Raw genomic sequence first — 66,535 nt, forward strand, 5'->3', positions numbered from 1 at the left:
ATCTCTATTCGTCTCCTCCCTTACATCTCTCTCCTTCCTTACATCTCTATTTGTCTCCTCCCTTACATCTCTATTTGTCTCCTCCCTTACATTTCTATTTGTCTCCTCCCTTATATCTCTGTCTCCTACCTTACATCTCTATTCGTCTCCTCCCTTACATCTCTATTCGTCTCCTCCCTTACATCTCTCTCCTTCCTTACATCTCTATTTGTCTCCTCCCTTACATCTCTATTTGTCTCCTCCCTTACATTTCTATTTGTCTCCTCCCTTATATCTCTGTCTCCTCCCTTACATCTCTATTCGTCTCCTCCCTTACATCTCTATTCGTCTCCTCCCTTACATCTCTCTCCTTCCTTACATCTCTATTTGTCTTCTCCCTTACATCTCTATTCGTCTCCTCCCTTACATTTCTATTTGTCTACTCCCTTACATCTCTATTTGTCTACTCCCTTACATCTCTATTTGTCTCCTCCCTTACATCTCTATTTGTCTACTCCCTTACATCTCTATTTGTCTCCTCCCTTACATCTCTATTTGTCTACTCCCTTACATTTCTATTTGTCTCCTCCCTTATATCTCTGTCTCCTACCTTACATCTCTATTCGTCTCCTCCCTTACATCTCTATTCGTCTCCTCCCTTACATCTCTCTCCTTCCTTACATCTCTATTTGTCTCCTCCCTTACATCTCTATTTGTCTCCTCCCTTACATTTCTATTTGTCTCCTCCCTTATATCTCTGTCTCCTCCCTTACATCTCTATTCGTCTCCTCCCTTACATCTCTATTCGTCTCCTCCCTTACATCTCTCTCCTTCCTTACATCTCTATTTGTCTTCTCCCTTACATCTCTATTCGTCTCCTCCCTTACATTTCTATTTGTCTACTCCCTTACATCTCTATTTGTCTACTCCCTTACATCTCTATTTGTCTCCTCCCTTACATCTCTATTTGTCTACTCCCTTACATCTCTATTTGTCTCCTCCCTTACATCTCTATTTGTCTACTCCCTTACATTTCTATTTGTCTCCTCCCTTACATCTCTATTTGTCTCCTCCCTTACATTTCTATTTGTCTCCTCCCTTATATCTCTGTCTCCTACCTTACATCTCTATTCGTCTCCTCCCTTACATCTCTATTCGTCTCCTCCCTTACATCTCTCTCCTTCCTTACATCTCTATTTGTCTACTCCCTTACATCTCTATTCGTCTCCTCCCTTACATTTCTATTTGTCTCCTCCCTTACATCTCTATTTGTCTTCTCCCTTACATCTCTATTTGTCTCCTCCCTTACATCTCTCTCCTTCCTTACATCTCTATTTGTCTACTCCCTTACATCTCTATTCGTCTCCTTCCTTACATCTCTATTTGTCTACTCCCTTACATCTCTATTTGTCTCCTCCCTTACATCTCTATCTGTCTCCTCCCTTACATCTCTATCTGTCTCCTCCCTTACATCTCTATTTGTCTTCTCCCTTACATCTCTATTTGTCTCCTCCCTTACATCTCTATTTGTCTCCTCCCTTACATTTCTGTCTACTCCCTTACATCTCTGTCTACTCCCTTACATTTCTATTTGTCTACTCCCTTACATCTCTCTCCTACCTTACATCTCTATTCGTCTCCTCCCTTACATCTCTATTCGTCTCCTCCCTTACATCTCTCTCCTTCCTTACATCTCTATTTGTCTTCTCCCTTACATCTCTATTTGTCTTCTCCCTTACATCTCTATTTGTCTCCTCCCTTACATTTCTATTTGTCTCCTCCCTTACATTTCTATTTGTCTCCTCCCTTACATCTCTGTCTCCTTCCTTACATCTCTATTTGTCTCCTCCCTTACATCTCTATTTGTCTCCTCCCTTACATCTCTATTTGTCTCCTCCCTTACATTTCTATTTGTCTCCTCCCTTATATCTCTGTCTCCTCCCTTACATCTCTATTCGTCTCCTCCCTTACATCTCTATTCGTCTCCTCCCTTACATCTCTCTCCTTCCTTACATCTCTATTTGTCTTCTCCCTTACATCTCTATTTGTCTCCTCCCTTACATTTCTATTTGTCTCCTCCCTTATATCTCTGTCTCCTCCCTTACATCTCTATTCGTCTCCTCCCTTACATCTCTATTCGTCTCCTCCCTTACATCTCTCTCCTTCCTTACATCTCTATTCGTCTCCTCCCTTACATCTCTATTTGTCTCCTCCCTTACATCTTTATCTGTCTCCTCCCTTACATCTCTATTTGTCTCCTCCCTTACATCTCTGTCTCCTCCCTTACATCTCTATTTGTCTCCTCCCTTACATCTCTATTTGTCTCCTCCCTTACATCTCTATTTGTCTCCTCCCATACATCTCTATTTGTCTCCTCCCTTACATCTCTGTCTCCTCCCTTACATCTCTATTTGTCTCCTCCCTTACATCTCTGTCTCCTCACTTACATCTCTATTTGTCTCCTCCCTTACATCTCTCTCCTTCCTTACATCTCTATTTGTCTTCTCCCTTACATCTCTATCTGTCTCCTCCCTTACATCTCTATCTGTCTCCTCCCTTACATCTCTATCTGTCTCCTCCCTTACATCTCTATCTGTCTCCTCCCTTACATCTCTATTCGTCTCCTCCCTTACATCTCTATTCGTCTCCTCCCTTACATCTCTATTTGTCTCCTCCCTTACATCTCTATTTGTCTACTCCCTTACATCTCTATTTGTCTACTCCCTTACATCTCTATTTGTCTCCTCCCTTACATCTCTATCTGTCTCCTCCCTTACATCTCTATCTGTCTCCTCCCTTACATCTCTATTTGTCTCCTCCCTTACATCTCTATCTGTCTCCTCCCTTACATCTCTATTCGTCTCCTCCCTTACATCTCTCTCCTCCCTTACATCTCTATTTGTCTCCTCCCTTACATCTCTATTTGTCTCCTCCCTTACATCTCTATTTGTCTACTCCCTTACATCTCTATTTGTCTCCTCCCTTACATCTCTATCTGTCTCCTCCCTTACATCTCTATTTGTCTTCTCCCTTACATCTCTATTTGTCTCCTCCCTTACATCTCTATCTGTCTCCTCCCTTACATCTCTATTTGTCTCCTCCCTTACATCTCTATTTGTCTCCTCCCTTACATCTCTATCTGTCTCCTCCCTTACATCTCTATTTGTCTCCTCCCTTACATCTCTGTCTCCTCCCTTACATGTCTATTTGTCTACTCCCTTACATCTCTATTTGTCTCCTCCCTTACATCTCTATTTGTTTCCTCCCTTACATTTCTATTTGTCTCCTCCCTTATATCTCTGTCTCCTCCCTTACATCTCTATTCGTCTCCTCCCTTACATCTCTATTCGTCTCCTCCCTTACATCTCTCTCCTTCCTTACATCTCTATTCGTCTCCTCCCTTACATCTCTATTCGTCTCCTCCCTTACATCTCTATCTGTCTCCTCCCTTACATCTCTATTTGTCTCCTCCCTTACATCTCTGTCTCCTCCCTTACATCTCTGTTTGTCTCCTCCCTTACATCTCTATTTGTCTCCTCCCTTACATCTCTGTCTCCTCCCTTACATCTCTGTCTCCTCCCTTACATCTCTATTTGTCTCCTCCCTTACATCTCTGTCTCCTCCCTTACATCTCTATTTGTCTCCTCCCTTACATCTCTCTCCTTCCTTACATCTCTATTTGTCTCCTCCCTTACATCTCTATCTGTCTCCTCCCTTACATCTCTATTTGTCTCCTCCCTTACATCTCTATCTGTCTCCTCCCTTACATCTCTATTTGTCTCCTCCCTTACATCTCTATTTGTCTCCTCCCTTACATCTCTGTCTCCTCCCTTACATCTCTGTTTGTCTCCTCCCTTACATCTCTATTTGTCTCCTCCCTTACATCTCTGTCTCCTCCCTTACATCTCTATTTGTCTCCTCCCTTACATCTCTGTCTCCTCCCTTACATCTCTATTTGTCTCCTCCCTTACATCTCTCTCCTTCCTTACATCTCTATTTGTCTCCTCCCTTACATCTCTATCTGTCTCCTCCCTTACATCTCTATTTGTCTCCTCCCTTACATCTCTATCTGTCTCCTCCCTTACATCTCTATCTGTCTCCTCCCTTACATCTCTATCTGTCTCCTCCCTTACATCTCTATCTGTCTCCTCCCTTACATCTCTATTCGTCTCCTCCCTTACATCTCTGTCTCCTCCCTTACATCTCTATTTGTCTCCTCCCTTACATCTCTATTTGTCTACTCCCTTACATCTCTATTTGTCTACTCCCTTACATCTCTATTTGTCTACTCCCTTACATCTCTATTTGTCTCCTCCCTTACATCTCTATCTGTCTCCTCCCTTACATCTCTATTTGTCTACTCCCTTACATCTCTATTTGTCTGCTCCCTTACATCTCTATTTGTCTCCTCCCTTACATCTCTATCTGTCTCCTCCCTTACATCTCTATCTGTCTCCTCCCTTACATTCTATTTGTCTCCTCCCTTACATCTCTATCTGTCTCCTCCCTTACATCTCTATTCGTCTCCTCCCTTACATCTCTCTCCTCCCTTACATCTCTATTTGTCTCCTCCCTTACATCTCTATTTGTCTCCTCCCTTACATCTCTATTTGTCTCCTCCCTTACATCTCTATCTGTCTCCTCCCTTACATCTCTATTTGTCTTCTCCCTTACATCTCTATTTGTCTCCTCCCTTACATCTCTATTTGTCTCCTCCCTTACATCTCTATTTGTCTCCTCCCTTACATCTCTATCTGTCTCCTCCCTTACGTCTCTATTTGTCTCCTCCCTTACATCTCTATTTGTCTCCTCCCTTACATCTCTATTTGCTTACTCTCCTATTTCTTCTCCCTACTTTACCCTCCCCGTATCGTTTATGACTCCATTCTTATACCCCCACCCCTCCCCTATACAATCCTCAACCCACCTAAAACAAATACCACAGGTAAAAACAACGTTTCACCTAAAGATACCGAATGAAGATTTACGACAAGAAGGGGACGTAAGCCTGCCCGAGACGGTAACTCGAGTTGTCCCTCCTGATGGCTGCGGGCCAACTATGCGGGCCGTAATGGAGGTTTCATGGCTCCACGCTATACTCCCCAGGTTCGACTCCATTAGCAGCGGTTGTTGGCGTTTTTTTTTACCTTCTGATTTATTCCATTGTACGCTAGTCACGTGACTTTTTATAGCCTGCAGCTGGTGCTAGTGTATGTCTGCAACAGCCGCCAACAGCCGTCGACAGCCCTGCTGCTGCATACAGCGCGTGACTTGGCCAAATGCTGCACAAAAGCCGAAGCGTCAAAAGCGTTACGCGTTTAACTTAGAATTGGACACGGTTGAAACAAACGTCACGCGTCTCGTGCGAGTATGTCGCGATGTCCATATGCTTCTCTTCAAGCGTGCAACTAGCCCGTATCCTAACCCATATCCTATCACAGACCGTCTCTTCTATCCTATACTAATCTCCATATGCTAACATATATCTTATCCTAACCGCTAGCATATCTAAACGTATAATAAATTACTAACTGGTCTTCTAGCCGAATCTAACCCTAACCTAGAAGATCATTTTACCCTAACCATAACTATCTAGGCTAAACAATCCCCAATCCCTGCCTCGCGACACCTCTGAACACCTAAACTATGATCGGGTGTCACCCGGTGCGGCATCTCATGGTGTCACCCCCCCCCCCTTTTTTTTTCTCTCTGCACCCCCTCCCCCAGTAAAAGCTTTAAAGTATAGTTAGCATTTTTACCTAATTGTTTCGTCGTCTCCCCCCCCCCCCCCCCCCCCCATTACTTGTCCGGATCGACATTATGTACTTTATAATACTTTTTAACTCTCATTAAACATTCACTGAACTGGCAAAAAAAAAAACCCCACTATATTATATATCTTTTTTTTGTCTTGGTATCACCCTCCAAAAGTTGTCACCCGGTGCGGTCCGCACCCCCCGCCCCCGCCTCGCGAGTCGCGGTGCCTCTGAACGCCTGAATCATAAGATACTAGGCTAAACCCATTAACAATGACACCCTAATCTACATACCCTAATCACAACACAGTAACCCTAACACTTCACCCGGACAATACAGAACATTTTTAAAGGTTGTCCGGTATCTCTCAGCGAGTAGGCCTGTACAAGCACCCTTGCTTATAAAATGCTACAAGACTTTATGAACTTTCCTCACAATCGCGACTAAATATTTTACTTTCACTTTCACAAAAATTTAGTTAACCACTACAAACTTAGAAGAGACCTGGCTAAGCTCAACAGAAAAACATAAACCATTATCGTAACCCTAACATAAAAGTAGAATGTAGCTATGACAACAGGAGAAACAACCTCAAATTCACTTCCGGGTCACCTCGTTTTATTTACGTCTCCTCTAATCCGAAGTAAAAACACACATAATCCTAACTATCTCCACCCTTACACTAATCCGTTTCCCTTCCCTTATTCACTAGGGCAATGTGCTACCCTCCCACCCATGCGTATAAAGCACCCCCTCCCACCCCCACTGAAACCCAGCACCACCTCCCCCCACCCCTGCTAATGATAAGACGCCCCGACCGTGCCGGCGAGACCCGGCGAGTGTTGCAGAACGCGAGGAATCCATCCCTCCTGGCACCACTTGGGCCCTCAAACGATTCCCAGATGCCGAGATGGGTGCCGAAGATAGCGAGAGAGAAGTTTTCTGCAAATGGTAAATCCATCCTCGGCACCGTGGCGTTACCGTCTCGTCTTTTACAGGAACTCGTGGGTTGCCCTTGGAAACGTGTGGGTTGGCTTCACAAATTCGTGGGTTGGCTTCAGAAAATTGTGGGTTGGCTTCAGAAATTCGTGGGTTGCCCTCAGAAAATTGTGGGTTGCACTTGGAAACTCGTGGGTTGGCTTCAGAAATGCGTGGGTTGTTCGCGGAAACTCGTTATGTGCCATCAGAATTGCGTAGGCTGTTCTTCTAATAAGAAACCCCGTGGTTATGCTCAGTCTTTGTATTGAAGTGAAATGCTGAAATGCGGTATATTGGAATCCCCCCCCCCTAAGGAATGAGCTTGGCTTCCTTTAGATATCTATTCGGGGCAACCTGACCTCCACTCCCCCCGCCCCCTCCCCCCCCCCCCCCCCCCCGAAGAACGTCCACTCCTTCCGACCCCTCTCAATTGGACGAAATAGAAAACAAACACACATAGACAATACATTCACCCCTCTCCCCGAAAATTTCAAGCCCCCTACCCCCTCTCATCCCCTGGATCAAACGCCCGAGAGAAACACTGGGAAAGAGGAGAGTATGAGGCCAAAGCAAACCTTGAAAACATGTTACAAGTCCTACCGTCTGGAGGAACCGCATAAAACCGGGTAGTACAATGGAGAGGTGTGGTTTAACTCGTGTGTCCATATGTATGATGATGATGTTGATAATAATGATGATTATGTTGATGATGGTATACACTTGTTGCTCACCATAGCCCCATAAAAATAGTAAACCACTGTCCATGGTAATCCTAAACCAACTGACTATGGTAATCCTAATCCACTGACCATGGTAATCCTAATCCACTGACCAGAGTCATGCAAGTATTCAGGGAGGAGGAAGATACTGCCGTAAGATTTTAGTGCTCTACCCCCGCCCTTTCCGTAGAAAAAAAATGTCTGAAAGAAACGCTACCACTGACAACGTCGATATCACATCTTAAACTAGTCCAAGAGTCGACAACCTGATTAAAAAAAAACAACAACCACCGTAATGACGCAGTATTTGAGACCTGAGTATAGTGGTGGGGAGGGGGGGGGGGGCGGGGGCGGGGAAGGCGGGGACCACGACAATACATACCTGAACTAGATTTACATGTGGCAACCATTTAGTAAACTTGGCTAGTAAACACTAAAATGTTTCCTAATTGTTTATAATGTGTGTGTGGGGGGGGGGTGTAAGGTGATTTGTAATAGACGCTACAATGTGTCTGTGTAATTAAAAAAAAAATTACATCGAAGAAAAATAAAACACCAAATTACAAACACAGGACTGGCCCCCAGTTTCACAAACACAACCTCCGCACATGCGCAGTGATAACCATAGCGTTTCAATATCCGGTATCTGATCGACGTTCCCCTAGTGACGTTTACAGCCGACTGTCATAGTCAAGGGAACTCACTCTACCTGATAAGATTTTTTTTTAATAAAGGGAGAAAACCTTTGAACGGGACGGAGTCGGGTCGGGACTGTTTTTTTTTTTTTTATCGCTTCCAAAAGTGTAGCAGACGTGCACTGGATGACACGTCGGTGATTATACTGAAAGCTCGGCCATTGATTTTAAACTGGTGGGGTTTTTTTTTAGGTTTCATTTTTTAAAATAATTTTCAAAAGCATGCTAATACATATTAGAACAGCTTTTAAAAAGTTGACTGGGGGACGAGGTGGGTGGGGGAGAGGGGGGGGGGGGCATCCTTGTTGTGGCGCATAATCTGAAAGGTCGAATGAAATGAATGTGATTTGGCCATTTTTTTATTTTGAAGTTTGGACATTTTTTTTTGGCCATGTTGCGGGTTGGTCATGTTTTTTGGCCATATTGTGGTTTGGCCATGCTAAGAACCATCAAGGACATGATGTAGATGGGCCACGTCATTAAGGAGCCAGTATACAAAGCGGGCAGTCCGTTTGGAGCAGGTTGTCGTCCAGGGTTGGAGCAGGTTGTCTAGGGTTGGAGCAGGTTGTCTAGGGTTGGAGCAGGTTGTCTTGGGTTGGAGCAGGTTGTCTTGGGTTGGAGCAGTTTGTCTAGGGTTGGAGAAGGTTGTCTAGGGTTGGAGTAGGTTGTTGTCTAGGGTTGGAGTAGGTTGTTGTCTAGGGTTGGAGCAGGTTGTCTAGGGTTGGAGCAAGTTGTCTAGGGTTGGAGCAGTTTGTCTTGGGTTGGAGCAGTTTGTCTAGGGTTGGAGAAGGTTGTCTAGGGTTGGAGTAGGTTGTTGTCTAGGGTTGGAGTAGGTTGTTGTCTTGGGTTGGAGCAGTTTGTCTAGGGTTGGAGAAGGTTGTCTAGGGTTGGAGTAGGTTGTTGTCTAGGGTTGGAGTAGGTTGTTGTCTAGGGTTGGAGCAGGTTGTTGTGTAGGGTTGGAGCAGGTTGTTGTCTAGGGTTGGAGCAGGTTGTCTAGGGTTGGAGCAAGTTGTCTAGGGTTGGAGCAGTTTGTCTAGGGTTGGAGCAGGTTGTCTAGGGTTGGAGCAGGTTGTCTTGGGTTGGAGCAGTTTGTCTAGGGTTGGAGAAGGTTGTCTAGGGTTGGAGTAGGTTGTTGTCTAGGGTTGGAGCAGGTTGTTGTCTAGGGTTGGAGTAGGTTGTTGTCTAGGGTTGGAGCAGGTTGTCTAGGGTTGGAGCAAGTTGTCTAGGGTTGGAGCAGGTTGTTGTCTAGGGTTGGAGCAGGTTGTTGTCTAGGGTTGGAGTAGGTTGTTGTCTAGGGTTGGAGCAGGTTGTCTAGGGTTGGAGCAAGTTGTCTAGGGTTGGAGCAGGTTGTTGTCTAGGGTTGGAGCAGGTTGTTGTCTAGGGTTGGAGCAGGTTGTCTAGGGTTGGAGTAGGTTGTTGTCTAGGGTTGGAGCAGGTTGTCTAGGGTTGGAGCAAGTTGTCTAGGGTTGGAGCAGGTTGTCTAGGGTTGGAGCAAGTTGTCTAGGGTTGGAGCAGGTTGTCTTGGGTTGGAGCAAGTTGTCTAGGGTTGGAGCAGTTTGTCTAGGGTTGGATCAGGTTGTCTAGGGTTGGAGCAGTTTGTCTAGGGTTGGAGCAGGTTGTCTAGGGTTGGAGCAGGTTGGCTAGGGTTGGAGCAGGTTGTCTAGGGTTGGAGCAAGTTGTCTAGGGTTGGAGCAGGTTGGCTAGGGTTGGAGCAGGTTGTCTAGGGTTGGAGAAGGTTGTCTAGGGTTGGAGTAGGTTGTTGTCTAGGGTTGGAGCAGGTTGTTGTCTAGGGTTGGAGTAGGTTGTTGTCTAGGGTTGGAGCAGGTTGGCTAGGGTTGGAGCAAGTTGTCTAGGGTTGGAGCAGGTTGTCTAGGGTTGGAGCAGGTTGTCTAGGGTTGGAGCAGGTTGTCTAGGGTTGGAGCAGGTTGTCTAGGGTTGGAGCAGGTTGTCTAGGGTTGGAGCAGGTTGTCTAGGGTTGGAGCAAGTTGTCTAGGGTTGGAGCAGGTTGTCTAGGGTTGGAGCAGGTTGTCTAGGGTTGGAGCAGGTTGTCTAGGGTTGGAGTAGGTTGTTGTCTAGGGTTGGAGCAGGTTGTTGTCTAGGGTTGGAGCAGGTTGTCTAGGGTTGGAGTAGGTTGTTGTCTAGGGTTGGAGCAGGTTGTTGTCTAGGGTTGGAGTAGGTTGTTGTCTAGGGTTGGAGCAAGTTGTCTAGGGTTGGAGCAGGTTGTCTAGGGTTGGAGCAAGTTGTCTAGGTTTGGAGCAGGTTGTTGTCTAGGTTAGAGAAGGTTGTGGCGATGTGAAGCGCCATCTAGGGTTAGGCTGTTGTGATGAGCATTAATTCGTTCGATTTCATTATCGATTTATTTTAGCTCGTGGATTTATTTTAATTGAGAGGGCGGAATCGATCGAGTCACAGAGTTTGTTTCGGTGAGTGGAGAGAGAGAGAGAGAAAGAGAGAGAGAGAGAGAGAGAGAAAGAGAGATGGAGAGAGATAAGGAGAATAGAGAAAGGGTAAAAGAGACATTATTGGGAGAGAGAGAATGAGAGAGATGTAAGATAAAGTGAGAGATTAGAGGATGAAGTGAGGGTGGTTGCTGTGTGGGTACAAATTATAGTTTGAACCAGTTAAGTGTGTAACCACACACATCAACGTTAAGCACAACTGCATTCAACACCTTCCAACATTCAACACCCACCAACATTCAACACCCACCAACATTCAACACCCACCAACATTCAACACCCACCAACACCCACCAACACCCACCAACATTCAACACCCACCAACATTCAACACCCACCAACACCCACCAACACCCACCAACATTCAACACCCACCAACATTCAACACCCACCAACACCCACCAACACCAACCAACATTCAACACCCACCAACATTCAACACCCACCAACACCCACCAACATTCAACACCCACCAACAATCAACACCCACCAACACCCACCAACACCCACCAACACCCACCAACATTCACCAACAATCAACACCCACCAACATTCAACACCCACCAACATTCAACACCCACCAACATTCAACACCCACCAACACCCACCAACACCCACCAACACCCACCAACACCCACCAACACCCACCAACACCCACCAACACCCACCAACACCCACCAACATTCACCAACATTCAACACCCACCAACACCCACCAACACCCACCAACACCCACCAACACCCACCAACATTCACCAACATTCAACACCCACCAACATTCAACACCCACCAACATTCAACACCCACCAACACCCACCAACACCCACCAACATTCAACACCCACCAACAATCAACACCCACCAACATTCAACACCCACCAACACCCACCAACACCCACCAACATTCAACACCCACCAACACCCACCAACACCCACCAACATTCAACACCCACCAACATTCAACACCCACCAACACCCACCAACACCCACCAACATTCAACACCCACCAACATTCAACACCCACCAACATTCAACACCCACCAACACCCACCAACACCCACCAACATTCAACACCCACCAACAATCAACACCCACCAACATTCAACACCCACCAACACCCACCAACACCCACCAACATTCAACACCCACCAACACCCACCAACACCCACCAACATTCAACACCCACAAACATTCAACACCCACCAACATTCAACACCCACCAACATTCAACACCCACCAACATTCAACACCCACCAACATTCAACACCCACCAACATTCAACACCCACCAACACCCACCAACACCCACCAACATTCAACACCCACCAACATTCAACACCCACCAACATTCAACACCCACCAACACCCACCAACACCCACCAACATTCAACACCCACCAACACCCACCAACACCCACCAACATTCAACACCCACCAACATTCAACACCCACCAACACCCACCAACACCCACCAACATTCAACACCCACCAACATTCAACACCCACCAACACCCACCAACATTCAACACCCACCAACATTCAACACCCACCAACATTCAACGCCCACCAACACCCACCAACATTCACCAACATTCAACACCCACCAACATTCACCAACATTCAACACCCACCAACACCCACCAACATTCAACACCCACCAACATTCAACACCCACCAACACCCACCAACACCCACCAACATTCAACACCCACCAACATTCACCAACATTCAACACCCACCAACACCCACCAACTTTCAACGACCACCAACATTCAACACCAACTAACATTCAACACCCACCAACCAACCCGCAACACCCACCAACATTCAACACCCACCAACATTCAACACCCACCAACATTCACCAACATTCAACACCCACCAACACCCACCAACACCCACCAACTTTCAACACCCACCATCATCACAGTACATCTGTTTTAAAAATTTCATATTTCTGCTGTAGGTAAGCAAACCCTCCAGCCATCTCCTGACACCCCCGGCACCTCTTAACACCCCTACCCCCCTCCAACTTATTTCATCATTTTTCTATAGCACAAGGGGACGTAACCCCTTCCACACAGCCGTGAGATGCGCCACAAAAATTTGCTGTATTTCCTCGCTCGCCCAAATCTTGGGCTGGCTGAATCCCCGCGGGGAGGGGGGGGGGGGGGAGGGCTCAGGACGTCGAAACGTGGGCAAGCAATTTTTTTGGTGGGGTGAGGGGGGGGGGGGGTAGGCCAGCGGGCGCGAGACGGTCGGCCGTTTCACGGTCTGTCTCTAGGTGTCACGTGACTGTTTGCCGAGTAAATTTATGTTTAATTTCAGTCCGGGCGCTGGGGTTTTTTTTTCTTGCGGAGGAAAAACCGTTAGCAAAAAGAAAACAACACACACGCACACATACGCACAGACAGACACACATACAAAGTGGGTGGCGGCTGGTGGGGAAGGGAGGTTGTTCACAAATTTGTGTTGTTGGTTGTTGTTAAAGAAGAAAATCAGCCTTCAATTATTAATCTATTTTTTATTTATACTTAAAAAAAAGAAAAACATTCCGCTTTGATCGTGTACCGGTACAAACATATTTGTAAACATGTTGGATGGGTGTAGCCTTTAAAAAAAACTGTATAAAGCAGTGGTTCTTAACTAGGGTTCGATCAAACCCCAATATGATAAAACCCCAGGGGTTCGGTGACTCAGTCTCACTGGTTCTGTTAGGTCCAGAGACACACCCGACTCATATAATTGACGATCAGACTGTTAGTGCGGATGATAGAACTATTTAGGGTTCGATGTTTGTGCATATGAAACTGGTGGGAGTTCGGTACCTTCAAAAAGGTTAAGAACCACAGGTCTAAAGTAAAGTGGGAAAACAGCGGGCTGTATAAGAGGTTGCGGCGATATTTTTGCTAATATCGCCAACCCAAGTTCTGATTCTAACAATTATTGTGAATCCAACCCTAATCCTAATCCCACCATCCACTCTAACATTGATCCCATCGGTAATCCTGTAACTCACGACGAGGTCCCCATAAAAATACCTAGATGCAATATTGAGGTTTAAAAATCAACTTTTCATCGGCTTGGGGAGACGTTACTTTAACTTGTTCATCTACCACGTAAATCTTAAAGTCAACCTGCCCAACCTGCTTACAAAGTTTCAAGTAACCCACCAGTAACCTTAACGTAAACCTACTCAAGTAATGCTAACAGTTTTAAGTCACCTTTCAGTAATCTTAACATAAACCTACCCAAGTAATGCTAACAAAGTTTCAAGTAACCCACCATAACCTTAACATAAACCTACCCAAGTAATGCTAACTAAGTTTCAAGTAACCCACCATAACCTTAACATAAACCTACCCAAGTAATGCTAACAAAGTTTCAAGTAACCCACCATAACCTTAACATAAACCTACCCAAGTAATGCTAACAAAGTTTCAAGTAACCCACCATAACCTTAACATAAACCTACCCAAGTAATGCTAACAAAGTTTCAAGTAACCCACCATAACCTTAACATAAACCTACCCAAGTAATGCTAACAAAGTTTCAAGTAACCCACCATAACCTTAACATAAACCTACCCAAGTAATGCTAACAAAGTTTCAAGTAACCCACCATAACCTTAACATAAACCTACCCAAGTAATGCTAACAAAGTTTCAAGTAACCCACCATAACCTTAACATAAACCTACCCAAGTAATGCTAACAAAGTTTCAAGTAACCCACCATAACCTTAACATAAACCTACCCAAGTAATGCTAACAAAGTTTCAAGTAACCCACCATAACCTTAACATAAACCTACCCAAGTAATGCTAACAAAGTTTCAAGTAACCCACCATAACCTTAACATAAACCTACCCAAGTAATGCTAACAAAGTTTCAAGTAACCCACCATAACCTTAACATAAACCTACCCAAGTAATGCTAACAAAGTTTCAAGTAACCCACCATAACCTTAACATAAACCTACCCAAGTAATGCTAACAAAGTTTCAAGTAACCCACCATAACCTTAACATAAACCTACCAAGTAATGCTAACAAAGTTTCAAGTAACCCACCATAACTTTAACATAAACCTACCCAAGTAATGCTAACAAAGTTTCAAGTAACCCACCATAACCTTAACATAAACCTACCCAAGTAATGCTAACAAAGTTTCAAGTAACCCACCATAACCTTAACATAAACCTACCCAAGTAATGCTAACAAAGTTTCAAGTAACCCACCATAACCTTAACATAAACCTACCCAAGTAATGCTAACAAAGTTTCAAGTAACCCACCATAACCTTAACATAAACCTACCCAAGTAATGCTAACAAAGTTTCAAGTAACCCACCATAACCTTAACATAAACCTACCCAAGTAATGCTAACAAAGTTTCAAGTAACCCACCATAACCTTAACATAAACCTACCCAAGTAATGCTAACAAAGTTTCAAGTAACCCACCATAACCTTAACATAAACCTACCCAAGTAATGCTAACAAAGTTTCAAGTAACCCACCATAACCTTAACATAAACCTACCCAAGTAATGCTAACAAAGTTTCAAGTAACCCACCATAACCTTAACATAAACCTACCAAGTAATGCTAACAGTTTCAAGTAACCCACCATAACCTTAACATAAACCTACCCAAGTAATGCTAACAAAGTTTCAAGTAACCCACCATAACCTTAACATAAACCTACCCAAGTAATGCTAACAAAGTTTCAAGTAACCCACCATAACCTTAACATAAACCTACCCAAGTAATGCTAACAAAGTTTCAAGTAACCCACCATAACCTTAACATAAACCTACCCAAGTAATGCTAACAAAGTTTCAAGTAACCCACCATAACCTTAACATAAACCTACCCAAGTAATGCTAACAAAGTTTCAAGTAACCCACCATAACCTTAACATAAACCTACCCAAGTAATGCTAACAAAGTTTCAAGTAACCCACCATAACCTTAACATAAACCTACCCAAGTAATGCTAACAAAGTTTCAAGTAACCCACCATAACCTTAACATAAACCTACCCAAGTAATGCTAACAAAGTTTCAAGTAACCCACCATAACCTTAACATAAACCTACCCAAGTAATGCTAACAAAGTTTCAAGTAACCCACCATAACCTTAACATAAACCTACCCAAGTAATGCTAACAAAGTTTCAAGTAACCCACCATAACCTTAACATAAACCTACCAAGTAATGCTAACAGTTTCAAGTAACCCACCAGTAACAGTAAAGTAAACCTACCAGAGTATGCTATAAGTTTAACCATCCAGTAACCCTAACGTAAACCTGTACGTTAAATAGAACAAGAAACTAACGGGGAGGTAAGAACACGAGGAAATTTAAACATTTTTTTACGCTCGCCACAGTCTCGTTCTGTGCACTAGCAAGTTGTCTATGGGGAAATTAGTCTACGTCCGCAGGGTGGGTGGGTGGGGGGGGGGGGGGGTATGTGTAGTGTGATACAGGGCATACAAGGGTGGGGGGGGGGGGTCATAGTTTAGTTACATGAAGCATGAAAGTAGGCGGCTTAGTTTAGTTACCCCTAGGCATAAAGGTAAGGGGCATAGTTTAGTTCAATATAAGGCATATAAAGGTAGGGGCATAGCCTAGTTACACGAGTCACGATAGTAAGGGGCATAGTCTAGTTATCTGAGCCATGAAGGTATGGGGCATAGTTTAGCACGATCCGATGGTGAGGGTTAGAAAGGGGGCATACCATTGGGGGGGGGGGGTGGTACCATGCTCTCAATCTTTCACAACATATACAGGTATTTATATGTAAATGGGTGATACCCTAACGCGAGTATGATACATGCTATGTATATTTGTCAGTGTCAGTTACTACGATTTCTCCCCTCTCCAGCTAGTCAGAGCCGTGGATGCTGGACTAAACACGTCAAACCGAGGCGTCACCGCCCGCCCCCGCCCGCCCCCCGAGATCCAACAAATTATGTTTTTATTTGCGTCCGGCAGGAAGGCAGAGGGCACGGCCTGAACAAAGCGATGATTGATCGCCTCGGACACACCACCTTCTCGCGGACACACCACAAGTTGACACTCGGCGAGGGCGCGGGCGTATTGTCCCTCGCACGGACGACGGTATAATCTTTCACCCCCTCCTCCCCTCCTCCACACTCGAAAAAAAAAATTTAAAAAAAAATTCCGGATCGGTTTTGATCTGGATGCCGTGGCATGTCCACCGGTCGGACGTTAGACGGAAAAATCCGGCAAGCGACACTTGGAGGTGACACGGAATAACAAAATTACAATGTATGAAAATATAAGCCTGGGTAGGTGGTTGGTCGAGGGCTAGGGCGACATTTGACACCCGTATCTTGAGGGGGTCGGGGAGGCGGACACGGGAGGGTTAGTCTGTACTGTGAGGCTAATCCTCACCGATAAGTGTCACTTAGTGGCCCGGGACCGAGGGAGTTACGGCTCTTCCTTAGCACACAGAGCCATGGACGGTATAGGATATGGAAACATACTATATATATATATATATATATATATATATATATATATATATATATATATATATATATATATATATATATATATATATATATATATATATATATATATATATATATATATATATATATATATATATATATATATATATAATATGTATGTATGTATGCGCTTATACCCACTTTCATGTTATGCTAGAGATATACAGAACAAAGTGATTATTTTGAACTGCCAGTGACTGATCAACATGACTGAATGAAACGAGGCCCTCGTGGTCACGAGTATCAAGTCGTGCATAAATTAACACTTTCCCCAATGACGCTCTCAACCGTTTCACATTGTTTCACCCGCATAGAAATCCATCTACCACCCCTATTGTCATTCTAAATGGTTTAATCCAACGTTTATTTTTAGCTAGGGGGACATTTTTTCTCTCTCTCTCAATCGACAGTACCGAAGTTTATACCCGTAGAGGATTAAGGACTTTTATTGGAGACGATGACCTTTCTCGTTCGGTGCTTGTTTCTTTCGAACCCCCCTTCCCCCTCACTTTCCTTAGTCTCATTCTTACGTCACCCCCGTACGTGATCTATTTAACACCGATCTATTCTAATCTTACACCCCCCCCTCCTCCCTTCCCCCTCGCCCTCGCTCTGCCTTTCACCGACGATAAACAATGCTATTGACACAAGTCCGCCCCGAGCTACGCTCCACCTGCGTAATTTCACGACATTTCCAAGCAGCCCTGGCGGGGTTGAAAAGACCTCGTTCGTCCTGGTGGTCTCCCCTTTACTGTCTCGCCGTCGCCACTCGCACCGAGGGGGTGATAGCGTGGGCTTCTGTTATTCCTGAATACCGCGCGTTGATTTCAGCGCCCCCTTTTCAACCCTCGAAATTTCATTTCGCCCTCCACATAGAAAGCTCGGGTAGGTGACCGGGGCTGAAATTATAAAAATGACACGCACGGTATCGCCCCCTGCAGCAAGGCTTTAGAAATGTGGGTACTTTTTCTGGCGGTTGGCGATGGAGGCCGATAGAGCGACGGCCTCTAATGGTACTTGAGACCACACGACAAACGTACCGACAGTCCTACTGTGTTATCTACATTACCAGAGATTACAAAAAATTCGTCGGTACATTTTTTTTTCAATGGCGTGTCATAGTTATTGAATGACTAGTTTTGTTTTAATGATTACATAGCCCACAAAATAGACTGAACCCTAAATTTTCCACCGAGTTTATTAACCCTAGGGTTTTAGTGACGTTCCCTTCTATTACAGCGATCCCATTTCGATAATAGGTCTGAATGACGTCGATATTGTGATACTAGGGTCACTGTCTGTAGTCATGGACTCTGCAGCATTTGTGGTCGACATCAAAGTAGGCTCCTATATTCAATGTGGCTACAGGCTACTACAGTCGTTGTGGCTACTACAGCCATTGTGGCTACATGCTACTACAGTCATTGTGGCTACTACAATAGTTGTGGCTACATGCTACTACAGTCATTGTGGCTACTACAATAGTTGTGGCTACTACAATAGTTGTGGCTACATGCTACTACAGTCATTGTGGCTACTACAGACGTTGTGGCTACATGCTACCTCAGTCATTGTGGCTACTACAATAGTTGTGGCTACTACAATAGTTGTGGCTACTACAATAGTTGTGGCTACATGCTACTACAGTCATTGTGGCTACTACAGACGCTGTGGCTACATGCTACCTCAGTCATTGTGGCTACATGCTACTATAGTCATTGTGGCTACTACAGCCGTTGTGGCTACATGCTACTACAGTCATTGTGGCTACTACAGCAGTTGTGGCTACATGCTACTACAGTCATTGTGGCTACTACAGCAGTTGTGGCTACATGCTACTACAGTCATTGTGGCTACAGGCCCCGTTTTATTTTGTGTGTGAATTAGTGGGTGTTTGTGTTGGTTGGTGTGTTGATGGGTGTGTGGGGATGTGGTTGGATTTGTTTTAAAATGTGATGTTGTGGTCAAATCTTAAGCCAGTTGTGTGAGACAGGTGTGTGTGGGAACGATAAAGAACTGCGGGGATGAACCTCTCTCAATTATAGATGTGAGGTATGTTGGATGTGTATGTATGTGTGTTGTATAAATCTACATGTAGAGCAAATTTGATGACGAATGAACCTTTTTTGTGTGTGGAAAAGTCTGTATGTCTGATACAATTATGTTGGGTGTTTAGGTGTGTTTGATGATTAGGTATGTTGGATATTTAGGTATATTTTTAATGAAACTGTATGTTGGATGTTTAGATATGTTGGATGTTTGGTTATGTTAGATATGTAGGTATGTTAGATATGTAGGTATGTTGGATGTTTAGGTATGTTGGATGTTTGGGTATGTTGGATGTTTGGGTATGTTGGATGTTTGGGTATGTTGGATGTTTGGGTATGTTGGATGTTTGGGTATGTTGGATGTTTGGGTATGTTGGATGTTTGGGTATGTTGGATGTTTGGGTATGTTGGATGTTTGGGTATGTTGGATGGTTGGGTATGTTTAATGTTTGGGTATGTTGGATGGTTGGGTATGTTAGATGTTTAGGTATGTTGGATGTTTAGGTATGTTGGATGTTTGGGTATGTTGGATGTTTGGGTATGTTGGATGTTTAGGTATGTTGGATGTGTAGGTATGTTGAATGTTTAAGTATGTTGGATGTTTGGGTATGTTTGATTTCGTCAACTAAATGGACACACGCCTCAAGCTGTGTAATCAGCGATATCACAATTTGAGATATGGTCAGTCCAGTCGGTCATCGACTTTGTTAGGTCAGTTGCCTTCAGGCGGCGGCGTTTTTGAGATAGGAGATAGAAGGGATTCTGTATGTCAGGGGCTTCTTGGTGTCAGGGGCTTCTGGGTGTCAAGGCGTCTGGGGCTTTTAGGTGTCAGGGGTGTCGGATGCTTAAGGTTGTGAAAACCTGATTTATAAGACGATTTATAAGACTTGATATATAAGACTTGATATATAAGACTTGATATATAAGACTTGATATATAAGACTTGATATATAAGACTTGATATATAAGACTTGATATATAAGACTTGATATATAAGACTTGATATATAAGACTTGATATATAAGACTTGATATATAAGACTTGATATATAAGACTTGATATATAAATTTTAATATATAAGACTTGATTTATAAGACGATTTATAAGACTTGATATATAAGACTTGATATATAAGACTTGATATATAAGACTTGATATATAAGACTTGATATATAAGACTTGATATATAAGTTTTTATATATAAGACTTGATATATAAGACTTGATATATAAGACTTGATATATAAGACTTGATATATAAGACTTGATATATAAGACTTGATATATAAGACTTGATATATAAGTTTTTATATATAAGACTTGATATATAAGACTTGATATATAAGACTTGATATATAAGATATAATATGTTACCTTACTCTAGAACATAAAACTGACGTGTATTAAGATGTTTGCCGTAAATAAAGCCACAGCAATACCTCTAAAAACGATGTTTTAATTTGTATAACTGAAAATGTTGCTATAGAACAGTTTGAATGTATTTTATTACTATTGTATCTGTTTTTATAACGCAAAATTAAGGTTAATTAGCGATTGTCTCATTCTCGGGTTCTATCGTCCATTTAGTGGTCAACAAGTAATGACACCTCACCACCCCCCCCCCCCCATTTCTAGCACTTGAAATTTCCGATCAGGAAATGACGTCACAGGATTAGTGTCTGACCAGCAAACGATGCAATCACGTGACAGGCGTTTGATTATGAACCCAAGCCCACGAGATCTTCACCATCTGGAGATAAAACGTCCCCCCCCTCCACTTCCACCCCTGATAATTATCAGGCCCAACGTCCTATGCTGACCGACAAGGGCCGCGCTGAATACCGTGACAGCCCCGTGTCAGGAATGTACTCACTAATTCACTCAAGCAGCGGCCCGACTAGGTAAAACGAAAAATAAAACATACACCTCCCCCACCCCCCCCTCCCCGGAGGTAAAAAAAAACCACGAAACCTAGCCTAGCGCCACTTGCAGCTAATTAATGTTTTGTTTAGTGTTTTTCGTTCAAATAAACAAACCGGGGGGAAATGGAAGGGGGAGATAAACACAGCACACCAGAATGGCGGAAGGATCTGTTTTAAATGTACTGGCGATGTTCTATTGGTACCGGCGGGGAAGGGGAGATCACCGGGCCGGGTGATGGCGACCTTTATTCTAACAGGGACTGAGGTGGGTCGGGTCAAAGATTTAACGCTGAGTTATGAAAGGGAAAATAACATTTTTTTTAGCAATGGAAATTTAAAAAAAAAAAAATTAGTATCACGAAAGATTTGCCAATAGGTAGGGTAAAAATAATAATGCAATTACCGTCGGGGTGGCGAGGGGTGAAAATAAGTGTGACGTGAGGGAAGGTAAGCGAAGAAGCTGTTCAAGGGAGGTGATTTATTACTTCATCTCAATTTTATTGTTTAATTTACAGCCGGTGTAAGGGACGCTACTCCCGCGTTACGTCCTGTGTGACATCACGTGATCGGTGTCAAAATTTGGCGGGAAATAATCGCCGTGTAATAACTGTGATGGGGGATTGGAGAAAAGGTGTATGTGTGAGTGGGGGGGGGGGGGAGCGAGGGACGCTTGTGAAATATGATTCGGAAAATTTATATCTACAATTTTGTAGCCCTGGGGAAGTTGTGTAGGATGGGGAGGGGGTGTGAAGGGAGACAATTTGTACGGCATAATAAGCACAGATTATTCATGTATAAAATATACACGACGGAGGTCACTCGCTCCCCCCCCCCCCTCACAGCACATCAATCCAAATGTACAACTGCAGTTTGGCTTTTATTTTACTCTACTATGTCGTCTAATACATGGAAATAATTATGTTACTAAATAATTCTAGAAACTTTTTTTATACTTTTGAAGATTTCAACTCCAAGAACAACCCTTGAAAGGGTTGGGTAAAGTTGGGTTGGGGTACTTGAAGTAAGCATGAAAAAGGATTCTTCTGAAGTTGATAAATACAGGGGGGTGTAAGGATGTTACGCATGATGAAACACACGGGCAAAGATGGCCATGGGATGATAGTTTGGACGAACCCCGAGTCAGACCTGGATGAAAAGAAGGGAGAATGAAAAAACAACAAACACGCCTCGGTCGCTGGAAGTTCGCGAGGCCCCGGCACATTCTACCACCTAGGTTAGTCTGGGCGTGTTCTCGTGTGGAGCGCGCCTCTCTGTAGGTCTCTCTCTTTTTTTCTTTCTTTCTCTCGACCCTCGCCTCGACAATAGCGGTGGGGCTCGCTGAGGATAGGTTTTGAATAGAAACGTTACTGTTTAGTCTTTTCATACGTTTTCCACGGGAAGTCAGTTTGAAAAAAAAAAGACTTTTTATCTTGATCTACTGCTTAAGTGTGAAGGAGATTTGGAAGCCTAGTTGGGTAGTTGGGGGGGGGGGTCCCAATTCGTTCGCCTGTGTGGCCTAACGAAGTTCGTGGGTAACAAAACGTAGGGGTGATCGTCAGCAGGCGAGCTCTAGGATTACGACGAGCACAATAAAAGACCGGGGCGCCGACTGTCGGGTGAAGGGGGCGGGGCGTAGCAGGCGGGAGACGGAACGGCGAAATCCGCGGTTTTCATTGGCCGCTTGCGACGTCAATCACGTTTCGCGCTGACCTCCCACCGGTCGCTGTTTAGTTTGTCTCGTCACTTACGGCAGTAGATCTGCGGACGAGCGGACGCGGAGGGTTGAATCGCAGTCAAGACCCGACGGTACAAGAGTGAAAGTTTTTGTTGTTTAGTTCAGACTCCAGTGTGTTCTAATTTTAAAAAAAAATTATATTCGTATTGTGATCATTTATACCGTGCTGTTCCCTCGTGCGCTGTGCTACTACTGTGTTATCAAAACTAAGAAGGATATACCAAACTTTGACCAGTCTACAAACAATCGGATTACACACGCTTCTTATGTGGAGTTAAACAGTTTCCTACATTGGTCATCAATGGTCACCACTACATAGTACAAGTGATCGTTTACTTTTTCTGTGGATGTTAATTCAAAGTTAATCAAGAAATGAGTGATGACCACACTGAATTGATTTCATAATATCGGATTACAGCTTGACAAGCCATCCGTAATGAGCATCCAAATGTCGAATGACGGTTCGTGTGACCTGTCCGTCCAGTCGACGCTTGGCGCCCTGCACATCCCCGTGTCGCACACCTTCATCCCCTTCCAGCAGTACTCGCTCTCCGACGCCGCAGGACTCCGGAACCCGTCCGACGACAACAACAACAAATCGGCCTTGCCTGTCGTGTCGGTGGTGACGGCGGTCCCCGGACTGTGTCCGGCTATTCCTGTGGTCAGTATGCAACAACAAGCCCAGCTATGTCAGTCTGTCGTGGCGTCGAACATCATCCCGGCAGTGGTGACGCCCATGACAGTCCAAGCAGCGAACGGGTTGACATCATCCACCACCATGACCATGGCCAACGCCATCAGCATCGCCAACCACCTGGCCATGCCAACAGCCCAGCAGCAGCAAACCATGGCCAACGCCATCAACTTGAGCCCACAAGCCAACAACATCAAGACAAACACCAACAGTTCTTCCATGACACCATCGCACCCTCAACACACCCAGCCCAGCAACAAAAACACAACCAACACCCCCAACTCGAACTCAACTCCCAAAACCGGAAGTTCCAGCAGCGCTAAATCCTCGTCCACTGGCAGCCAGAGCATAAGTTCCGAGCAAGCAGACGATCTGGTCAAGCCTGTCTTCAAAGACGGTGAACTAGTCCTGGAGGTTGAATGCGGCCAGAACAAGGCCATCCTATACCTGTCCAAATTATGCCAGGGAAGCAAAGGACCGTGCATCAGTTTCCAGAGCTCCTGGCTGACCCCCAACGAGTTCCAGTTCGTGTCCGGCCGGGAAACGGCCAAAGACTGGAAGCGGTCAATCCGGCACCACGGGAAAAGCCTGAAACTCTTGTTAGCCAAAGGAATTTTAAACGTGCACCCTACCATGTGCGACTGCGACGGCTGTCGACAGGGAGCCACTTTGGTGAGTCAAGTTAGTCATTTCTCCATCTGTAACTTAGTCATTTCTTGAGCTCTAACTTAGTCATTTTAAATGTTTTGTTCTTTTTATTCTATATCAGTAACTAAAACTGATATTGTACAGCTAACACTTCCTACGTCCATTTATTGATTGTATAAATGATATAAGGATGGCGTATGTATATATGATATAAGGATGGCGTATTTATGTGTGTCAGCCCCGGGCTACATCTTGTTAAGGCACCCAAAATGTGACGCCCTTGTCTAGCAAAAGTCTAGAGTTCCTGGAACAGTTTCCTCTATTGTCCACACAATACCGTCCATCCATCCAGCCCCCCCCCCCCCCTCAATTAACTCTCTATTTATAAAACACGTGTAAGTGGTCACGCAATTAGCGCCGGTCCAGTCTAGATTGTAATACATGACTAAAACAACACGCCTGTTTACGTGTGTGCGGTGTGGGCGCAAAGACAACATTAGCCCTGTCGACGCTGACCCCCCCCCCCCCCCCCAGACATTAACCCTGTGGACGCCGCCCCCTCCCCCACACCAGCATATTGTTTGTGTTTCTGATTAATATAACATGTCAACTTAGGGACGTCTGTCTCTATTTATTCAGACCCCAGCTTTTAAAAATAACAATTCGATGTACGCAATTTTTGTTTAGATTATTTCACTAAAACAATTAGTTAAAAGAGAAGCTGGGGGGGTAGGGGGGGTGGGGGAAGAGGAGGTGACAAACGCTAATCTAAACACAGGAAAAAACAACGGAAAGTTAAGGAAAAATCGATTTGAAACAGAGATAGATCAAATTTCTTGATTTTTTTCCCCTCTCCACACAAGCGAATTTTTACATTGAGAAAATAAAACGTGGGATGGAAATTATTTTTTAAAAATGTTTTCGTTAAGTTAGGGATATTTGTTCAGTAATTGTTCGCAAATGAAAACATCTCAATTTACTTCGTGAGATGGTTATACCTTAACGTTTTTAACTCCTAGGCCGCATGCGCAAACGACACAGAACTGTATTAAAAAACATTACACTAATAATTTGATTTCGCTTGTCTGTAGGCTCGGGTCTTTAATTACATTGGCACGGCGGCTCTTAATGTCTGGGAACTCAACATTCATACGTGGCTCTTTCTGACATTAACGGCTAAACTGTGGGAATCTATCCGGCTTATGGAACCATACGTGCTGTTTGTTTAGACCGTTAAAAATATTAAGTCGTAATCAAGCTTTCTATAACAAAGAACTTGACAGCCTTCTGTCTTTATAGAACTTATTTCCACCGTATTTTAAAATTTATTTATCCATTTTTAAGCCTAATCCAAAGTATATTTAAATCAGTATCGTCCATAACGATACCTAACCCAAACCTGTATGTAACCCCCAGTTCACACACCTGATCCCGGACTTAAATGACCCTACACACGTGTACCCGACATATTGTATTCGTCACATAGTCTGTGTTGGTCCGTACTTACATTTGAGTCGGGCGCATGACTCAAACCCTAGCAAACCCTAGCTCGTCTGTGCCACCCACCCTCTACGATTATTCAAATCAGGTCCCTGGTAACAACGGCGCTATTTTTCTGTACCTAAACACCACGGAGAGAGAGAGAAGAAAAAAAACACCGCACCCACCCCACTGGAAGTAACAGGCCAACGTTTCACCCGATACGGTCGACTCTAAAGCCTCGCTATCGAACCTTGGTCGCCACTCGAGACGGCCCTCGTTCAGCGCTCGTGTCACGGCCCGCCACCCGCGGTCTGTTATCGGCGGGCTGCCGGGTATCGGAGCGGCCGAGCGCTACTCCACGAGATGGGGCCGTGTTCTCGAGCGCCTTACTAGTGTGTACTTGAGTTTTGTTATAAGCGCACCCGAGGGACACAGGGAGGGGGGTATTGCTCGTTACGCCCCCGGGAAACGGGGAGGGGTTGCTGCTAGTTACTAGGCACCCATTGTTACAAGATATGGATTTTACTGTTGTACTCGGCCGATATCTCTACACAAAGTTTGTACCTTTAAAGCAAGTTAACATTCGAAATTCGATGAATTCAATAACCAAACAAAGTAATTAAAAAAAAAGTAGAGATTAAAAAAATAAATTATTACTTGAAGACATTCTCTTTAAATTAAACCACCTACATTTTTAAAAATAGAGAGCCTTTAATTAAATGCTCGTAAATACCCAAATATAGAATGGAAATAATGGTTATTCCTGATAATCCTAGGAAGATGGCAGATATTTTTGTGAAAATATATTTTCAAACATGATGTGTAATTTGTGTTTACAACGCATATTGTATTAAATTCTTCTCTCTGTGTGTGTTATTTGGAGGGGAAGTGGGTGTGGCATCAGCAATTTGAATTAATCGTTAAGATAAACTGTACCGTGCCTGTCCATTTCGAGAATAAATTACCTGTTAATTTCTGTCTCGAAACGGCACGTGCTTACACGGGGCGGAAAATGTCTAGACATGCCGGCACAGCACAGCGCGTCATCTCGTGTCACAGCCCTCGCCAGTCGCCTCAGTTCACGACCGTCGCGAGTCTGCTGGACACGTGTTGATGAGGCTCGGACCTTGTTTGGTCGCGGAACAACATCAACAGTCAGCGGTGACGTGTCTGTCCATTGTATCCCCGTCCTGTCTTCACCCTCAGGGTGTTTTGCTGGAAAATAAATATTTTCTCCCCCCCCCCCCTTGCCCAAATGTTTATTTACAGTAGTAGAACCAGCACTACTTTTAAAGTCATAAACTTGAGGATACTCAAACAAATATTCAAACATTTTCTTTCTTTAATTGCATTTAGCATTTGTTAATTTTGAATAATGTTATGTTTTTTAGAAATATTTTTATTGTCCTAGGCAAGTTTTATAACCGTTTTTTTTTAATTTTTAGAGTTACTACTAGATCAAAAAGAAAACTAACCCGTAAGCTAAATAAACTGTCCGATAATAAAAATTTAAGTGTTATAATATAACAATTTAAGTGTTATAATATAACAATTTAAGTGTTATAATATAACACTTTGTTTCCTGCTCGCGGTTGAATTCAGTTTTTTATCCCCGCCACGCATTAAATACGCGTCGAGTGACTACATTTTCAAGCCGTACGTAATTACTCAAGTGGTTGATTGTTTATTACTGGGGGAAAACGAGGGCTTTAACCTCTTAAATAAGATATTGATTTATCACGCGACGAGACAGCGACCAACGCTAGACTGCTGTATTTTTTTTTCTTAGAGCTTCGACGTTTTTTTTAAATCGAAGTAAGTTTGAGCCCCCAAACTGTAGTTTTATCACATACTGGAGCACGTATATGCGCTTGTTTAGCAATACCAGGCATAAGCCACCCCTTGGTTAGAGTTTTGTCCCTTAGTCTAGATAGACTCCCCTTGTCGTGGTTATCCCCCCCCTTCCCCTCACCCCTCTACACGTGCTGTACTGTGAGATTACCATGTGTCCTTACACCTTGAAACCATCACCAGCAGTCAGTTACATTACAATACACCTATGTATCCCCGCGTGTCAACGGTTTGCGGTGGTCCACCCTCCCCACCCACCAGATTGCCACTTGCCACTCGGCGTTAAAACCTGGCATGCCCTCTCCCGGCTCCTCGGCCATTGAAGCAGTACAGAAGGGAAATGAACGAGCTAGCACGAACTGGCGAGACGCACCGCGGTGTGAAAATATGGAAATTGAAATTAACAATGTTTAACTTGAAACCATCGGACAAAACGTGCCATCACCTCCAGCCGACAGGCCGCAAACATGCAAACATCCAACATGGCGCACAAAGCCTAATAAGTCAGGGGGGTGGTTTTATGTTCAGGGGAGGGTTGGGAGGCCATTTATATCTTTTCTAAATAAAAAAAAATAAAGCTCCCGGAAAAGGCATACTTTATATGGTTGTAGTTTTTTTTGTTAGTTTAAATTTTTTTTTGTTGAAACAGCCAATCTAATCTTAATATTTAAAAATTGTTTAAAAAAGAAATGTTAATTTAAGACACGACGTTCACTTACTATCGCACAGCCCCTTAACAACAAACCCCATCCTACTTGATAAAACGTCACCCCCACCACCACCACTAAATAACACCCCCCCTCCCACCGTCTTGCTAGCATGTCTCATCTATCTTATAAATTAAAACTGGAGATTGCCTTTTGCAAGGTGGTGTGGGTTACGTGGGGATGGGGGTGGGAGATGTGTGTATGTGTGTGTGCGAGGTGGGGGGGGGGGGAGTTGGCCAGTTAATAAACAAGGGGAAATAAGCCTCACACGGACAACCCGTGACGTCATCTCATTCCAAAACTTGTTAGTGCCATCTCTCAGATGAAACCTAACTCAAGCTAGCCAGTGGCCGTTTTTTTTTCTCACACTATCCTTGTACCGCTAACAGTAAAAATAATTACTTTAAAATTTAAAATAGGAAGAAAAAATATTATGAATGGGAAAAAAAAAATCTACTAAAAAATTTCAGGCTGTAGACAGCTTATCTTAAACCGCGAGGGTTAAACGAGTGCTGACTTGGACATGAAACTCACGTGTTCAATTTAGTCCTGTATTCTAGGCGAGTACACATTTGAATTTTATAAGCTCTGACGTGGGAGCGGCCCGACCTTAGCTTTTGCACCGGCTCATTGGCGCCCCCTGGGGAGGGGAGGCTGTATGGGTGCACCCATGTGGAGGTTTATGCACTATAAATATAGGCTCATACAATATACATATTGGCTTATACAATATACAAATAATAAAAAAATTAAAAAATATTTTTTAAAAATTCATCATGCACCCCATAATACTACGTCCGCCCCCCCCCCCCTACTTGCGAACCCCTCTCCCCCTCCCAGGACGAACCGTTCACGCCCTATGAGCGCCTGAGCTTTGGCCGCGATGCCAAGTCACGCACGCACTGGCTTATGTCTGCCGGGCCGGGTGGCCGCTTTCGGACACATTTCCAGGGCTTTAAAACTTTAATGCTGCCGTGACTGGAGGCTTCGGAGGGCTGTTATCTCGCCGACGGCTTCATTTTCTTTCCCTCGGAACGGCATGTGTCTATCGACCGACCGCGCGCTCGATAGCGGGGTGGGGGGGGGGGAGGGGGATGGGCGCACGTGTGTGCAATGGCTTCCCCTCAGCTTGGCCCTTGTCGTGGCCTCGGGAAAAATAACGCTCGGATCGACAGGAAGTCGAAGGGGGTTTGTGAGCCGAGTCCACGCGGGGCATAAAAATAAATGTCGTGAGCGCTGGGTGTAGAACGGCTAGGAAGTCGACAGGGGGGGAGGGGGAGTTGCGTCGACATGCTAATGGTGCAATATATTTTTTTTAATTATAAAAAGAAATAAAGAACATTAATTTGAATACAACAGCATCTGTTGAACTTCCCTAGTTTTTCAAATTCATTAATTTAATTATGTTTTTTTTTTCAAACCTCAGCGAAAATGATGAGAAAATATGAATTATTCTCCACTATCTTCATGTAGGTTAGTTTAGGTTTAGATAACGATTTCAGGTGAAATGTTTGTGTTAGATATCTGGCTAATGTAAAAGTGCCCAAACATTCTACCGTTATAGGTACTTGAGCCGTTGCCAGGAAACCAATCTTGATATACGAGATCAATAACATCTTTTATATATAGGAGAACATCATAATTTACCCAACTTGATATTTTGTTGATTGAAATGCGACTTTAAACTGTTTTTGTGCTGGATGGGCGGACAACAATACTGAACAAAAGCTGATGGATTTCCTACAACTTAGAGAAACACGAGCTTATGACCGAGGGAGAGAAAGAGGGAGGTAGAGAGGGAGAGAAACGACAGGAGGGGAGAAATAAAAAAAAGAGAAAGCGTGATAGAATGCGGAGCTGACGGTGAAACTGTGGAAACTCGATCTGTTTCCCTTCAAAGACTCCACGGAAACGAAATGCCTTCCACTCGCGAGGGCTCGTAATTCACTCGCCTCGTTCTGGCTCTCCGTGTTTGTCGTCATTACGCCGGACTGGCATCGAGGCGTAGCGAGTTCACCATGGCAACACGTGTTGAAGGGCCTCAACGTCCCGCTGGCTTGGACGCCCAATTATTTACCCTAAACGCTTTGCTCACTGGAAGCCTATGCGCATAATGGGCGACCCTCTCCCCGCGCATACATCGGTCTGCAGCCCTGTAATCATCGTAATTACCATCTCTTTGATTATGCCGAACCGCATTCACCGTGGCCTTCGTGAAACTCTGATTTCGAACTCATTAATTCCTCGCCCGTCCCTCCCCCTCCCCGTCCTCGTTACCAGGATGTAAACCTATAAGTAAATAAATGTGGAGGGGAGGTGGGGGTGACACGTTTAAATCCAAAGCAGACGATAAACCAGGATTAGCCAAGCAGCCCTTGTGAAAAGCTCGCACAAGAAAGATAGAAGTAATTAAATAGAGGTGAGGGTGGGGGTGAATTAAACTCAGATTCTGCACACGTTGGAAATACGAGGCACACAATCCGCCATTAAGAATTACCTCATCAAATTATACATGTTAATCCGTCTCGAGCCCGGGCACTTTAAAATCTTAGATTAGCCTCGCTCTGGTATTTCAATATATTCATCTTTAAAGAAAATTGTTGTCGTTAAATTACTTAACTTAAATGGAGAGAGAGAGAGAGAGAGAGAGAGAATCCAGCAATGTTTATGGGGTGTGAGTGATACGTGCCTATATGTGCTACCCGTCTTTGTTCGATTTTAAACAATAAACAGAAGACGCCAGTCCGGGTCCTCTAGAGGGCTTAGTGCTCGCTTGACGTCCTGGTCCTGAAGAGGACTTAGTACTTCGCACAGCACTTTCTTTTACTAACGATTCTCAACCCTAACCCAGCAACGCGTTTCCGCTTAGAGCACGCTGGAATTAAAAAAATAAAATAAAAAAATTCTCTCTCTCATCACGTTTCGTGATGGGCGACCGGCTCCATCCCTGCCCCACCCCTCTTTTCCTTTGATTTAACGTCCTTCCCTGTTAAAAAAAATAACGCTGAAGCATGCAAGGCCTATGCGGAACGCTTCACCTCCCTGCAGATATAAAACAACACTTTTTAGTCGGGCTTTTAAACCCACTCGACAGCCGCCTCGCGCGCTGAATATCTGCACGGAATTTTTAGTTTTTAATATAGAATCTTTTTTGCCTTTTTTAGGCAACCAGCTAACCGAAACGACGGGCTGAAATATCCAGACACCACGCCAGTCTTATCTACCGACTGTCTCTGTCGCTAGTTTCGAAAGGTTGGCGGAAAAAAAAAGAAGAAAAAAAAAGATCGATTTTCAAAGTAAGAAATCGATAAGAAACAATCGACCCGCAGGCTACGCTCGCAGAGCCGATTATTTATGCGAGTATGGTAAAGACCCGGGGAACAGGGGAGGGAAGGCGGGAGCAAAAGGAGAGGGGGAAAAATACGTTCTTAGCCGAGCCTGCGTGTGACATTAAAAAAAGTTGGCCAGCTGCTTCTCGTTGGTCGGGGCCGACATTCGCTCGTATACTGACGTCAGCTTCGGGCTTGTCAAGTGATCGTAAGGCCAGGCGAAAGGCTTACGAGTTTGAGCCGAGCAGTTAGTCAGGGGGGAGAATTATAAAAAAAAAAACGAGGGCGTATGCCTGTGCAGACTACCGCGATCTGTTCTAGCGATAGCGGGTCTTCTGTCGCTCCTCGTGTCTGCCGGTTCGCCGTGGGGCCCGCGTAGACCGAGTGGCCGACCTGCGAGGGCTGAATGGGGGAAGAAAAACTCCGAGGTAACGGCACACCTACGCGTAGGCCGTCGCTCGTAGCGTCAGCCAGACCAGCTGTGAATTAAAGGGGCCGTTGGCTGGCTGCGGTATTCAAGACACCGCGCAGCTCGGCGGCAGACGTGACCGAGGGGGTGGGGGTGGAGGAAAGAAAAAGGAGGGGGTTGGGGGCGGGGGGTTGGAAATTTTAGCAAGCCAGTCGGCGCCGGGTTAGGGGAGGTATTGTCGAGGCGACGACGGTGAAGGTGTCTGATGGGACGGAGCGGTATTTGGCTAGAATATAGATGAGGGGAAGGGGTCGGTGGCGGTGCGAGTCTATCAGACCGTTGGTGCCCGGTGGGACTGCGTACAAAAATAAAGGGATTGAGTCGAATTTAGAGGGACTAAGTCGAGTTTAGAGGGATTGAGGGGAATTGGGTGTGTGAGACGTGTTGTGTTTTAGTTACATTGATGAAAAAAAGAAAAAAAAATATTCACGAACAGAACATGAAAATGTGTTTTAAAAAGAATTTCAAGGAGGCCGGGGATTGTAAGAATTGTGGTATCGATTTGTCTGTTCTTTTTCCGTTTTCCTTTTTCTTTCTGAACGAGTGCCGAAATATCCTATGAACCCCGGGGGACGGGCGAGCATCGGTGTGAACTCCGCTAATAAGAACTCGTAGAAGTCTCGGCGGATGGCTCCCTTCTCCATTGGGGCCGAGCCCATTTTTTTTTAAACAGGGGAAGTAACATTTCGTGACGCATCGGTGACGATTTCGATCGGAAGATTTATTCCCCTTGTTGGCAAGGCGATATTTGACTGTAGGTAGAAAGACAACCAAGGGATGCGCGAATGTATTGCGCGGAGTAAGCTTTCAATTTAAAAGACATTTTTAAAGGCGCTTTTTTCGCTCACGGGTTTTGGCATCTGGTGAAGCGAAGCTTATGGAGTTGAGCAAATCGAGGTCCTGCCTGATGAACAAAACGCCGTGTATTTGAAACGAATTCTTCAAGTAACTTGTAACAGGGGTAGCAGAACATCTTTAAAATATCGTGTTCTTAAATTGAAGTTCACCAGCATTGTGCGTTGATTAAAGCGAGTTGGGGGGGGGGGGGTCATGAAACAGCAGCTCCATATCTTGCTGTGTGCCATTTAGATCATACTTATAAAACATCTTCTGACACTGTATCACGTGTTACCCGTCTATGGGCCGGAGACCTAACGCAAACACGGGATTACTTTAAGTCTATCACTATCCTATATGACTATTGAAGTAACGGTTAGAGTTAAAGTAGTCTGCTAATGATAAAGACACAATCGCATTGCGAGCATGAAATATGGTAAGGGAGGAAGAGGAGGGGGGTGTTTGTGTATGACCAAGCATAATAACACGCTGCAAGTTGAGGTGGGGGAGGGGGTCAGTGTTGGCACTGGACAAATAGAACAGCCACGTGGGGCTGTGTGGTCAGTTTTATTTAGAAAGTCAATGGGGTCGGATGAAAAAAAATAGCTATTTTTTTCTGGGGTCAGATTTCAGTTGACTTCTTATTCCAAGTACTTGTACATCCTTACAACATAGAGGTTTATCCCGATGTTTTAGTTAGAGAAAACATGAATATCTATTGCAAGTCTAGAACATTATGTCTATGTAGGATTCGAACTCCCGACCGCACCTAATCGCCTTCCCCCTGTACATGAAAAGATTTCCGCTGCTGTCGTTGTTCTGGGAACCACACCACGATTCTATTGTCAGACACCGAAATCAGGCAGACAAACAGGTCTGGACGGATATAGGTCGCCCGCCTCTGTTTCACTCATTCAAGGGATATTGGTTGTCATGCGCCCCCCCCCCCCCCCCCCCCCCCACTCATTTGGTTGATGTGCCACGGTCTTGCGGTGGTCACGTCCAGCGGGCAAACAGCAGCCGGCGCCGTGTTAGCTTGGACAACAGCCAAAGTCTCCTCGGCGCGCTCGGTGACGGCTCGGCCAATCGGTCGGCGGATCACTCGGGGCTTTCCTCGTCGCTTGGGTAAACACGGCCTTCAGTCTTCGCGCGCCACAAAAGCGTCATTTATCGGGCGCGAGGGTTTCTGTGCTCCCTTGTACAGCCGAGCGCACCCCTACGGCTTTCATTACCAGGCGGCCATTTTTTTTCTCCTCAGCGGCCTACGTGCCGACCCATGCACCCCCCCCCCCCCCCCCCCCCACAACGTTCTGATAATTTAAAAGCGAGGGCGAGTGCTGGTCCTAGTTATGCGGGTGATGTCTTGGTTCTAAGAAATCTTCGACAAAAGGAAGAAAATGGCCGGTCGTTTTTATTTACCTAGGCCAGGCTACGGGCCTGTTTATCGTTGAAACATAATGGCGACTTTATCTTTTATTAATTAATATTTAAACAACCTGAGTTTGTCGAATAAAAGACCCACGAGTTTGTAGTGAAATACCTTTAAGACATTTTACAATTAAAAAAACTTCCATGCTTACAAAGGTAGTTTTCTATATCACGATTGTAAGGGTCTACTAGTTAGGCCTACATATTCATACACGTCACTAGAAACTATGTTGTTACCACTAAAAATGTCCGTCCCCGTCCCCCCCCCCCAGAAGGCGAATCGTACCCTGTCCAGAGTGATTAGCTTCATTATCTGACATTTCTCAGTCACGTGATTTTTCCAGTAAAGGTACGGCTAACCGAAATGAGACGTCTGGATTAAAAGAATTGCCTGCCACTGTCCTGGGTCATACATGTGACCATGTGATGCGGGCCGTAGGACAAAGTCCTAACGGGAAGGGCGAGCGTAGGACAAAGTCCCAAAAAGAGAGAAATTAGACGTAAGATTGATAACCGAACACGTCACAAAGATGAACGAGTCTCGTCAGCTGACCAGCACGGAATGAAATGATTGGTTCCTGTATGATCAGATGTTTTTTTTAGGCGTTAATTAGCCTAGCCATAGATCACGCCGTTTTTTTTTCTAAGTTTCGCCTGTGTAGGGGAGGGTTGGGAGGGGGCTTACATTAACCGATCAATTAATCTCTAGCTTACGCCTGAAGGCATACCTGGACTAACATAGTGTAAAGTTATTTAACCCCCCCCCCACCCCCACAACTCCCTTACACCATCTCTGTTGAACGAGGCATTCTATGAATACCATATTGATGGTCACCGTCATTATTTAAATTACTACTCATTGGGATTTATTTAAAGCGGTGCATGGTATTTAAATATATTTGAAATAATTATGTTAAAGGTATTTTAAATATATTAAAAAAATATTTAAATATATATACATTTTTTTTTACAACGCCTGTATTCCTGCAGTTGTTCCTTGGGGATTATTACGGCGGGCTAATTTAATCTAAACGTTAACCCAAAGCGCATGCTCGGCTTATACAGTCACCACGTGGGACAAATAAATAGTTGAACTATTGACAAGAGCGATAATCCTGCCCGGGATCCACTGAGGGCCGGGGTTGACAATGCCGAGTCTATCCAGCTGGAGAGGCCGCTTACCTCCCCCTTCCCCGCGGCGGATTCGGATAACAAGGGGGAGATAAGCGGACTAACGGATGTTTACCCAACGCGGGGGATCACGCAATTAAAACAGCACCTGGGGGAGCTCCAGCGCTTGTTTGTCCCACTCGACGCTCCGACCTGTACCACGTGCACACACCCTCGGCGAATCCGGAGGGGGGGGGGGGGGGGGGAAACAGACCCCCTCCACCTTCAACTGTTTTTTTTTATTAAGCTCTTCATTCGAGTTAGTTTCTTATCTCCCCTTGAAAATATCTCGCCCGCCGCCCTCGTCCCCGCCCCGTTGGTTGAAAACTTGCCCAACAAATCCGATTATGTTGTGCTGCTAGCTCTTGTTTCATTACCGTATAGAATACTCTAGAAGATGATCAGTGCGTTTTGATTAGCCATACCTACTTGCTGGCATAGCTAAAGTCAAACCCAACCTTAACTCTAACATTAACTCTAATATTTAACGTTAAACCTTAAGCTATGGCTAACCTCAACGTTGATTATTAATATATTTTAACATGTATTCTCTACTGGGTACGGCTAAACAAATGTGAATTATTTTATACAATTAGACCCAATGAGGAGATTATACGATAGGGCTTTTGAAAAAAAAAGGTTTAAAACTGTTTGATCTTGACTCATCCGTTTTTTGAAAACCCCCTTAAACAAAACTCCTGTTATATAGCTTGATGTGTTTTTAAGCCGTAGACCGTTGACTCGGGGTCACTAAGTGTAAGAACACTCTGCCCCACGCCCCACACACACACACACATACACACACACACATCCACAGACACCACACACACCTTGAGGCTACAAAGCCCTACCTTCAAGATTTGAACGTATCGCTCTATACGCCGTGTACTTCAAAGCTAGTTTTTATGTTTAAATCCATTAACCCCCTGTGCTTTTATCTCAAGGTGTGCTTTAACCCCACCCGCCCGTACACCCATCTCATATTAACCCGTATCCCCTTTTTCTCCTATATTAATCTTAAGCGGGTCGGCCTTCTAATCCATTAGATCTCTCGCTAGTATTTCACAACATACACATTTTTTTAAACCTGAAAAGTTAAGAACGCTTAACTAAGAAGGGGAAAAAAAGTTTAGATTTTATACTTCTTTTAATCCAAGTGTATAGATTTAAAAATAGTATTTACATTTCTCAAGTGCTTTAATCTCTAAAATTGTTAAGTATGTTTTTTTAATGTTTTACACGAGAAATACGATACGTGTAGAATTCAATATAAAAATAATTCATTCTGAATTTTGAAACAATATTGAATGCAACTACCAAAGACTATACTAAAATATAACACGACGTTTCTTTGTTTTTATTATTAAAGGGTTAAAAATATCGAAGCTAAAGTAGGTATTTAAACACTCCATCAACTAGAATGCTGAATCTGCCGACGCCAGCAAAAGCCTTACCCCACACCCCCGTCCACCAAACTGACTCCAGCTCCAAAAAACTCCCGCCCACACCAACATTAACAGTCACCTACGTGGTGTTAATTTCCTTTTTTTAAGATAATTAGAGCCCGCGTTGTTTCGCCTAATGACACCTCGGGCGATAATGGTGTGCCGCGACACAGCTTGCGCGTGTTGTTTTTAAAACGTGTCTACTCGGCACAAACAACATGTGTTACGTGACGTCACATATCCCTACGTCATATTGTTTCTGTGTCGTTTTATAGTTTTGAACATTGACAGTGTTCAATGACGTCATATACATTACGTCATGATACAGTTTTAGAGTTTTCTCAGCACATGCTTCATGTATTCCCAGGTTAGACAGTTTTTAATTTAGTTCAGGCGTGTACCGCCCCACGCCCTTGACACCCCCCTTCCCCCGCCCGGGGCGAGTGTATATTTTACATCTGGCCCACACAGCCCACCAGAGACCGCAGACTTCCCATATGTTATTTCAAATTAATCGCCAGGCCGCCGGCGTTCTCTCGCTAGCGGCGAGCAGGTATTAATTACCTGCCCCTGCTTGCCTCGGTGGATGGCGGGGGGGGGGCTGGGTAGTTATCGTCCAATCGCCAGGCCGTTTATTTCACACCAGCGAGCACGTGCAGGCCGAACAGCGCACACCACCCCACACCACTGTACACACCATACACCACAGACACCGCTGCATCTCAACACTTTCTACAAAAAACCTATCTAAACACACGCAACTCACAACATTCTCGCCAGACTTGAGTTGTTTTTTTAAATTTCTCACTAAAAAAATTGTTAACAAAAAATATTTAAAAAACAAAAAACAAAATCAATGACGTTAAATTAATTAGACCTTCCGTCAGGTTGGGTTTTAGTTCACGTTCTGCTTTTTTATGTTAATGATGATTTTAACTTTGTTTTTTGATGGTGGGGGGGGGGGGGGTTAAAATCGTGTGAAGCTATCTAGGCTCTGACGATATTAGGCATCTTAGCTGATGACGTGGACACGCCCACCTAACACAAGGCGCTTACACCCGAGGCTACAAAAGACGATTTCCTTCCACTTTTTTTTTAATCACCCTCCCGTCCCGTCCCCCCCCCCCTCCCGTCAGCCCTCGCTTCCACGTGGGTTCGTTTTTCAATCTGCCCCCTCGGCTTCTACATTACGTTCCCCCCACGGGCGGCGGGCTACTCATTTCGTTTGCGAGATTATACGTACCGTCACTCGTTATTAAAGTTCTCTTACGCTGCGTTCCAACAGAAGGCTATAGCCTTTTCTATAACAAGGCGTTTCGTCATTTGCATTCTTTTCACCAATTTCACCACCCCTAGACCAGCCACCCCCACCCCCGGACTCCTCCCCCCCCCCCCACGTCCAATTTTCCCCGAGTGTAAAAAAAAACTAGACATGCCTTTCTAGTGCCACGCCCCGATATTTGATCATTAAAGGGACTCCCATTTTATTGACAATTACGAGGCAACAGAGGAGTTGGCTGTGTGGGACGAACGCCGGGGCTGGGGACGTGCCGAGGGCGAAAATCCATCATACGACTCCGGCTGAGCCCGGAAGTTTCCGGGGACACGGCAGACCGGAGATGTCGCGACGGCTGTTTGGTAAATTACCACCTCGCCTCCTCCCCCCTCCCCCTCCCCTCTCCGCAGTGCTGGCGTGTGTAATGGTCGTCCGTGGAAGCCGTCCATGCTTGCTAGCAGAATGCCGAGGATTTGGCTGCTTGTTTGCCTGGTCTGGTGGGGTGGGGGGCTTTTAAATGGCGGCTGCTTTTTTCTTTAGCCCACACATACGAGGCGAATAAAATAAGAAAAAAAAATTATAATAAATTGTTGGTAAATGAGAAGAAAATATTCTAAAATTAATATACAGTAAAATAGTATAGTAACTGTAGTGTTACAAAACAGTGGAGGTTTCTTAAACAAAGTGAAGTTTTAATCAAAGCAGTTATAATACATCAGGAATAAGTTAAAATAAAGTAAAATTACAAAAAGTAAATTATTTATAACAACGGTAAAGTATTATAACAATGGTAAAGTATTATAACAATGGTAAAGTATTATAACAACGGTAAAGTATTATAAGAACGGTAAAGTATGATAACAGCAGTAAAAAAACAATCCGTTTCTAGCTCGACAGCCTAGAGCCCCACTCGCGTAAAGTAAAAAAAAAAAACCGGAACGAAAAAAAAACGGAACGAAAAAAAAAACGGAACAAAAAAGCTGATAAACAGAGAGACCTGACCTTCCTGGTGTCGGGGGAATAACGGCCGTTCATCGTCTGCTCTTTTTTATGATCAATACATTAAAACAATTAGTTTTATCAGCACTTCCGGTTTAACGGCCACCCTACTCGTCCCCTCGCCTCGATCACATAACAGGCACAGAATTGGGGGATTGAGAAACGACCTTACAAACACAACGACTGACTTAGTGCTGGCTATCCGTTGACCTATACAGTTAAGACGATTTAAACTTAATAAATTCAATAATTAGACAAGAAGAATAGGACTTCTAATTAGAGGTGTTTCTAAGGCATGTTTTTAAACAGGACCTATATATACACTACGCACACAGAAGGACCTGCATGAACACTACGCACCACATTACGCACGCGAACACACACGGGTATTCCCGTTTAAATAGGAAGTAGAGAAAACTACAGCGCCTTTGAACCTCAGGTGTGACTAGATAAGAAGTGAATGACATTAACTGTCTCGTTTAGGTGTTGCTTGCCTGCTTTAATAAATTACACCCCCCCTCCCCACATACACACAACCCACCGTTGATCTAATTTACACAGTCTTAAATTATACCTCTTTGAAGTTTTAATTATCAAACACACAAACATATGTGTACATAAACACAACACAAACACACACGACTACACAACCACGCGAGTTCTTGAACACGCAAGTACACACGCTTTACATTTCGCTATTTTCAATCGCTGCCCCCTTTAGGTCAGAGGTCAAAGGTCCATCCAAATCTGCCCCCACGCAGAATGAGAATTTCTGTCCCCTCGCCCCGTAAACAAAATTCACGAAAAGATAGTCGTATGCAAATGGGGTTAGCGCGCTCCGATAACACGGTATAATTACTGGACGAGAGCGGGGGAGCATTTGGGCGAGGGAGCCGGAGGCGCGGCGCTGTGCTCGTCCCAGCAGCTTCAATATTTTATGAGCCGGCGTCCCCAGTCAGGAAGGCCTTTTGAAATTTTCCATTTTCATATCAGCGCTCGTTCTTTATTTATCACCGGGTTTCCCCGCCGTGATACGAGACTGACCGAGGCGGGCTGGGGAGGGCTGGTCCGCTAGAGACCGCGTCATTATCTTCTGTTTCTGACTCTTTATTATAAAAAAAGATTAATGTATTTCGCCGGGTTAGGGATGTATTCTAGTCTATACCAGCAAGGGGGAAGAGAAAATGTCGAGTTTTTAATTATTGTTAAATTATATCTCCTCTCCCCCCCCCCTTTACAACACTCGATATAATATATATGAACACAGTTAACCTTCAAATGCTGTTATAACACCAACACATTTTAACACCCAATATTCATGAATAATCGTTAGCCTTAAATAGTGTTATAATAGTAAAAGAGACGGTATTAAAAAATCGTAAACCATATTATAAAACGATATACAAACTAACCTAAATATTTAACCCCTATTTTATCATAAGGTTATCTTTGTGTCTCATTAGAATTATTTTTTAATTAAGAAACTGGGCGTCTTGCGCCGGATTATTTCCTTGATTTCACACCGTATCGACATTATCGGCCCTCGTTAAGGCCCGCGCTACGTTTTTCCATACCTCTCGTGCAGTTTTAAGAGGTCCTTTCTTCCTCGACACTCAACGCGCCGCGCGCATCAAATCTCATCGACCCCCCCCCCCCCCCTACTTTCTTAACCCCCTCCACTGTCTTTCTCTTTCACATACACCCATCCCTCCCCTTCCCCGTCATTTCATTTTCCACCACGCCACCCCCTCCCTTTCCCCATTTTCTTCCGACATTTCTTTTCCCGTCCACCCCATTCTCGCGGGACGAGGCAGCTTCCGGTTCCCCCCCCCCCCCGAGTAGAACCAGATCGATGGGTATACGTAGTCGATCACTGCACCGGCCATTCTCGGGACTCCATTCCTCATTGACTGGAACTTTCTTTTCTCCTTCCCTCCCTCCTTCCTCTCTCTCTTCTTCCCTCTTTCAAATTCCTGGTCTCTTTCTGTCCGTGGTCGCCATTCTCCTCCTTCAATTACCGGTGCTTTTAATTTCTCAGTCAAGCTGGATTTCTAATGAGCGGGGCTTTTGAAACTCTCAGCCCTTGTGGGGATTTTTATCCATCGAGTGAGTACCCTTCAAACACCGTCGCGAAACTCTAAGGATACTCTTCGCACGAGGGCGGTGAAGAGAGTAAAAATATCGCACAGTTTTCGTGTGTTTTTACATTGATCGGAAGATGCGGGATGGAGGAGAGGGGTAGTGTGTCCCGTCCCCCCTCCCCTTCTGTGCGTGTCAGTATCAGTCAGCCTGCAGATCCATCGCGCCCTTTGTAAATCATTCATGCTCTTCTTGTGTCAATCCTTATTACCAGGGCCCCCAATCCCCACCGCCCTCGCCGAGGTGCTTTCTATTATGCAAGACGAAGAGTTAGAGTTATTGCCTTTGTTTTCTGCAGACTCGCAAGGGAGAGAAGCGACGAATCCCCAACGGCGAGAGGAAGCCGAGGAAGCCCAATAGCAGCTCCAGCAATGCCGGCACTGATGGGCACGTGGCCGGCGTCTTCCGGCCTCCAGGCACCGGCACAATGGCTACCAATCTTTCTTCATCTGGGGGCGCTCAGGCTAAACCGGAAGTCAAGCGTCATTCCGCTGACAAGTCCAAGATGGCGGATGTCACACCACAAAGGTGAGCACTTGTCACTAAAAAAATAAGCTCACTAAAAGATTAAAACTTTGTATAAAGAAAATCAGTCCGATTCTCGTGATGCAATACAAACTCTTTGTTTCCTCCTACCATTCTTTAAGTCACTCGTGAAATTTTCATCACGGTGAAGATTTCTACCCACTTAATTTACGATAGTTCAAAGACTTGTTTGTTGCTATAGTTGACATGTTTTTAATTCAATTCCAGCCCAGCCAAAGACACAGGTGTCAATCTTGCCAAACCAGGTGTGTCGGTCAAGTCAAGTCAACGTCCTGCCTCTCTAAGCACAAACTCTGACGCCAACAAACAACCAGCTCATAAACCCGCTGACGCCGCGTCCCCCAAACAAGACTCCGCCGCTCCAAGTGGGGGTATGACTCACCAGCACACCCCCTCCACGCCAGTGACTCCCAACAAACTACCTGTGAATTTCTCACCTGGATTTATGCCAGGCTACGCCGCTGCCAGTCCATTTTTCATCACGTCGGCCCACGCCCACCCCGCGCTGGCCGCCACTGACAAATGCCACATGTCCAGCAACCCGGACAACCCGCAAATGCTCAGCCCGAACGTGCCGCTGAGTGACCAGGCTCAAACTCCACTTGCGTCCAGTGGATGTGAGCAAAAGGTCAATGCTCCACCAAGAGACAATGACCATTCTCCAACTAGAGAAAATGACCATGCTCCACCAAGAGACAATGACCATGCTCCACCAAGAGAAAATGACCATGCTCCACCAAGAGAAAATGACCATTCTCCACCAAGAGAAAATGACCATTCTCCACCAAGAGAAAATGACCACGATCCACACAGAGAAGATGGCGATGACACTTCCGCCAGCGAACAATACGACGACGACGACATTTCTGAGGCCAACATGGACGACGACACCGACGACGAGGACCAGTCCGACGACCCCAACAAAACCATCGATAACCCACTCCCGGAAGTCGATGAGAAACCGGAAGCGGACGAGAAACTCGCAAACCAAGCCCAAACGACGGAAAACTGCGAGATTAAAGACGAGACAGAACCAGACGCCTCTTCTGTAATCAAACCAGAGGTCTCAACAATAAAACCCGACCTTCAACCCTCACCCAAGGTCAACGCTGAAGATCCCAGTGTCCCCGATAACACCCCTGTTAAAGATGGATTCCAGAAATCTGAAAATCTTCCAACCCTTCCTGCCAACAGTGGTCACATTTCGGCTCTGTTAGCCCCGCCCCCCATGACGTCATACGCCTTCTCCGGGCCAGTCCCCCAGCCGCTGTCCGTCTCTGTGGCCCCCAACAACGTCAAGTCCGAGCACATCTGGGTGCCGCCCACCCTCTCCCCTCACAACTCGGACGACCACATCCACCGCGTCCTCAACACCACTCACGGGGCTAAATCGCCCTCACAGCGCCCTCATCATCCCGACGGCGCTCAACGTCACGACAACCATTCCCGTCACGACACCCATTCCTCCCCGCACGGCGCCAAAGACACCACCGGCGTGAAAAAATCCCCCGAAAACGCTCACAAACACACGGATAAAAAAGACGCACCATCGGCAAAATCGGAAAATCCCCATCCTAAAGGTTTCCACAGTATAGACAGACATTTGAATCATAACACAGACTCCGCTAAAAGAGAAAGTTCAGAGGCCGGGCACTCGAAATCCTCGGCATCAGAGGATAAGATTAAAGAGAAAGAGAGAGAGGATAGGTATAAACAAAAAGTTCGCGAGGAGAGGAACAGGAAAGATAGGGAGAGGGATGAGAGGAGAGACAGGGAGAGGAGAGACGAAAAAGAGACAGAGAGGAAGAGGTTAGAAGAGAAGGAGAGACGTGATGGAGGCAAGGAGAGCAGCAAACAGGACAGGACGAGCTCCACCCCCGTGGGGGGCTCCGTGGACCCCTCACGTCGCCCCACAGGTGGGGTGGCAGACGCCGCCGCCTTCAGTGATTACATGCGCGTGCTGGCGGCAGGTCACGGACACACCTTCAACATGTGAGTACACCAAGGTCACACTACTTTATATTCTAATCGATTCTGATCGATTCAAAAATGTACCGCGTTGTCTTTAAAGTCAGCTGAATATTTTGATTGACATTGAAAAACATCAGTTCTCAAGACAGTTTCATACGATACTGTTTGCATCAGATGTCATTATTGCCATAAATATGACCTCCTTCTCCCCCCCCCCCCCTCCCCGTCATGTAGTAGCCACTACAGCCAGGCCTGTGGAGATTTCGCCTGACCAGTTATGATCTTTCTCCTATACTTTCTCTCACCTTTCTCTACTGCTAAACAACACGTCTCCACAATTTTATCCGGCAATGGACGTTTAACACTCCTTTAATTTAGTCTCCGTTGGCTTTTTATGCTCCATTATTTTAGACACCTCCACACCCCTCACTGTCGACTACCCCCACTCCCCACAAAACACCCCCACCTCCCCTCCACGTCAGCACACGCAACGAATGCAGCAGTCGTAATAATTTGTTTGAACGCGTTTAATATCCCCCTCGCCCTCCCCTCCACACATGGCGCCCGCCTCGTGAAACCGGAAACCCTTCTAGCACGTCAGAGGGACGTCCCTTTACCGGAGTATCTTTGCTTTCTCCGCTGATATCAGGTGGTTTTTTCTGTAATCTAAAAAAAGTCTAAGTCATGTGATTAATGGTTTTTTAAATAAAAAGTTTGGGGGGGGGGGGTGATTTCTGCGCTATTGAAAAATAATTGAGCCTTTTTAATTTTAAATAAAGGGAACCATATAGAACTACATACAATGAAATAGACCTATAACTTAATCTCGCAGTGAATCGTGTTTATCACGGGGCATCTTATATATCGCGGGGAGTCTCGTATATCACAGGGGATCCTGTATACCGCAGGGAATCAAATCTTACACATGAAAACCTGCCTGGCAGTTGCACCTGGGTCTCTAGGTCGATCTGACCCTCTCGCTCTACACACGCTGTCAAAAGCCTACATGAACCAATACCGTAACTATAGCTCTAAACGCCCCAGCCCCAACATATCATGTAACAAGGGGGCTTCTCTAAAGGCTTGCCGTTATGTAACAAGGGGCTTCCCTAAAGGCTTGCGTCATGTAACCAGGGGCTTCTCTAAAGGCTTGCCTTTATGTAACCAGGGGCTTCCCTAAAGGCTTGTCGTTAGTGTATTTTGTTGCCGTACCACATATACATTCTTAAAGTCACGTGAACATTTAGATGGCGTCGACATCCCTCTGATCACGTGACGTGGACATTAACCAGATCAAGCAAACATTAAAAGCTGCAATCTTCGTTTCTAGATTTTAATTTCAACACAGTTCTACATCTCCCCCTCCCATCTACCCCCCCCCACCCCCATACACAAAGACCCGTTCCCAAACACAAATTGAACTGATTAACTTTGTCCATGAGATGTTTCCCCCGTGTTTATCCATCAGACCTCGAGCAAAGCCTCGTTTCGAGACTAACCACTTTCGTGGTCTGGCACGACCTTTGTGGCGAGATTCTCGTCCAACAAAGCCACCTCCATCTTGCAGGCCGCCGCCATCTTGCAGGCCACTGCGCATGGCTTCGGCTCTGCCATATCCTGGCCCGGCCCCCTTGTTGGCTTCCGTGTCTATAAAAAAATGAATTTAGCCTTCTATGGTTTCTGCCATTTTGTGGATAGCGGTAGCATTTGAGAGGCTTTGTCCCGGCTTAAACAAGGGGAGGGGGGGGGGGGATCAGGGGTGGAGTTTATCTGCATCTTCAGACGTCACATTGAAAGGGGGAAAAGTAAAAAAAAAATTCTAACGAATATATTTTCTTCAATGATTTATTTAGTTTTTTACCAGGATAAAATTCTTAACGTTTTTTTCTTTTATTTCTTCCCAGGCCACCCACTCCTACGTATATGCCATCCCTGTTTCAAATGCGCCCCCAAGAAACCGCCCTCCCCTCCCACCTTCTTCACATGAGCGCCTACGGAGCCCAGCTGGGCGGTATGCCGAAAGACCCCCTGCTGTATCAGACCCCCGCTGGGGCGCTGGCCAGCTACGGACACCCCTCATTTGCCCAGCTGCACCCCCTGTTACAACGCCACCAGTACGCCGCCCAGCCGTCTTTATTGGACTACCAGAGGTCGCTGGCCGCAGCCTCGTATCCGTGGACTGCCGCATATCCATATCTCATACCGGAAATGGCCGCATCAAGCTCAACCGTGGCCGCAGGGACCAAGCGGCATTCCACCGAAATGGAAGCGGCAATGGAGTTTAACGCTAAACGAATGAGGCAAGTAATATTTATTAATGAGTTCTTTCAATTATTATTTAAATGGTACGCCTTTTGTTTAAAAGTAGCTTAGCCCATGTATTTTATCGAGTTTTAACCTTGACCTTGACAGGATGGACGGGCGACCACCGGAGTACACCTCACCATGGGAGTACATCGCAGCAGCTGCCGCCTCACAACAGCAGCAACAACAACAACAACAGCAGCAGCAGCAACAACAACAGCAACAACAGCAGCAGCAGCAAGAACGTATAGCAATGGCCAGGGCCATCCCGTGTGGCCTAGAGTCAGCCAGCATGGACAGCGCGGCCGAAATGTTGCGCAAGCGTTACATGGAATATGGGCCACAGGCCATGGCCTACTTATCCGCTCTGCCGGACTACGCCAGGCCGATGTACCACTGCGCATGTGCGGACCATCGAGACGATGACATCAGGATGTGGAATGTGGAAGATGTCTGCAAATTCTTAAACTCTTTGGAAGGATGTGGCATTTATTCTGATGTAAGCAGATTTAGCTAGTTTCATCTTTTCACTGACCAAGTAGTAATGTTACGATTAACATTGAGCACACATTTTAGACCAGTTTCACGTAGATATATGATGTTACGGTAATCATTAAAGCATTACAATTAGCTAATTAATAATTAAATGAAATCAGTCGTTCCTAACGCTTTTTTCATCTTCCAGCACTTCCGTGAGCAGAGGGTCAACGGTCGCATCCTGGCACTGCTGAGCACTGACCACCTGGTCAAGACGCTGGGCATGAAGCTTGGGCCGGCCGTGCTTCTGTCTGAGGCCATCGCCAAGAAGCTGCAAGACATTAGCAAGATGTCAAACTGTGATGCCTGCAGGAGCATAGCCATGAGCCACACTATGCTGCCCATGGCCCTCCCACTGTAGTGAGGCCCGGAGCCATATAATGGAGGAGACATTGGTCTACAGGAGTATAGCCATGAGCCACACTATGCTGCCCATGGCCCTCCCTCTGTAGTGAGGCCCGGAGCCATATAATGGAGGAGACATTGGTCTACAGGAGTATAGCCATGAGCCACACTATGCTGCCCATGGCCCTCCCTCTGTAGTGAGGCCCGGAGCCATATAATGGAGGAGACATTGGTCTACAGGAGTATAGCCATGAGCCACACTATGCTGCCCATGGCCCTCCCTCTGTAGTGAGGCCCGGAGCCATGTAATGGAGGAGATATTGGCCTACAGGAGTATAGCCATGAGCCACACTATGCTGCCCATGGCCCTCCCTCTGTAGTGAGGCCCGGAGCCATGTAATGGAGGAGATATTGGCCTACAGGAGTATAGCCATGAGCCACACTATGCTGCCCATGGCCCTCCCTCTGTAGTGACTCTATGAGCCAACAAGTGGCCCAGACACTGGAACTCCTAAGGTTATGCCCAGACCACACACTGTACCAGAAGGCACCTATAAAAAAGTGATTGTTTTTTTTTTTCTCAACGCTCAAATCTTCCATTAAAAACTTGCAACATGCAGAACATGGAGACTTAAGGTATATATAACCTTGAACTTGGTATATCTTCCACTTAAAACCTGGAAATCAGCACTAGGTGGTAGTGAACCTGTAACTGACAGTATTCCCTGCGTCCTGCTATCCATGTGACTCTTACTCCCATTCTCACTTGTGGATTGGTTGTGATTATCCGGTCTTTGCTCCAAGTAATGGATAACATGAAGCAGGCTCAATTACTCTGTGATGTATAAATGGATTAACTGTTTCCATGCTGAATCTTGCTGCAAATCCAGCAGGCAATGAATGCATGTATGTATATAATAATGGATACATATATGGATATATTTAAGTAATACAGTTGTTGGATTATTGGATGGATAAGCTTCAAATGACTTTATTCAGATGTTTGTTTTTAATAGTATTACTATTTTGATTGGTTCATGTAGTAGTAATAATTGTTTTGATTGGCTGTTTCTTCCCTTTTCGCATTATTGAGACAGTAACAGGCCAATGTGAATGAGAGATTTTATTTCAATTATTGACTTTTTTTTAAGTTGGGTTTTTGTGGTGTTAAAAAATGACTTGCATAATACCATTTTTGTAGTTTCACTTCAAATTAGATTTTAGCTGCTGTTTAAAGCAAAATGTTTTTTTTTCTCTCCTTTTTAAAACAATTCTTTCATGTGCCATTGATTGATTAATTAATTCATTACCTAATCTAAGCTTTCAGTGAGAAAGTAATTTATGAAATACCAAACATGTCGTGTGCATGGTGTCTTGTTATTTTGTGAAATCATAAGAAGCAAGAAAGTTTACTATTTGAAAATAAATTACAATTAATTAATTACATCAGCTTAAGTTCCAAAAACGTTATTTTCTGCGCATAACACATACAATATTATTTTTAATAAGTATGTATGCTTAAGTAAAACTTTGAGGCAAAAGAAAATAATCTTCCTATACATTACACAACAGCTGTCAAGGAAAATTCCCCCCCCCCCCCCTCCCTCCCACATTTATCACTTAATTCTAAGTTCCCATTCCCCTACCTATCTGTATATTGAACGTTTACTACTTTTAACCTCTCCCCCCCCCCCCCTGCATTCTCCTCTTAATACCCCGCCCTTTACATTACCCCCACTTACAGCTAAAACTCTTGATTACACAAGACAGGTAACTCCGTTTTGTTATCACTGTACAAACAAGGTTATAAACTTTTCTTAATAAAAAGGGATTATCTTTCCCCTTTCTTCAAGGAAAAAAAAATTATAATTAAAAACCAAGTCTCAGAAGAAAAAAAGAATTTAAAATTTTTTGTCTGCACAAATAAAGATAAACTTATCTTTTTGAAATACACCAATTTTTTTATATGACAATCACTTTTACAACAAAGACAATCTTGAAAACTAGGGTAGGAAGATTGGTAGGCATACGTCATAGATTGCCTTTCACACCAAATACGTCATTTTACCACATTAATCAGACAATCAAATAGGTGATAGATCACCATATACCATCAGCAGACGCCCTGTCCTATAATATAACTGTAAAATATCACTGTAAATCACTTGAAATGTGTATTAAAATGTAGCCCGGGTCTGCCGCCCCCCTTCACCCCCTGTTTACGCCATTCACTACGTTCAAGTAGCATGTTGTAAACAAATTAAATTCCAGTGCTTGTAATTTATGTAAATATTGGCAGAGTGCTCTACACTGTTAACTTTTGTGGCTATTTATTTTTTTTAATTCAATATTTTTAAAAATTATGTTAATGATATGTAAATTGTGTGTACATTTTGTTCAATTCTTGGGAAACTTCTTCCAAATCTTGTCTTCTGTCCTATGGATGCTGGATATTTTAACAATTCATTTAATTTGGTTTCGTTGGGGTGGTTGGTTGAAGTTTGGTGCGTTGGTGAAAATATTGGTGTTTGTATTGGTATGGTAGTGATGATATAGATATTAGATTGGTGTGTTAGTGTAGTGACGAATGTGGTATGTTATATTATGTTAGTAAAACTGTTTGTGTGTATGTTTGTTTTCTGATATATTTGTATACTGAGGCTGTGAAATACAAAAGTATTTTCAAGTATGATTTATTTTATTCGTGTCCGGTCCACAACGGTCCACCAACTGATTTAACTGATCGGTCCACCGTCTGATGTAACTGAACGGTCCACCAACTGTCTGATGTAGCTGAATGGTCCACCAATGACCTGTGTTGGTCCCTGATGTGTTCTTGTGGTCTGCCTGTGTACAACTGCTGTGTAATGCTATGTAAAATATACATAGATTTCTCATGAATAAAGATTGTATTTAATTTATAACCACTTTTTTATTATTATTTCAAACAATTGTTTTTATCGAACACATTATTTTATACATAAGGCAATTTCTTAGAGGCCTAATTAAATAAAACAATAAACGATTGAACTCTAAACACGAATTGTGGTCGTGGGATAAATTGATGACATCGAATTCCGATATTACAAATTCTATCTTTCCAGTTGTTTTGGACAGAAAGATACTGAAGTCCCGCCCTATCATTGAAGTCTAAATTCAGCATAGCCACATAGTCAATGATTATGCGATAATACATTCAACACATACAACTTGGCTGTTCTCTTGTAGGTCTCCGACAAGTGGGCACCTAAGCCAACAACTCCCCCCCACCCCCCTTTGAGTTTACCCTCGGTGGGTTCAAATCCTCAAGAGCCAAGCCAGGTGTCACAGCCACACGCTACCGTATTGACCAACACCCCTCTCTCCCACTTTCACACTGTATGTAAGCTATGGGGGTTCGAATCCTCGAGCCAAGCCAGGTGTCACAGCCACGCGCTACCGTATTGACCAACACCCCTCTCTCCTAACTTCACACTGTATGTAAGCTACATCCAACTTGTTAATTACCAATTATCGTATCTTGTTTACATAAGGGGCGGACAACCGTACCTCTAATTATCCCTAATGCTAATTACACCTTGGTAGAGCGGTGGAGAATGGCGATGAAATACCACCAGAATATCGCGGCGATGCCAACATGTTGTAGTCACATAACACACGGTTTGAACACACACAGTAACACAGCACTGTTTCAACTACACACACTGCTCCATAACACACTGAACTACACACAGTTACATAACACACTGTTACATAACAGTTTCCACTACACACAACGGTTACATAACACTGAACTACACATAGTTACCTAACACACTGAACTATACACACTGTTACATAACGGTTTCCACTACACACTAGTTTGAACTACATACAGTTACACAACACACTGAAATACACACACAATGATGTAACACACTGAACTACACAGTTACATAACACAACAACCGGAAGTAATTTGTGACGGTGTGTTAAAAGACGGTGCACTTGGTAACCCCAAATACAACACTTTTTGCTTAATCATAATTTGTCTTCTCGGTTTTTCTCTATTCAGACAATAGACACAGTCCGAATTATGCATACAAAAATGTTGAACGTCAAGGTCATCTAGTGGTCATTAGCAGCACAAGTTCAATTAGGAGTTTAAAAAAAACAACTAAATCTAGTGGAAGCATTCTGAAAGATGCTAAGCGGTATCGGTATGACCTAATGGTCAGGTTTCCAGATGACCTATGGTCAGGTTTCCAGATGACCTAATGGTCAGGTTTCCAGATGACCTAATGGTCAGGTTTCCAGATGACCTAATGGTCAGGTTTCCAGATGACCTAATGGTCAGGTTTCCAGATGACCTAATGGTCAGGTTTCCAGATGACCTTATGGGCAAGGTTTTCATATGACCTAATGTGACTATTCAAAAAAAATATCGGATTATCACTCAGACAAAAGGTCCTCTGAATGACAGACGGACGCGTCAAAGAGATCACAGCAACCCGACTAGCAGACGACGGTGGCCACACCTGGCGTCACAGGTAATCCATTAGTGATGTCAGAGAGACCCCCCGGGGGTGAGGGGAGGGGGTGTCACATGGACTGGTCAAAGGGTTTGACACTTAAAAGAGCCGAGGATGGGCAGTGTTTAAAAGGTGGCCCGCGGCAACACGAGCCGTCGACATGGCAGAAAATTTCCCATAAAGTGGCCGTCATTTTTTCAAAGGAAGGCCAACGACCCGCGTTAATGAAAAAATAAAAACTCTTACAGCAGACGAACAGGTGTAGATGCTAATGACTTCCGGTCGCAAGAGATAATGTACTCATTAAAGCTCGCAGCCTGATTTAATTTAATGAGTTTTCGTCCTAGTAGTTTAGCACGACGACCGAAGGATCACATTGAACGCCATCAACATAGGCCTTACTCTAAACCTAATCTAAGGACTATTGAAGATTCCTTCTGAGTTAGTCGTGCAAGAGCAATGAACGTACGGTGGGCTGGCTGGCATGGTGGCACACTATCTAGAAGTTCAGGGTTCGAGTCCCCGCAAATCAGGCCGCGAACCTCATGATCATGGAATGTATTGGTAGTTCAATCGATACAGCCCCCCCCCCCCACACACACACTTTATTGTACCCTCTATAACAGCCACATTATCCATAACCAGCCCCCACCTGCTACAACAGCCCCACCCAACCTACAACACACATCTACCTACCTTTTTAACAACCCTACTTTAATAACCGTCAACTGAGTGTTCATTTGTTTCAAACAGACTGTGACGCAGGCTCCAAACCGTATCACAACCCACACAATAAAAAGACTTACGCTACGCTTTGATAAGATTTTTTGTGTCTCCCCCTGGTGGCGGAGATCAGATCGAGGCTAGAGTGGTCTCCCCTTGAACAAGAAGTGTCCCCGGGGTGCGGGGCGGGCCAGTTAATTGCTACGTACTCGGACAAGTTGGGGTCATGACCTGTCGTGTGGGTGCTAGGTGTGTGATTGAGACCTGGGTGACAGGATTAGGTGTATGTGGGGGGGGGGGGGATAAGCCCTTCGTACAACATCTTCAGTTGACTCAGGTTAGTCTGAGGTTCTCTCCACAAAGACGCTGGGTGGGGTGGGGGACGGTCCTCCATTGAGGCAGTTTCGATTGTCACAATTTGATACTAAAGTTGTCCATTATACTAGATAGCCAGTCGCCCGTTGGTGGCGGCTCTACGGTCGGTGTACCCCGTGTCAGAGGGGGCTTTGTTTTTCTTTACGTGACCAAGGTGGTGGACTGTCAGTGTTGGGAGACAATCATTTGCTTTGACATAAACGATTACATGTTTGCTGACCAATACAGGGACATTGTGGGACGACAATACAATGACATGTGAGGTGACTAATACCATGACATGTGGGGTGACTAATAAAAGTACATTAGGACTGACAAATAGAAGGACATTAGGACTGACATATAGAAGGACATTAGGACTGACAAATACTAAGACAATAGGACCGACCAATACAATAGCACATTATAAAACAGCACTAAGTCCAACACAACAGCTATAAAGCCAGTAACCTAAAACACATTAACCGTACCCCTACCCTAACACAAAGCCATAAGGTTGAAGTACTGCCAGCGGCGAATCTCGCAGTAAGTAGAAGTGGGCGTGGCAAGCCGATAAGAGCCGCCATTACTCATTAGAGAGAGCCGTGGAGTTTTGATGCAAGCCAAAAACTGTCACTGGTGGATGCGCGCTCCCGGCAATAATTCAGCGGGAAAAGCGCGTCTAGGAAACACGGCTACAAGCAGCGGAGCCGTGGCTTCAGAACCCGGCAGTACGGTCGTAAAGTCGACATGAGTCATTAGACCAAGTCATTTGGTCGAGACATAAGTCATATAACATACGTGTCTCGCGAACCCTCGTCTAGGCTCGCGTCGCGGGAACGCCGAGGTCTACACGGTAATGGATGACGAAGAACACAAAATATGAAACCCTACATTTGTTGACTTCCGCTTATTCTTAATAGTCGTAGAGCAAGGGTTCTCAAAGTTTGTAATCAGCGACCATTCTTAGGCAATCATATAATGAAATAGATGTTTGTTGTTATTTATGCTAAATATACGTTTTTTAAAACGCAATGCATTTTTTTTAAAAAAATAAATTCTTTGTTGGTAGAAAATAAATCAAATTTGACTTCATCGGACGTAAAGCTTACATCACTCTTGTAAATAATGTAATGTACTGGTTTTGGTAAGATAGGTGTATTATTTAAATTAAAAATAAAATAATTTTATAATTAATTAATTAATTAATTAATCATCGTACAGTCTGTTTTTACGTCCATTCTGGGTGATAAACGGGGTATCAGTTTTAATAACATAAATTTAAAAGATTGAAACTATTTTTAAGAAAGTCTAATTCGGATAATTGTTATACGAAGTATATTTTTTAAAATAGAAAATCCAATGTCAATAGATATAGAAATCTAGTTATAAATACTAAATTGTTTAGTCTAGTACTACCGGGCCTCCAGTATTTGTCCACTTCCCCTCCCCCTTACCACCTCACCCACCCCTTGTTTCCTATAGTACAAGTACAAACACCAACTCACGACTCAATTCAAGATCACAAAGGGACAAATTACCGCCCCTTGTTTCTGATACTTACCGCCCCTTAATGGCGGCACTTGGCGCTTCCGACTGAGTCACTGTTGCAGCCTTCTCATCCTCAATAGACACACTCAGATGTCTGTCATAGACACACTCAGATGACTGTCATAGACACACTCAGATGTCTGTCATAGACACATTCAGATGTCTGTCATAGACACACTCAGATGTCTGTCATAGACACACTCAGATGTCTGTCATAGACACACTCAGATGCCTGTCATAGACACACTCAGATGTCTGTCAAAGACACACTCAGATGTCTGTCATAGACACACTCAGATGTCTGTCATAGACACACTCAGATGTCTGTCATATTTGACACACGCTTAGGCAACTATCATAGACACAAATTCATAGCGTCTTTCATAGACACATTCGTTATTATCTTTACTGGACTTATTCGGACTTATTTCATAGATTGTCAAAGGAAGTGGACGGGTCAGAGGCAGGGGCGTAGCGAAAGGGAGAGGGGGGGGGGGGTGCGGGAGATGCGGACCGCACCGGGTGACACCATTTAGGGGGGTGACACCAAGGCAAAAATAGCAAAATATATAGAGAAAAACTTGAAGGGGGGGGGGGGGTGTGTGCAAATCGAAAGTTTGAGGGGGGGGGGGGGGGCTGCAAATCGAAAACTTGAGGAAGGGGGGGGGGTGCAAATCGAAAGTTTGAGGGGGGATGCAAATCGAAAACTTGAAAGTTTGTCCCCGGGAAGGGTCGCAACGCCTCTGGGGGGGGGGGGGGTGACACCATTAAGGGTCGCACCGGGTGACACCCGACCTCGCTACGCCACTGGTCAGAGGTTAAAGGTGGTAGTGTCCAACGAATATCAAAAGGTAGCCGTTATCCCATAAACCCCAAGAGACTTGAACTGGCGTTGATTCTTTACTTCCGGTGTTGTCATTAAGTTTTAAAAACAAGAGACACACAGGCAACACCATAGTGATATCAAGTGATAGGGGGAACATAGCGTCTAGTCGCAAAAGTTGCGACCAGATAACCTTACATTAGACAGTTGCCGTTCTTTTACACGATGACTACGCCGAGGGATGATAACGAATTAAAAGCTGGAAATAAAGAGTTTCATCGCCCTAAAGTCGGGGCTAGATTTCCGCAGCCGGTCCTAGATTTCCGCAGCCGGTCATCAAGCGGCACCGTCCACTAACGCGCTGACAATTTTACGAGCACTTTACGGCGTAAGGGGCGGTAACTCGCCGGTTTTATATCTGTGTGTTTTCTTTAGTACATCATCATCCGCTCAGCGGGTTGGTTGGGTGTTGGGTCTGTGGTCAGTTGGGTCAAAGCCACTGTTGGTCAGAGGTAGTGTTGGTTAGCCTTACACTAACCCTATGATGATAGATGGAGCTACGAGGTGCATGTATGGAGTGCATGTATGAAGTGCATGTATGGAGTGCATGTATGAGGTGCATGTATAGATGAAGTTATGGGATGCATGTACAAGGTGCATGTATAGATGGAGTCATGGAGTGCATGTATGGGGTGCAGGTATAGATGGAGTTATGGGATGCAGGTGGCATGCAGGTGTGCCCTGTACATCTGTATACTAAAATGTGTGTCATTTCAGCGACCTTCATTTGACCTCTCCTGATATAAAAACACGGAAAAAAAACGATAACTGCGCATGTCATCTTTCCCATGTCACCAGACATTTAACAGCCCACCACGCCCCTCCCCCACCCGGCACTTCACCAATCTAATCCACCCCACCCCCCCCCCCCCCCCCCCCCACTCTACAAAACACAAACCGCGGGTGACTATCTCTCCCTAATACAAATACGTATCGCATATACTTTACCTTACAGATAAGACTTATATAGATAAATCGATTACCCCCCCCCCCCCCGCCTCAACGAGCCACACCTATAAGTTGAACTGCCGAACTTGTTCACATCCACCCTCGACCCAACTTGAGCCAAATTTACGACCCCGTCGGTTGTAGCCCGGGTTGTAATCAGCCAGACCCCCGTCCACAGGGGTGTGAACACAATATATACAGCCACTCCACCCCACGTACTTCTATGGATAGGGGCGCTATTTTTAGACCAGGGGTGTAAAAAATGGCGGTGCGAAAGGTGTAAATTATCGTGGAGCTGACACCAGCCCAATTGAGAGATTTGGTTTTATGTACGTGTCACGTGATAGGTACTAAACCTAGGGACACTGTACACACGGTATTTGTCCTGTCGAATAGGGTCACGTGATAGCCACTGAACCTAGGGACACTGTACACACGGTATTTGTCCTGTCGAATAGGGTCGGGGTGTCACGTGATAGGCACTAAACCTAGGGACACTCTACACACGGTATTTGTCGAATAGGGTCACGTGATAGCCACTAAACCTAGGGACACTGTACACACGGTATTTGTCCTGTCGTATAGGGTCGGGGTGTCACGTGATAGGCACTAAACCTAGGGACACTGTACACACGGTATTTGTCCTGTCGAATAGTGTCACGTGATAGCCACTAAACCTAGGGACACTGTACACACGGTATTTGTCCTGTCGTATAGGGTCGGGGTGTCACGTGATAGGCACTAAACCTAGGGACACTGTACACACGGTATTTGTCCTGTCGAATAGGGTCGGGGTGTCACGTGATAGGCACTAAACCTAGGGACACTGTACACACGGTATTTGTCCTGTCGAATAGGGTCGGGTAAGAGGGCAAGTATAGACTTCGCAGGATTCCAGTTTCATTCTGGTGTTGTTGGCAGTTGTAGGTGGATGTTTGCTGTAGGTGGATGTTGTAGGTGGATGTTGTAGGTGGATGTTGTAGGTGGATGTTGTAGGTGGATGTCGTAGGTGGATGTTGTTGGTGGATGTTGTAGGTGGATGTTGTAGGTGGATGTTGTAGGTGGATGTTGTAGGTGGATGTTGTAGGTGGTTGTTGTAGGTGGTTGTTGTAGATAGCTATTGTAGGTGAATGTTGTTAAAGGTAGATGGTGTAGAACTTGCAAATGCAGGGAACTGTGCTGAGAACGGTGCTACATGCCACACGTCTGTGTGGTAGACGGCTCCGCTTATGTTTACACTGCCCATGTATCCATAACCACATTCCCCGCTTAGATATTTTATTTCAAAACAACTGTAAAATACTTGAAATCGATAACGCATTTATTTTTAAAGGGCGATAACCCGGATATAAAAAGCACCAAGTACCCTCAACAAATAGTTCTATAAATAGCATCTCGAGAATTCCCAGAAATCCCCGGCCAATGACTGTCCAGATTTTTATTTCCCGCCATTGTGTCGTTATGTCTGAGTTTGAATGTGGCGGCGTTGGGGCGAGTGATGTAGGTACCCCACAGATGGAGCACAATTATACAACCCGCAAGCAAAACGTGTCGTCTGCGTCGTGACGTCATCGTGTCCTTTCATTTTGTGACGCCCAGTGTCAAGTGGAGGTAAGTCAACGCGTTCAGAACTCTTCAAATTACCTCCCTCAAGCGGGATTAGAGGGAATTTTGTTTTTTTCAAGGGGGTTAATTCATTTATAAAGCAAGTACCGGGATAAACCATTTCAATCTTAACGACTTGTTTTTTTTTTTACCGCGGTGAAGTAGAGGGATCCTCACTACTTCACCCCCCCCCCCACACACACACTCAAAGAACAAATGCGAAACAAATTTTTTTTTAAATAATCTAACCTGACTTAACACAATAATTCTTGCATGTCATCTCTTGTATAGAGGAGTTATATATTAAAAAAGGCTTTCAATAACACAAATATCACCTCATTTGGTTTCAGACCCCGGGGGGTGACACAACCACCCTCCCCCCACCCAACTACTCACTCGGGGTAAGACAGACCCCTCCTACCTAACTATTCTCACTTGGGGTGGCATAGACACCTCCCACCCAACTACTCACTCGGGGTAAGACAGACCCCTCCTACCTAACTATTCTCACTTGGGGTGGCATAGACACCTCCCACCCAACTACTCACTCGGGGTAAGACAGACCCCTCCTACCTAACTATTCTCACTTGGGGTGGCATAGACACCTCCCACCCAACTACTCACTCGGGGTAAGACAGACCCCTCCTACCTAACTATTCTCACTTGGGGTGGCATAGACACCTCCCACCCAACTACTCACTCGGGGTAAGACAGACCCCTCCTACCTAACTATTCTCACTTGGGGTGGCATAGACACCTCCCACCCAACTACTCACTCGGGGTAAGACAGACCCCTCCTACCTAACTATTCTCACTTGGGGTGGCATAGACACCTCCCACCCAACTACTCACTCGGGGTAAGACAGACCCCTCCTACCTAACTATTCTCACTTGGGGTGGCATAGACACCTCCCACCCAACTACTCACTCGGGGTAAGACAGACCCCTCCTACCTAACTATTCTCACTTGGGGTGGCATAGACACCTCCCACCCAACTACTCACTCGGGGTAAGACAGACCCCTCCTACCTAACTATTCTCACTTGGGGTGGCATAGACACCTCCCACCCAACTACTCACTCGGGGTAAGACAGACCCCTCCTACCTAACTATTCTCACTTGGGGTGGCATAGACACCTCCCACCCAACTACTCACTCGGGGTAAGACAGACCCCTCCTACCTAACTATTCTCACTTGGGGTGGCATAGACACCTCCCACCCAACTACTCACTCGGGGTAAGACAGACCCCTCCTACCTAACTATTCTCACTTGGGGTGGCATAGACACCTCCCACCCAACTATTCTCACTCGGGTTGAGACAGACCCCTCCCACCCAACTATTCTCACTCGGGATGAGACATACCCCTCCCACCCAACTATTCTCACTCGGGGTGGCACAGACCCCTCCGACCCAACTATTCTCACTCGGGGTGGCACAGACCCCTCCGACCCAACTATTCTCACTCGGGGTGGCATAGACCCCTCCTACTCTGCTCACAAAAATAAAGATTTGTAAAGATGACCAAGTGGTTACTAATTGCACTAATGACATGCACCCATCAATCTCCCGACAGATCCGAACCCCCTACCTTCTGGGCTGTCAGAGCGTTCACTCGACCAGGGAGACAACGCCCAGTGGATGAAGAGATTTCCGTGTTGTGGTTCAGCTTGTCTAGTCTATGGTTCAGCTTGTCTAGTCTATGGTTCAGCTTGTCTAGTCTATGGTTCAGCTTGTCTAGTCTATGGTTCAACATGAAGTGGTTCAGCTTGTCTAGTCTATGGTTCAGCTTGTCTAGTCTATGGTTCAACATGAAGTGGTTCAGCTTGTCTAGTCTATGGTTCAGCTTGTCTAGTCTATGGTTCAACATGAAGTGGTTCAGCTTGTCTAGTCTATGGTTCAGCTTGTCTAGTCTATGGTTCAACATGAAGTGGTTCAGCTTGTCTAGTCTATGGTTCAGCTTGTCTAGTCTATGGTTCAACATGAAGTGGTTCAGCTTGTCTAGTCTATGGTTCAGCTTGTCTAGTCTATGGTTCAGCTTGTCTAGTCTATGGTTCAGCTTGTCTAGTCTATGGTTCAGCTTGTCTAGTCTATGGTTCAACATGAAGTGGTTCAGCTTGTCTAGTCTATGGTTCAGCTTGTCTAGTCTATGGTTCAGCCTGTCTAGTCTATGGTTCAGCTTGTCTAGTCTATGGTTCAGCTTGTCTAGTTTATGGTTCAGCTTGTCTAGTCTATGGTTCAGCTTGTCTAGTCTATGGTTCAGCTTGTCTAGTCTATGGTTCAGCTTGTCTAGTCTATGGTTCAACATGAAGTGGTTCAGCTTGTCTAGTCTATGGTTCAGCTTGTCTAGTCTATGGTTCAGCTTGTCTAGTCTATGGTTCAGCTTGTCTAGTCTATGGTTCAGCTTGTCTAGTCTATGGTTCAACATGAAGTGGTTCAGCTTGTCTAGTCTATGGTTCAGCTTGTCTAGTCTATGGTTCAGCCTGTCTAGTCTATGGTTCAGCTTGTCTAGTCTATGGTTCAGCTTGTCTAGTTTATGGTTCAGCTTGTCTAGTCTATGGTTCAGCTTGTCTAGTCTATGGTTCAGCTTGTCTAGTCTATGGTTCAGCTTGTCTAGTCTATGGTGCAACGTGAATTGGTTCAGCTTGTCTAGTCTATGGTGCAACGTGAATTGGTCTGCGGTTCAACTTTGTTTCCATCTTGTGGTTGAACCAATGTTTTGTTCTCACAATAAATTTCCGGTCTGTAGTTCAATGTTCAACCATTTTTAGTACGGTCTTTTCATTTTTTATTACAACTTCTGTGACTCTTTCTACCTAAAGCTGTAACGTCACAGCCTCCAGACCCGTAAAGGTATGACGTCACACCCTGACGGTTGTGACGTCATAGCCTTCCCCCCCTCCCGTAAAGTTATGACGTCACAGCCTGTACCTCCCTAAAGGCGTCACCCCACCAACAACCTCATCATTGTCCTATCACCCTGAATGTAACGCTGACTCACACACCTCTTTAGTGTGAGATATACCCACTTTAATTAGTTTTTTTAACACCATACACACTCATACACACTCACTCATACACACACGCGCACACATACACACACTCGCTTACATACGCACACACGCTCACATACGCACACACGCACAAACACACTCACACAGAGGAGAATACTCGTATCCTGGTCGGAATATTTTTTTTTCGTAAAATTCGATTGGATAAAAAAACAGGATTTGTTATTGTCCAATAGGAACGACTACAGCCCGACGTACCGGAGCACGTGTGGGCGGCCCGCCATTAACCGGAAGTGACGGAGATAATCAAACATAAAATAACCGGTTTATCGGGGAAACGGTCATTTCCGGCACAAAATGGAATTGGCGACGACGCTATAGAGCGAGGAAATGATTTCCGTTTTTTCCCCCTGTCAATTCGATAATGGTCGCGGTCGGCTGAGGTAGGATGGGGCGGGTTCGAGAAACACTCAGACGAGGTAGTTAACAGAGAGTGGGAGCGTGTTTCAGAGTGGGAGCGTGTTTCAGAGTGGGAGCGTGTTTCAGAGTTGGAGTCGTGTTTGCTTCATGTGATCATTGTTGGTGTTGTCATATTGCTCTAAAATGTTGGTTGTAAATGATGATCGCGCTGGGTGGTTGAACCATCTGGTAGGTGCTAATGTTGGGTTTCGGTGCTAGGTGCTAATGTTGGGTGGTGGTGCTAGGTGCTAATGTAGGGTGGTGGTGCTAGGTGCTAATGTTGGGTGGTGGTGCTAGGTGCTAATGTTGGGTGGTGGTGCTAGGTGCTAATGTTGGGTGGTGGTGCTAGGTGCTAATGTTGGGTGGTGGTGGTGGTGCTAGGTGCCAATGTTGGGTGGTGGTGGTGCTAGGTGCCAATGTTGGGTGGTGGTGGTGGTGCTAGGTGCTAATGGGTGGTGGTGCTAGGTGCTAATGTTGGGTGGTGGTGCAAGGTGCTAATGTAGGGTGGTGGTGCTAGGTGCTAATGTTGGGTGGTGGTGCTAGGTGCTAATGTAGGGTGGTGGTGCTAGGTGCTAATGTTGGGTGGTGCTAGGTGCTAATGTTGGGTGGTGGTGCTAGGTGCTAATGTTGGGTGGTGGTGCTAGGTGCTAATGTTGGGTGGTGGTGCTAGGTGCTAATGTTGGGTGGTGGTGCTAGGTGCTAATGTTGGGTGGTGGTGCTAGGTGCTAATGTTGGGTGGTGGTGCTAGGTGCTAATGTTGGGTGGTGGTGGTGCTGGGTGCTAATGGGTGGTGGTGCTAGGTGCTAATGTTGATTGGTTGTGCTAGGTGCTAATGTTGGTTGGTGGTGCTAGATGCTAATTTTGGGAGGTGGTGCTAGTTTTTTGTTCTAGATGTCCGTGCACAGTGTTACAGTCAGCAGCCTTAAAGGGAAACCCCACACGGTTATAAGCTATTTTTACACACATTATTTTTGTTTACTTTTATCAACATCTGTCAATCCTATCGGAATAAGCCGTAAAGGTCATTCAAAGATGGCGCCCTGCTGTTCAAAGCTGTCCCTCATCTAGCTGATTAAACCTGTCGCCCTGCTGTCCAAAGCTGTCGCCCTGCTGTCCAAAGCTGTCGCCCTGCTGTCCAAAGCTGTCGCCCTGCTGTCCAAAGCTGTCCCCTTGATGTCCAAAGCTGTCCCCTTGCTGTCCAAAGCTGTCCCCTTGCTGTCCAAAGTTGTCGTCCTGCTGTCCAAAGCTGTCGCCCTGCTGTCCAAAGCTGTCGCCCTGATGTCCAAAGTTGTACCTTGCTGTCTAAAGCTGTCATCCATCCGTCTAAAGCTGTTCATCAACCATTCTGGCCCAGCTCCCATGATATCAAACACGCCGACATTAAACTGACCACAGGGGAGGCAACGTTTTTTCCCCGACATGCGGGCACTTTTTATGTCGCCTCAGCAGGGAGGTGGCATTTGGGGGTGACCTTTGAGAAAAAACAGCCCCACTTGACTGGCAGGGTACACCCAGAGAACGCCGTCGGAAAGATAAAGAGTTTAAAAATTTAACTCGGCCCGATGTAGAGGGCTCGGGGAAATTATCTGAATCACGTGGGTTAGGGTCAACTTTTGTCACTCACGGGATTGGATCAGTGGGGTCAGAAGGTGGGTCAGGGGTTCGGACAGCACCGGGTGACACCAATGCTTATCTATCTAGGAGTTATTAGTGTGTTACCGTAGTGTGTATTCTCAGGGTGAGTGGGGAAAAAAGTCACAGAAAAAACGTTGCAAAGAAAAAAAAAATAATCGTAAAAAAAGTCACAGAAAAAAATCACAAAAAGTGTTCTAAGAAATATTTTTATTTATTTGTTGAAAATAGCGTATTTTTTACTTTCTCGTATATACGAAGTATAGAGAAAGTATTGTAATCATGAAAAAAAAAATAATCGAGATTTTTACGGAAAAACATAATTTTGCAATCTTGTCCGTATGTCTGTGTGTCTGTCTGTGTGTGTGTGTGTGTCCGTGTGTAAACACGATAACTTGAGTACCGTTACAGCTAGGTTGATGAAATTTCATATATAAGTTTTTTATCAAAATCGTAGATCCGTATCAACTTTTGAGCGATTTCCGATAACCGGTAGTGGTACTTTTCCTACTTTGAATTTTTCAAAAGCCTATAACTTAAGTACTATTTCAGATAGATAAATGAAATTTCACATGTAAGTAAAAGATCTAATTCTCTACCTTCTTTTGAATTTTGAGTAATTTCCGTTTACCGGAAGTAGTAATTTACGCTACTTCCGATTTCTCAAAAAACTAATGTAAATTTTTAAAGTACTATTAATATTGCGCACTTTTATGCACTTTTTTATTTGGCGTTCACTTGGTGTGCAATTCTTTTGTCTACGAGATTTTATTCTATTTTTAAAACTTTAAGTATTTAAAATGGATTAAAAATCATGTCTATAGCCGAGTTCCCATCCCCTGTTATTTTATATAAGAATATTCGAGAAAGTTTAGGGGAGATCACTCCCGGTTTATTTGTATGTATAATTATAAAAACAGGGGGGATTTTTAAATAAAAGATTTATAAACTTTAAAAGCATTATCATAGTCTATAATAATAATCATCCGAATTTTATTTTCATAATATAGAAACTACACTATAGGATAATTTACGCCACAGGCTCAAATACACAACTGCGTCTTTTGTTCCTGTGACTTATTTGCTGTAATTTTTGTCTTACAACAATGATCTTTACCAGGCCTAGTGGCGCCACTACCCTGGGTATTCCATCTGTTTTTCCACCCTACCAAAACAATTGCAATCTGACGACATGCCCCCCCCCCCCCCCCCACTTTCCAGGGTTAGATATCTTTCAACTACCTGGCTATGACCCACTTTAAAACTTCTTCCAATAACATTTTCTCATCCAGATTAAGTTGTAGTTACGTCATTTTTAGCTTCCTACTTGCAGTTTTAGATAATGCTTCATTATATTTTATCCGGTATTTTTCCGATAACATTTGGTTATCTTTACGTTTCGAAACAAAGTCTAACATCCGGATACAGATATTCTGGGTAAGGTTTCTGATAGAAAAAAAGAAATGACATCACTACAAATCTTTTTTAACAGTTCTAAATATAGTAACAGCTTAATCACGCGTGATCTGTTTTTGTTTACCAACGAAAGAAAACAAAATAAGGTACGAAGATGGTGGAGGAGGGTCAAAATCCAGGCACGAGACAAGAAACGGACACTTGAGATGCAACTTGAGAGTTCCGGGCCCACCGAGGCCGAACTTTGGAGGGGCCCACCCACACCCCCACCCACACCAGCGTGCGACATCCGGTCACGTGTTAATGACAAGAGCACGTGCCTATTTATATACTGTACACACTTAAATACTGCGGTACTTACTGTACACATGTTTGCTTTTCTATATGCACGCCAACATGATTTAACAATACATATAGTTTGTCACTGGTTATAGTGATGTAGTGATGTATAGCTGGTGCCTGGCTATGTGATGTTTTGATGTGAATTTGCTGATATGTGATTAGTGCAATAGCTTTGAGTGATGTCCGACCAACACCCCCCCCCCCCCCCCCACCCCGCCCCCAGTGTCCCTGGACTGACAAACCAGTCGACATTGTCGGGCTTCCATCACACGAGCGGAAGTGTGGCCCACGCCTGCTGTTGTCATGCGCATGTCCCGAGGTCACGTGGACACACGAGCCCTGACACGGCTGTAGGGCTCCGAGGGCGCTAGAGTCACGTCGGTGTCACGTCGACTCTCACGTTAGTGTCACGATTAGCGGGTCTCAGGTCGGCGGTGACATCGGTGGTGGTGGTGTGTGTGTGTGTGGGGGGGGGGTGTCCCGGGGAAGTCGGGGAGTGTTGGGGGTGTGGGGGTGGGTGTTGTTAGGGGGGAGTGGATGGTGAAATTTTTTATAATCGATAACTGATCTTACTAATACCCTTAGCTTTGATTTGCTAATTAGATACAAACAGACTCGAGCTGAGTTACCGAAAATATGATGTAGCCTTAATTAGCTCCAGCACTGTACTGACCCCACAAACACAGAGATATGTATTTCTGATGAGGCATCAACTTTAACATCATCTTCCCTCACCCCTCCCCCACATAGACACCCCCCCACCAAACACTCCACCATTGACACCCCCCTCCCACCAAACACCCCCACCTCCCGGTATTCTCCCACATTGACACCCCCTCCCCCACCATGACCCCCCCCCCACCAAACACTCCCACCCCCTCCCCCCCCCCCCAACCAAACACTCCCACCTCCCAGTATGAATGAAGTGAGCCCAAGTGTCGACACATTCAAGATGGCGCCGTCCATTCAGAGTGGAATGACTAACGCCACTTGACGCATGCGTAACACGACTGTCCTTCACTCATTCAGGATACTTCCATATGTGTGTTTGGTTTATGTGGCGACAATGTTACACAGCATGTAGTGACACAACATTGTCACACAACCTTGTCACATTAAATGTGACACAACATTGTCACACAAAATTGTCACAGCATCGTCACATAAAAATGTGACTACAAATGTGACACAATAATGTGACATAACTATGTGACACCATGACAGTATAACACAACATTGTGACACAACAGAGTAATATAAAAATGGCACAAAAATGGGACATAATAAAACAGCACCAAACGATGTGACAACAATATGAGACCAAATTTGAACTAATATGACAAAATAAAAGATTAATTGAACTACAAACTGATTGGTTTCTTGCATCTGTGGAGTTTAACTCACACGTATTTAACTAGGTCCTTACAGATCTTTACAGCAATAAAGATTACGGCGTATTGCTCTATAAATATTTCTTATATTTCTACGATAATCTGGGGAGTGACATTTTAAACTCTCTCGTCCACTCATTCACTCCAGTCGCAACTTTCGACCCAAGCCCTCTTAAAGCCTCCTTGCTTTAGGTACGGCGAAAGCCCCTTAGTTTGCCGCATCCCAGACTCACTCAACCCAATTTGAAGCCCAAAGGAAGCCCTTAAAACAACAAACTTCAATCAAAGCCCACACCGCTATCAAATCCATATCCATCAAAACCAAAGCCGTTACTAACACAAATATAAACGCCCATACCAAGCCCATTTTATTAAAATCTTTTTTTTTTTACTGCAAGCCTTGGTTACAGTGAACCTGACCCCCCCACCCCCCCCCCCCCCCCCACACACACACAGCCAAATTAATCATAGCTGCAGCTACAGACGTCACCCCAATGAACGCCAGCTATTGGCCTCGAAAGCCCCCAATCCACAGCGTGAGTGGGCCTATCGCCCCCTCCCCTTCATTGTCCCGCCCCTGACAGGCTCAAGAGCGCCCCTTGCCTCGGCACAAAATCCAGATCGTTCGAAGCCCAGAGAATTCGAAACAAAAAAACAAAAACTGGAGAAAAGCAGCGAAACGAAATGCAGGCATTAGAAAGATTTGGACG

The 66,535-nt window shown here is 44.9% G+C and overlaps 1 protein-coding gene and 1 pseudogene across 1 annotated transcript; both read left to right on the forward strand.

Moving 5' to 3' along the window:
• Nucleotides 1–7,553: 7,553 nt before the first annotated feature.
• Nucleotides 7,554–10,161, forward strand: LOC131935688 (uncharacterized; annotated as a pseudogene).
• A 12,690-nt stretch (nucleotides 10,162–22,851) lies between these two features.
• On the forward strand, nucleotides 22,852–47,054 carry LOC131935689 (uncharacterized). The gene is made up of 6 exons (XM_059292214.1): nucleotides 22,852–24,188; nucleotides 41,595–41,824; nucleotides 42,050–43,834; nucleotides 45,718–46,113; nucleotides 46,226–46,616; nucleotides 46,803–47,054. The coding sequence occupies exons 1-6, from the start codon at nucleotides 23,259–23,261 to the stop codon at nucleotides 47,013–47,015; spliced, it is 3,945 nt and encodes a 1,314-aa protein (XP_059148197.1). The 5' UTR covers nucleotides 22,852–23,258; the 3' UTR covers nucleotides 47,016–47,054.
• The last annotated feature ends 19,481 nt before the right edge of the window (nucleotides 47,055–66,535 follow it).

The sequence above is a fragment of the Physella acuta genome, unplaced genomic scaffold (genome assembly GCF_028476545.2).
Source record: "Physella acuta isolate Inbredline_101_S28 unplaced genomic scaffold, ASM2847654v3 ptg000154l, whole genome shotgun sequence".
Lineage (NCBI taxonomy): Eukaryota > Metazoa > Mollusca > Gastropoda > Physidae > Physella > Physella acuta.

Excerpts from the sequence above, each read along its gene's own strand:
- LOC131935689 (XM_059292214.1), top strand. The coding sequence starts at position 23,259 with ATGAGCATCCAAATGTCGAATGACGGTTCGTGTGACCTGTCCGTCCAG. Across the intron at positions 24,189-41,594 it reads GTCGACAGGGAGCCACTTTG|ACTCGCAAGGGAGAGAAGCG; the intron begins GTGAGTCAAGTT and ends TGTTTTCTGCAG. Across the intron at positions 41,825-42,049 it reads GCGGATGTCACACCACAAAG|CCCAGCCAAAGACACAGGTG; the intron begins GTGAGCACTTGT and ends ATTCAATTCCAG.